Source organism: Coturnix japonica, chromosome 2 (genome assembly GCF_001577835.2).
Source record: "Coturnix japonica isolate 7356 chromosome 2, Coturnix japonica 2.1, whole genome shotgun sequence".
Lineage (NCBI taxonomy): Eukaryota > Metazoa > Chordata > Aves > Galliformes > Phasianidae > Coturnix > Coturnix japonica.
In genome coordinates this window covers 119,161,896-119,233,984 of record NC_029517.1, presented here as the reverse complement: position 1 = coordinate 119,233,984, position 72,089 = coordinate 119,161,896, and the positions used below count along the sequence as shown (strand labels likewise).

General features: G+C 39.3%; 1 protein-coding gene across 2 annotated transcripts; it reads left to right on the top strand.

The window, feature by feature from the left end:
• Window positions 1–48,218: 48,218 nt before the first annotated feature.
• On the top strand, window positions 48,219–67,966 carry EIF3E (eukaryotic translation initiation factor 3 subunit E). 2 transcript variants are annotated; one of them, XM_015856125.2, is made up of 14 exons: window positions 48,219–48,349; window positions 50,049–50,163; window positions 51,214–51,264; window positions 52,073–52,190; window positions 55,133–55,175; window positions 55,596–55,700; window positions 56,907–57,032; window positions 58,239–58,363; window positions 58,980–59,106; window positions 60,672–60,773; window positions 61,626–61,735; window positions 66,714–66,816; window positions 67,025–67,159; window positions 67,802–67,966. In XM_015856125.2, exons 1-14 carry the CDS (start codon window positions 48,260–48,262, stop codon window positions 67,838–67,840), a joined length of 1,389 nt encoding a protein of 462 aa, XP_015711611.1. In that variant the 5' UTR covers window positions 48,219–48,259; the 3' UTR covers window positions 67,841–67,966. The 2 variants fall into 2 exon arrangements, with proteins under 2 accessions (XP_015711611.1, XP_015711612.1); XM_015856126.2 differs by lacking the exon at window positions 51,214–51,264 and having other exon boundaries at window positions 67,802–67,963.
• Window positions 67,967–72,089: the final 4,123 nt, after the last annotated feature.

The following is a 72,089-nucleotide window of genomic DNA, read 5'->3' as shown; positions in this document are numbered from 1 at the left end:
GACACACATTTTCCTTTAAATTAAGGTTAAAATGATAGAGGTCTGACAAGCTTTGTAACTCTGCTTGACTTCATTTTGGTAAGGGCCATGAAAGCTACTGAGAGCTGAATATAGTTCAAACAAGAGAACTAAGGAATTTTCAGGTGCTGAGTAGACTTCTGTCCATCCAACTGTCACTTGGCCATTGGTCCTTCAAGTAAAACCTCTCTAGCTTCCAGAAGTTCTGAAGGGGTCTTAGCCTTTCTGTTTTGATGAGATAAAGCAGAAAATGAACATTTCATAGAGGTAAAATGGTAACTATGGAACTTCCATGACATTTCTGATGTTACGGAGTAACACTTCTTAAAAATAACATGCCAGGAACACACTGGGTTCTCATGTAATGCATAATATCAAATTTATGATAAACAAGGCTTTTCTACTTAAGATGTGCTGTGAGTGAAGCTGACTGAGCAGCTTTGAGATTTTCTCATCTTTCTTTTCCTACCAGCAGCTTTCACTTAATGTAAAATCACTCTGTGGCTGATACTCAAATCCTTTAAATATGCAATTTTAAAATACACAAAACTAAACTCAAGTTCTTTTGCCATTTCTTTAATATGGATTGATTAGACAGAGTGTCAGAACCCAATTAAAACCACATGAAGATGGAGCTTGCCTGGGGAAAGTGAGTACATCAACAGCAACGCTAGTATTTTATTTCAAATGGAGAAAGTCTTTCTGTTGAGGTTGCACGTTTCTCTGGCCTGGAATGACTTGGATAGAATCTTGCCCAGAAAATACAAACATATTTTGTACTTCTATGCGTTATAGGGTCTTCAACAAAGAGCTGTAGTGTTGTAAGGCTGTCATAGGCCCTACTGAATGTTTTGAAACACAACCAGAGTGGAAGTTTATGTGGATGACTACCTTATTCTCAGTTGACTGATTCTGGCAAAGATTTCTGAATTTCCAATGCCAGTGACACCAAATGAAAACATAGCCTTGAAACTGGAAGTGAACAACAAGCATGAGGCAATGCTTGAACTGGAATCTGATCAGGTACGGCTGCAGAATGAAGCACTCAGTAGCAATCACCATTTGAAGTAGAAGAGTTAAGACAAGTCTGGGTTTTCTATACTACTATTCATTACTATATCATCCAAAAGCATCCCAAGAAGCTCTGCAATTGGCTTTGCCAAATCATAAAATCATTAAGATTGGAAAAACTCTTCCACATCACCAAGTCACCAAGAGGGGTGGCCAGCAGGGATAGTGAGGTGATTGTCGCTCTCTACTCTGCCCTTGTGAGGCCTCATCTGGAGTACTGCATCCAGGTCAGGAGCCCCTAGTACAAGAAAGACAGGGAGATGTTGGAGAGGGTCCAGAGGATGAAGATGATCAGAGGGCTAGAGCCCCTACCCTATGAAGACAGGCTAAGGGAGCTGGGTTTGTTCAGCCTGGAGGAGAAGGCTGCAGTGTGACCTCACTGCAGCCTTTTAGTACCTAAAGGGAGCCTATAAACAGGAGGGGAGCCAACTCTTTGAAAGGGTAGATAACAGTAGGACAAGGGGAAATGTTTTTAAGTTGAAGGAGGAAAGATTTAGTTTGGATATTGGGGGGAAGTTCTTTACCAAGAGAATGGTGAGGTGCTGGAACAGGCTGCCCAGAGAGGCTGTGGATGCCCTGTCCCTGGAGGTGTTGAATGGTTGAATGGGGCCCTGGGTAGACCAGCCTAGTATCAAATGTGGAAAACGTGGAGGTTGGTGGCCCTGTCTACTAGAGGAGGCGGGGGAAAGGGGAGAGGTTGGAGCTTCATGGTTCTTGACATCCCTTCCAACCTGGGCCATTCTGTGATTCTATGACTGTAGGAAGTCCAACTATCAACCTGACATGCTGATTTCCACCACAGTGCAGAGTCCTGTCACAAATGTTATGATCCTACTTCCAGAACCTATGAAGCCTCACTACCTCAGGCACTGATGCTTGGGTGTGAGAGAGAAACAGTGCATCACAGTGCCTTGCCAGCTCCTTCGCTGTAAAGGAGAGTGGCACTGGGCTGATGTTGGGAATGCTCTCTCCAACCCCACTGGAGAGTCAAGCTGCTGTTATGTGATACAACACATTCTTGGAGAGGGATAAGTGTGGACAGAGAGATCCTGTGCCGCCCACTGGCTGCAGCCTTTCTTCAGAGATGTGCGCAGGACTGATCACATCACACTGAGCTGGTGCTCAGTGCACTGGAAACACCATGTCTCATCCAGAACAATGAAAATACTTGCGGATTCTTAGAAAAAAAAATCAAGAAAACCCTAATAACCAAGCCAGTGACCCTTCCAGCCAGTGAAATAAAGCAAAATCAACCATATTTTTGTAAGGAGCTTCATTATAAAGTCCATGAAAGTAATGATTTATTGTAACTATAAAGAAGTACTAGTTTTAGATGACACAAATGTTCAAAGTAATAGCATTTAACTGAACAGGACATTAAATCACTAATAAAGGATCATCATTATCCCAGATGAAAAATCTCAACAGATCAAGTTTTAAAAAAAACAACTCTTCATTTCCACACTCCTTTAAGACAACCTCATCTTAATTAAGGAGGTTTGAATTTATTGATGTTAATATTAATACAATCTTAGCAAATCTCCAGTCATCTATAAAGTCTGCTATGAATTTGGGATCCAGTTTCACAATGACATACAGTAATTAAACAAAAACATACTTTAAAAATCAGAAGAAAAATCAAACAGGAGACATGTACCTTTTGGCTCCCATTTGAGAATAGCACAGGCAATTTCCATGAGTCCTCTAACTGAATATTTAGCTTGCTTTTACTTAATTTATTTTATAGTATCCCAAAATGTGCCATAGAATGTTTGGCTTTGATTTTGCAAAGGCATCTGCCTGAGTAGATCCTTATGGAGTCCCCTTCCTGAATAGTATAGCTTAGATATAGTAAATCTATCCCAGTCATCCCAAAAGAGAAACTGGACTTTTCCACTGTCTGTACTCAAACCTCAGCACCTCCAGATGCAGCACGCATCACAGTCTTCGCTTCAAAACAGCTGTCAAGATTGTGTGCCAGACTTTCAACTGTCATGCCATACAGACAGTTTTCCGTACAATGTATAAATGGCAAAATAAAGTGAAATAATTGTACATGATATGAGAAGAAAAATGTAGAATGGTAGCAGTCTTGCTCTTACAAAATTCAGAATTTCTCTGGTGGAGTGAGTATAATATATATTTAATAGAGGTAGCACGATTTGCTGGCAGAAGAATAGGTCTACCTGCTTAACATGGTGAACAGAGGTGTTCCAGAATTTATCTGGACTATTGACTTGTTTATAATCGTTAAACTTGGAACTGGTCCAGAGGAGGGCCACTAAGATGATCAGAGGGCTGGAGCAGCTCTCCTATGAAGAAAGGTTGAGGGGTTCAACTTGGAGAAGAGAAGGCTCTGGGGAGACCTCATAGTGACCTTCCAGTGCTTGAAGGGAGCGTACAAACAGGAGGAGGAATGGATGTTTACAAGGATGGATTAGTGATAGGACAAGTGAGAATGGTTTTAAACTGAGATGTGGGAGGTTTAGGTTAGATATTAGGAGAAAGTTTTTCACCCCAAGGGTGGTGACGCACTGGAACAAGTTGCCCAAGCAGGTTATGGATGCCCCATCCCTGGAGGCAATCAAGGCCAGGCTGGATGTGGCTCTGGGCAGCCTGGTCTGGTGATTGATGACCTTGCACATAGCAGGGGGGTTGAAACTGGATGGTCATTGTGATCAACCCAGGCCATTCTATGGTTCTATGAATCTACGACTCCATGGAAATACCCATCGTCTTTAACTTAGCTGTTATTTATAGTATATAAAGTTCTATTCATGACTGATGAGGCAGAGCATGTAACTTGTAACCTTCACACTGTGGTGTAAAAAAAACCCTGAAACTGTTTTTATATATAATTTGGAATGATTTTGCCAATTACCAACATGCTTCCTATATATAAGTAGAATTTTAGTAAGTAATGTATTTGATGAGGTAGATTAAGCTGACAACCTTCATTAGTCAGACATACAACCATTGTAAAAATTTTCCAAACCGAAAGGTTAGCCTTCAGAAATTAGACACTGACCTTGGCAGGTTCTGAGATACTTTTTCAGCTTTATAAAACAGTGCATCTGTGCCATTATAAATGACTCAGAAAGTAATATACTGAAGCATATACTGATGGCCTGACACTGAAAGATGCCAAAAAATAAGGAAAATTTAGATAGCTCTGTTCAAGCGGTTTTATTCCTATACGCGCCAGATCCTGTAACAACAGAAGCAGACAATGTGAATTGAAATTCAGATAAATACTAGGAATTATGTTTTTAATTGGAGTTTCAAATAAATATAATTTAAAAGGCTGTTCAAGAGGTATATTTTGAAAATTGCTTAATACTCCATTTGACAAATTATTTCATTTTGTGTAACATTGTAGTTTATTAGTTATATAGTATCAAATAAACTGAGGAAGAGCCCTCTCAGAGGACTCACTATACATTGCTTTTATACAAGATCAAGTCAGGCCAGATGATCTAATAGTCTCTTGTGACAGTAACACTTATAAATCTATGAAAAAGTTTAATAAAATATTAAGACCAAAGATGATCTTGTGTTTCTAAGTCCTTTGAGCTTTAGCTATTTTTCCCCCTTTTGTACTTACCTCAAACCAATTCAGCTTTTCATTTCAGATTTTCTTGTAAATTTAAGTGCACTGGTTACACTGGTTCTCCACTCTCCTCTACTTATTCTTGAATCAGAACCTACCAGTCACAGTTTCTATGTCTTTTTCTAAGGATTTAAGCTTATTGTACACTGTTTGCAAATTTAAATAGAAAGCTGAGAAAATATATTTGACACCCCAAATTCATCAAAACTGTATTGCAAATGAATACTCTATAGACTTTTACTACAGCCTTATTGTAAAACTTGTAATTTATCTTAAAAAATTGTTCATTTTTCTTAAATAAGAACCTTTCAGGCACAAATCTTCATTGCCACAATGCCCTGCAAGGTTAGCTCTACGAAATGACATAATTTGATTACTATAGCATAATTTGATTACTATAGCATTTTAGGAATGTTAAAGAACCATAGAATGGCTTGGGTTGGGTGAGACTTTAAAGATCATCCATTTCCAATTCCCCTGCCATGGGCTGCATTACCACCCACCATATCAGGCTGCCCTGGGCTCCATACAACCTGTCCTTGAATGCCTCCAGTAATGGAGTATCCACAGCTTCCCTGGGCAACTTAGGCCAGTGCCTCACCACTCTCTGAGTAAAGAATTTTCTCCTAATATCTAACTTAAACCTCCCTTCTTTAATCTGAAACCAGGTAGAGAGGACATGTTTCAGCCCTCTGAGTGTAATTGTGGCCCCTGTCTGGACATGCTTCATGGCTCAGCATTCATCCTCCACTTGGGGCCCAGGCCTGCATGTAATACTCCAGACTCCACCTTACAACGGCAGAGCAAAATCACCTCCCTTGATCCGTCTTTTGATGCAGCCCAAGATACTTTTGGCCTTCAGGGCTACAAGTGCAGACTGCTGGCTCATGGTCCAGCTTTTTGTCTACCAGAAACTCCAAATCCTTCTCTATGTGGCTGCTCTCAATGAGTTCTCCCAGCAGTCTGTATAAATATCTCTGATTGCCCCAACCCAGATGCAACATCTTGCACTTACCCTCGTTGAACCTCATTAAGTTATCCTGCCCTTTGGTTTCTGCCCAACAGCACTTATCTAGTTGTTTAGTGAGAATTTCCTACATGCTAATTATTTTGCAAGTGTTACTCAAGAAATACTGCAGTATTTTAACTTTTCTTAAGCACCAATCACGCTGGTTGAAGAATTCTGAATGTATCCCTATATCATAACAACTTTTTAATATTATGTAATCTACAACATCATACAGAATCATACAGAATCGTACAGAATGGCTGAGGTTGGAAGAGGCCTCTGGAAGTCATGTGATCCAAGTGCCACTCAAGCGGAGCCACCACTTAGATTATCACGTAAGATGAGTTATGAGCAATGATTGTGCTACACTGATTTTTAAAAATGTGTATTAATTTCAGTTGTAGTATTAATTAGAAAATATTTCACAATAATAAGAATAAAATACTACTAATGAATATCTGCTTAAGAATCTGAGTAAAATGATGGACTGAACTAGTTCTTATTTGATTTTTACCCACTAAAGAAGCATCGGAAAGCACTCAGAATCCCCTGTACTTACCTGAGTTTTTGAATACCAGTTCCACAGACCCAAAGATTTATGTTTAAGTAAGTGAGCTACCAAACCTGGGTTTCTCAGTCAGCCTGGGCTCTCTCAGCTTATCAACACCTTACGTGCTGTTGCTATTTATTATTAACCCATCCTTGCATAGGAGTTGTGTTTCCTTAAGAAGCAGATTTCAGAGTCACTGAAGCATATCCAAACTTATCAAGGTGTGAGGTGTGAACCATGGTTAAAATACACCCAGAAAAGGCTGTAGCCTACAGCACACCCTAGTAGTTACCTGAGTTTCTGCCTGTGTTTATGATTTCCAGGATGTGTTGGAATCACTAACTTTTTACAGCATTTGTATCCACGCTGACAGCATGCACTGTAGCCTAACACAATCCCAATTGTTTTTCAGCAGAATTCGTGCCAGTGGGCACATGCTGGACCTGATTTGGTGGATGGGGATGGAAATAGGGATTGCTAAAAACACCCCATTATCATATGGTCTGGTAGTTGGCTACAGTGCTGTCTTACAGACATGATTTGGTACAGATGTTTCATTTAGACTTTAGGTTTATAAAGGTACACATTTTTTTGGTTTACTCTGATTATAACCACAGTCTACTCCTCCCCAGTAATCAACTGCTAGAATTTGTCAAATGTTGTCATTTAATATGTGGGTCACTTCCAGTGCTGTGTTTGTTGCATGGAATGCTCCACTTCCATAGAAACAGATGTTTTAACTTAACAGCAAAAAGAGCTAAACAAGTGCATGTGAAGGCACTGTGCAAATAATGTGTTTCATTTCTGTTATTTATAGCTGTCCACAGCTATCATAATTTTTTTATTTGAAAATTATTAAATCAATTACAAGAAGTTTATCTGCAGTTGCTGCCAACAATAATACACATTAGGCAACTGCTTCCGGGGGAAAAGTGGCTTCTTCTTTGATATTACAGAAGCATTTAAGTGAAGTCAATGCATATCTGAAAGAATACAGAATAAGTCTACACACCAAGTCTCAGAGTATATGTAGAATAAAGTAATTCTTTTTAGATCCCCCAGTTCCACTGGCAGATATGTAGATATGCATATACTACAGGTGGCAAGGGCAGTAGAGCTATACCATAATTTCTCAGCATGTTTGAACAGGTGAAGATCAGCAGAAATGATGGAGAAAAAGAAGATGCTCAGGAGAGGGCTCTAACTGGAAAAAGGCAATTTCACTGGAATACTTCCCAACAAAACTGGGAATTATGGTTCTATGAAAAACTAGTACTTATTTTATCTACAGTGCAAGCAGAAAATGGCAAGTTTCAGGTCACTGCAGGAGTCACTGAATTTTATAACAAAAGCAGTGTTTGAAAATGAGCCATACCTCAGGTTTCTGAAAACACACAGCCAGAATAATTTTCAACAGTTCTGTAATAATGCATATAGATGGACTGACGACATAAAGAAAGAGCCGTGTGCAACCAAGGTAAGGGCTGACAGTTAATACCGCCTAACATCTTTTTTCCAAACTAATCCCAGAATTTCTGCACTTGAGTTGGGCTGAAAGTACAGCCCAGGCTATTCCAAAAGTTCAGCATGTTCCTTGACGGCCCACCCAAACACCCCGGACATGTACTCCACCCACCTACACTGGGCTTTCTGTGCAGAAGGCAGAGCCAGGCCAGATGAAAGAAGTATCTGTAGTTGGAAAGTCTCTGCAAATGTAGGACACAAAAGCAGTAAACAAATCAAACGGGATGCCAGACCAAATGTGTTCCACATTTGTGAAAATAACAAAGTTCAGTCAGGAAGAAAGGTTTATGTGTCTTCTCCTCATATAATCCTTCCCAAGGTACTTTCCTTCAATCCCTCCCAATATTAAACCCAGCACAGACAGCAGCAATATCTGTGAAATGAGCATGAACACACGGCATCACCAAATGCCTCACAAAGCCACCATCAGCTCCACATGGCTTGGCACTGACCGATGTTCGGAAGCCTGAGCAGATGTTTCCTTCCCAGCCTTCCCTCATTCCTGCCCCAAGCAGCAGCACACTTAGTGGGGCTGGGAAGAACAAACATTCCCTCACCTGCCACCTGTAGCAAGTAGTTGCTGAGGATCCAGGCTGGTAACGTCTTCCTATAGAACTGTCAGATCTACACCAAGCCTATGAATTCCTGCATGGGAAAATCTTACCAGTACCCCTAGCTGTGAGAAGGACCTAGGGAAGCTTGCTTCCATTGGTGGCAGATCTTGAAGGCTTCTTCAAACTTCTTTCTAAGGAAATCATGAAGTGATGTGATCCAGCACAGCTTTCCTGAGCAGATCGCTCAGCATCAGACATCTCCAGTGTTTGGTGTCTAGTAGCTAAACTACTGCTACAGAACTGCTGTTCAACATCAAATTTACATGAAATGTTAAATATAAAAAGCATAGATCACCATCCCTGGAGGTGTTCAAGAAATGTTTAAATGTGGTGCTAAGGGACAAAATTTAGCAGGGATATATTGGTGGTAGGTGGATGGCTGGATATTGGAGGTCTCTTCCAATTTTGGTGCGATTTCAATGATTCTATGGGAATTTTGGAAGGTTGGGAAATCCGGAAAGCTCTTAATTTACTGGGCCCGTCATTCATGTAGAAGTCAGAGTAAAGAAGGAATATGTATTAAAACTGGATAACCAGATACTAGGTCATTAAATATATTTCTTGATTTCTTTACTAATGAAATCAATATTTGCTTATGTGTATGGTCATATAGATTTAGTACATGCTCTCTGGCCAAATGAACCAGAAAAACACACTGGAATAAAGACTCAATTGATTTAGGAGACCTCAAAATCCCAAATTCTTTTTACGCATCAGAGATGCACAGCTTTGTCTGTGTATTATAGTCACATTCATCTTTCTTCTCTTTATGGATACTTGTCATAGAGCCAAAATCTGGAACAAAGATTTGGGAATCCAACTTCACATTTCAGTGAGAAAAGAAGTCTTACTCTGCAACATTAGGTGAGGCCTTTTCTTGCTTTTTCTTCTGTTATACTTGTTTTCTGTCCACTAGCTGAATAAGATTCTCAAATCTGTTCTACAAGAGGCTCACAGCACTGTAGTGAATACATGCTTCATGCGGTCTTTGTTCAAAATTTCCCCTCTTATGTACATTATGATGCATTATTAATGCAAGATGCATTGTCACAGCTCCCAGACAACAAATTCTTCAGCAGTTTTTCCAAGACTTAAAATCTCTGGTCACATACTTCTCAAACTGCTGTCAGGAGGGCTAGGTTGGTCTGCAGCCTCAGGAGTCATCTGGTCTATGGTTAGTCTCAGACTGCAAAAGTCAAGCAAACAATGAACTCCTCATACATGTAGGTAAAGACGAAGCAAAGCTAAACCCAGGAAGGCAAATATCTCACTACCCTGTTCAGTCTTCAATGAGACTGTATCGTTGAGCTTTGGTAATCTTCTTTGAAATCAGTTCCCTGAACAAATGGCTCCTGTCCCATAGATCTTCTATACTTTTCCTCCCTGAGAAAAGAATTTATTTGTACTAGGAGATTCCATATTCTCTGAGCTTCCTTTGCAACTGCACTCATCGGTCATCTACATTTCCCAGAAAACAGTTTCCTCACAAGAAGTTTGCTATCAATCTCCTGTCTGACAACTCCAAGCATTCTCTGGAATTGAACAACTGAAGGAATTAACATGAAAACTTGATAGTGCTGAATTTCTCAGTCTGCTTTCTAGCTGTCCATTTATGCCATGATTCAATTTTAATAAAAATCTTGCAAAGTTCTTGGTCTCTTTCTTTTTCCCCTTGAATAATGTGCAATAATTACCCAACATTTCATACCAAAAAGAGTAATTTCAACAAAGATCAGTAGTTTATTTTCTCAACATACCACCCCATATTGCTAACCAAAGGCTTAAATAAAAATGGATGAAAACTGAAAAGAGATGAAGCACCCAGGGATACAGCATGCACCACAAACAATGGTCCTGAAATAAAGCTAAAAGGAAACCAGTCGAATTCTTCTGAGTGCAATAAACTTTAGATTAGATCAAATTAGGTATGAGTCAGAAGTTCTCCATGCTCATTGTGTAACTGATTTCTACTTTCCTTTTTCCCAGGATGAAAAACACTGGAATTGATTTATCTTTGCAGACTCACAAGACATCTACTTGAATTGAGTTTTCTGAGTGTGAGGAGACAGTAGGTCTGCAAGACCAGAGGATCATAGTGCACCTGACAACAACAGAGGCTAAGGGAAAGGCTGAAAAAAAATCATGATGGTAGAAACAGAAAGACTTTCTACAATCTCATTTGGTTGTTACTCGGAAAACACCACCATCTTCTCTACCTTTGAATGATAAAAAGATGGACCAGCAGTTTCTGCAGTTATAGTTATAGTGTAACCTCAGAATTTAGGCTGGCTAGGCATATCGACTTCATGATTTTTCTTAACTCCTGGGCAAAAATAAAGCACATGTGTTTGAAATAACTGTGTAGATGCAGACAAAGGCAATTTTGCAGAAGTTTGTTCAGACGTTTTATTCTCATTTTTACCTGCGTTGGGGGACTCAGTCTATTGTTCAGTGGGCCCCTGCTCCTGTGCAGTGTTTTGTTTTCTTTAGTATTCTGTGGCACACAGAACCCCGTTCAGTTCTGTGATGGCTTTGGACCTCTCTTTGAGAACTCAGCTGGGGAAAGTCATCTTTCTTGCCAGCAGGGCACTGCCAGCTGCACATTATGTTTAATGGCCTTTTATAAAATTTGGTAGCTGTCTCAAGAGTTCTGAAGAAATATGAGGATTTCATTTAATGAAGTAATTTTATTGCATGGAAATCAATCTCTTGCTAGGATTTTCTAACTGCAACAAGATTTCCTACTAAATTTTACAGAGCCTGTACCTAAATCAATCTATTAACTTAAGTAGTAGAAGATGATAGCATCTGTGGGATCTTCATTAGGGCACCAATATGAAGCATTTCAAAATGTGTTTGCAGACCCTTTCTTGTTTAATACAGAGTCCTAAATCAGAATTATCATCTGTAGGAAAATAAAAAACATAGAAATGTCTCATGCTCGCAGCTGCTCCCAAGTCATATTTTTCTTGAAGAGCACTCTGAAGCTGTATATTACAACTACATTAAAGCTTGTATCTTTGAGGCCTGAACAAATCTAAATGTTGCCATTGTGTTTAGCACATTAATTTTGGAATGGTTTTGATCTCCAGTGTGTTTACTGCAAGTGTGCCTCCTGAAGATTTTGATTTTGCCTCTTGCATGCTGGAATCCATGTTTTTTGTTTGTGTGTACATTATGAAGGAAAAATCCTTGTACGTTTATGATCTCTATCTCTTTAAGATATCATTATTTGGTAGGGAAGAGGGTGATTTTAAAAATGGGAGAAGGAAGATAAAACAAAAGCACAGCTTCCTTTCGCGATATTTGTCTCTCTCCTTCTATTCCTAATTCTGCATCTAAATTCCCTCTTTCACATCCTGGAATAAATATTTGCATGGGTTTCCCTTGGATGCAGAGTCAGCCCAGGACCTGGAATCTGTAAGTAGATTTTATGCACAGATGGATTAGTTTCATGGGAAGCAAATGGCAAGAGGAAACTTCATTGCCTGCGTACTCATATGTACACCACCGACTTGTCTCAGTCAAGTAAGTGGAAGCACATATTTTTAGATTCTGATCCGTAGCCCATCAGTGTATAAAAATTTTGTAAAATGTGCCTTCTATGTAATAATTTGCTTTGTTCATTCTTTTTCGTTTAAGCTAAATAAAAACCTGTTCTATAGTGCACTGAAGGTGGAAAGGTGTATTCTCAATGAGAAATAGTATTTCTCAGTGAGATCTTACATTCCAGTATTTTTTGTGGTCTAAGCACAAAATGTTAATTTCCCTGGAGAGTCAAAGGTTATCAAATTCAGGCCCAGGCTCATGAGTTGAATTTCAGTGGTGCTTTCTTCAATCTTGCCATGAATAACGAGCTTCGCATGCAAGGACTGAGACAGCACAATGTGCTGAACTGCTGCAAGCTTGACATCAACACAGAGCAGCTTGCAGCAGTGCTGCCGGAGAGCTGATCACATGTTCTTTTGAGCATGGTGCATAATTATGTTGTTTTTTGTAAAATTATGAACTATTAAATCTGCGTGACATGTAGATGAGAGAAGAAAAGTTCAAAATCCCACTGTAATTTATGAACATGTGGTGAGCAGATGTTACGCGAGATTTTTCTTCCCTTTACTTTAAAAAATTTGGATTATGTTTTCTCTCCTTTTCTCTCACTCATGTTCAGACTCCGCGCTTGATGCTTTATTAGATGTCTCAGCAGGGTAAGTGCATGATTAATAATTGTCGATGACAGAAATTTGGTTTCTATAAGCTATGGAATGAAAGATAAATATGATGGGAACAGTTCTACCTAAGTGTATATGTTTATGACAACTAAGCCTCCTTAAGACTGTCTGTGTTAGGGTTACCCATGATTTATGAGGATGTCACCACTGACCCTAGATCTGGAAAATCTCTTGCAATTTCTCTTATTGTAATCATCACTTTTTTCTTCAGATACCTGGGGGAAAAAAGAAAAAAGAAAAAAAAAAAAGGAAAAAAAAGAAAAAGTTAACATTTTCAGGGTCAGAAAATATTCTATAAGCCCTTCAGCTTCTAATGCTAAGGCAGTACAAACTTCCTTCATATAACAAAACACACTGTGTGCTACCATCTCTCAACCAACCTGTGACAACAAATGGTAAGAATGAGAGCATTCTTCATGTGTGCTGGCATTCTGAACTGAAATACCAGTTCAAGGCAGACTCTAATCTCAATTTTACTGTTTTACTGTGAAGAAAATAAAGAACATCCTGAGCCCCTCTCGAACAAAGATGATCTTGATCTTGGAGTGCCATCTGCCAAGATAAGGTTTCCCTTCAAGACCATTTATTTTCTAATGAGAACTAGCAGGCCACAGCAAATTAATCAGATTTCCAGGCCGCTAAAATAAAGGAAAATGTATGATAAGATAGGTAGATGGACAGTAATAAGTCAAGCAATTGACAAGCTAATACAATAGTCTTTCTTCATTTTGAAGTCAATCAAATTTGAAAATACAAAACTGTAATTTGATATCATTTCTGTTTCTTCAGTGCATTGGAGAAATAGCAAAAAACAAAACACAATTTTCTTGGCAGTGTTTTCTAACTTCTTTAGGCTTAGACAGTGTTAAGTTTCCTAAAAAAAACTTATAAAGTTATAAAAATGTTACCACTGTAATATTAAATTACTTCTCATATCAGCTACTGATAATTGGAGACTCCTGAAAGGACCCACAGCATGTATGTGAGAGATACTGTGTCACCTAGGAACAGGGATGAAGGAGGAGAACGTTTGAAACATTACCAAGGAAAGTCAACTATAAAAGCTTGGGGAGGGGGGGGGGGTAAAGTGTCTTGCAAACACTTCATTACTAGAACTTCCCATGAGCTAAACAGAATTACAGGCCATTTACTTATCATTATTTTAAAACACAAAGCTCCCTTTTGGTATGTAAGCAACTACTGAAGACACTTTTCTCACTCAAAGCTTTTGTTCTGCAGAAAAAGATATTTTCTGGGGAAAAAACAAACAAACAAACTACCACATGCATGGAGGGCTGGGCAATCAACAGTGCACCTGGAATGGAGCAAACCTGCAAAAATGTGCAGAATACAGGACAAGAGGCTGGAGAGCAGCCCCATGGAAAGGGATCTGGGGGTTCTGGTTGACAGCAAGTTGCATATGAGTCAGCAGCATGTCCTGGTAGCCATGTCCTGTGGGGAACATCAGGCCCAGCCCTGCCACTGGGCAAGGGAAGGGGTTGTCCCATTATTTTCTGCTCTGTGCAGCCTCACCTCAAGCACTGGGTCTGTTACATTATAAAAAAGAGCATAGATTGCTATTAGAGAGCATCATAGATCGCTATTAGAGAGCATCTACAAGAGCACAACAAAGAAGGGAGAGGGTCTGGAGGGTGAGAGGGATGAGCAGTGCTGAAGCCACTGGGTTTGCTCAGCTCAGAGCAGAGGAGCTGATGGATGCCTGATGGGCAGCGCTGAGCTCTGCTCTGTGTGACAGCGACAGGGCCCGAGGGAATGGCATGGAGCTGTGCCAGGGGAGGGGAGGCTGGGGGTGAGGGAAAGGGGCTGCACCAGAGGGCGGTGGGCATGGGCAGAGCCTAATGGAGTTGAAGCACTTGTGCAACAGTCTCAGATGTAGGGTTTGATTTTTGTGTGGTCCAGCCAGGGGCTGGACTCAATGATCCCTATGGGTCCCTCCCAGTTTGATATATGATTCTGTGAAATTACTCAGACTCCTACTGTTACAGTATTGTCTTCCACTGGGTCGGTAGGAGAATGGAAACACTCTGCTTTTCTGCATTTCTCTCATCTCTATGAAATTTTCACCAGGTAAGTTTGCATGTAAAAATGAGAAATACACCTTCAGGCAACACGTAGCAGGCTTGGGAAATATACTGTCTGTTTTGGGATAGAACATTATGCACATATATAGTACATACATATAGTACATGCATATATATATACATACATAGACACTTTCCTGCTTAAGAACCATTGTTGAACTATATTATATATTCTTCCTTATTAGCAATTATGCATACTGCTAGAAACCTTAACTAATTTATGGTTCAAGAACTTACAAAGACTGGTGAAGAGCTTTCAAATAAGATGCAAAGCCCACTTTCTGTCATGCTAAAGTTTGGCCTTTCTATCTTTGCTCTGAGTTCCAAACCCTCACATGCCTAAAAGCATAAAGCAAGACCAACTGAAATAACCAAGGTATTTTGAATAGACGGGAATGGTCTGCACTGTATTCTGCACTAGCTGCCTCCTCCTATGAAGCTAAGGAGAGGAAAGGAGAGGGAAAGGAGAGGGAAAGGAGAGGGAAAGGAGAGGGAAAGGAGAGGGAAAGGAGAGGGAAAGGAGAGGGAAAGGAGAGGGAAGGTGTCATGGTTTTGTAATTTTGCTATCAGTATTCCACATCATAACATCATGTCAAGTATGGATACTTCTATTGAATGTGCAGTCCACAGAAGAAGACTACATATCCAAGAGAACAACAGGGTTAATGATAAGTCACGGGACCAGGATCTATATAATCTCGTTCCCAGGCTGGAGTGCCCCTTCTTTCTCTCGAACTTCTCGGCAGAGTGGAAGCGTTCCAGCCATGTCGCCTAAAGTTCACAGTAGGCCTCTCGGTTTTCGGGGACTCTCTCTTCTCTCTCTGTTGTTCGATTTGTTAGCCTCAATTATATTATATTGTGTTATCTTGTATTTTGATATCATATTTAAGAAATAAGTTTTTCCTCCTTAGATTGTCACTGTTTTATCCACTCCCTTTTTCCCCTCCTTTCGGGCCCCGGGGTGGGGGGCCCCACGGTGGCTTCCCCTGTCACGGGCATAGGTAAATCTAAGTAACCCGTGACAGAAGGAAAGGGAAGGAAAGGGAAGGAAAGGGAAGGAAAGGGAAGGAAAGGGAAGGAAAGGGAAGGAAAGGAAAGGAAAGGAAAGGAAAGGGAAGGAAAGAAGAGAAGAAAAGAAAGAAAGAAAAGAAAAGAAAGAAAGAAAAGAAAAGAAAAGAAAAGAAAGAGAAAGAAGGATAATAGGAAAGGAGTGAAAGAAAAGAAAGAAAAGAAAGGAAAGAAAGAAAAAAAGAAAAGAAAAGAAAAAGAAAAGAAAGAAAAGAAAAGAAAAGAAAAGAAAAGAAAAGAAAAGAAAAGAAAAGAAAAGAAAAGAAAAGAAAAGAAAAGAAAAGAAAAGAAAAGAAAAGAGTAGGAAAGCAGATTTATTTTCTCCTATCTGCAGCTTTGATCTGAGCTGCTGGCAAAACGTACCTCCTCAATATGAATTACCAAAACCAATGGAAGATTCCCATTAATTTATTTGGCTCTGGAACAGCTCGTTCTAAACATTACTATATTAGCTTTGAATCAGTTCACAATTTTACTGTGAACAGAAGAGGTAGAAAAGTCAAAAATATGAAACCTGTGCCAAATGTTCCCATCAACCTCCAGAATTCGTTTCATTATGAAACTTCACTCCATAATGCTGAAGCAAGAGCTGATAGCTCTTAATTGCTTTAGCAGACAGAACTGTATGAAGTACAGCTCCACTCATGAAATGGCTCCATAGTTGGCAGGCAGCATATCAGGGTTACTGAAAACTGTGGGTTCTCAGCAGAAACTGAGAGAAACAAGTAAGAAAACACAATAATGTTGGTTTTTCTAAAACATGATTTCACTTAATGCTAGGGCTCCTAAAAGCCCTCAGTTCCCATGGCTGTGCAATCCAATGTGCAGCCCTTACAGATCACACATGCCAGTGGAGGATCCAGTCCTGTCCCTTTCCAACAACATGTACGGTTCCTCCTCAGCCTCTCCTAAAAGCTAATTCACCATGCTAAAGCCACCATCTAGATGTCAAGGGTGAACCAGGGTCTCCAGATCTAAGACCACTGTTTCAGCCGTGCAGGCTATTTTGTTCAGCTCTTGGCATTTCAGAAGCTCCATTATGTAAACTTTGTTTTTGTGAGTGAGAACTAGCATGTTTTAACTGAGAGATTTTTCTCTCCTGGGTGAGGCTTTCGTCTAACAGTACAAAGCAGAATATTTCACTACATGCTTCTTTGCTGAAGGACTGGAGCATTCAGATGGTTCTCCAGGGGTTTCAAGCTGTTACAGCTGTTTGTAAGTTGAACAGTCTGGGTGGAGCTGCAACTCCTAAATTTTCATGCCACCCACAAGTCTAGGATGAGATGGACATTTACATTAATTCTAGGTCAGTGAAGTTGATGACAATGAATAAATAAGTAGATTGGATACGTTTGAAGTCTTAGAAACTATGGAGGCGCCACAGGCTTGAAACTGCCACCTCTGAATTGCACTGTTTTACAGCCTATTTTATACAGCATAAGAAAGAAGATAATTCAAGAAACAATCTGGAAAGAATTCATCTCACTTCAGATATCCAAGTCAGGTATGCAGTGAACAACATAAGAGGGCTCCTCTGAAAGTAATACCTCTTATTTTATTATGTTGGCCCACAGTGTCTGAGGCAGATGTTGGTTGTACAGCAGTAGAGGCTGAACCTTCCCACCAGTATCCCATTGGATGCTGTTGATGTGTGACAGATGGCAGCAGAGGGGCACTCTGAAAAAACGGTGTCTGATGTGGAAATGCAAATGAAGCAAAGGTGTGTCACTAAATTCTTCCATGCACAAAAAACTGCCCTCACTGACATTCAATGATGCTTCCTGAATGTCTACAGAGACCAACCAGTGGATGTGAACACAATGAGGCAGCAGGAGCTGAGTTTCAGCAGTTGTTTCAAGCAACAGTGGATCACCTCTGTTGGTGCAGATTTTTACAAGTGCGCCATGTAGATTCCTGGTCACTCCTGATGAGAATACACAGCTAATAGTGGCTACTATGCTGAGAAACAGTGTTTTGTAGCTGACAATTTGCTGTACCAAGTAGTGATATTATCTGGTGGTTAGCGACTCTGCACATAGCAGAGGGATTGAATTTAGACAATCATTATGGTCCTTTTCAACACAGGCCATTCTATGATTCTATGATATTTTATATCTGTTGTAGTTTCCATGGAAGTAAATGGGAAGCATTACTGTTGGAGAGACATGCATTACTTTTGGAGTGACCTGTATGCATATATATACACATATATACATCTCTGACAGTTGACTGATATCAGTCCATGTTTAAAACATAAAGGCCACAGGCCAGTAGTACAAATACTGAAATCTCACATAAAATCAAAACTAATTTTCTACCCTGGTCCTCTCGTTTAGTCATATATGAGACATTGTACTTCTTCCAGAATATAGGTAATGTAGATTTTTCCAGAGATGGAAAGATAGTGAGAGACAAAGATGATTAACATAAAACCATAATATATGTTAATTCCTCTGTTTCACCCATTTCTGATAATTAATGATAAAGACCACTGATCCTCTCAGATATTTCTGATCATCTCACTGATCCCACCAACGATGTATAAGAAACCATAAGAATAGATGTAAGGAAAGTTAGCTACATTGAGGATGTTAATACTTTGGAGTATGGTATAGTGTGACACTGCAGACAGAAGATCTGTCCAACTGCAGAATAACATGTGATCTTATGTTTGGTATCCTGGACGGATATTCCTGGATATTCAGGAAGGTCTGAAGTATTGTCAAACTTAGGTGCAAATCCCACTCCCGTCTTCTGCTATACATCACCTCCAGAATCCTCACGTTAGCAATTAAGCACAGAGTGTAAAAGATAGGAAAACATGCATTTTATAAGTGTTAGAAATAAACTCAGGATTTATTTCTATCTTCTAAGGATTCATATATAAATTTCAAATTTTTTTGCTTTGTTTAATATACTTCAGACATGCTGCCCTGTACTAATGAGAAAGAAAAAGAGGATATGCTTCCTCTTTTTCGTGCTCTCCAGTTGATCTGAGCTTGTTGCAGACATAAGGCTCTGAAAACTCTAACTGGTTCCAGCTGGATATTAGAGAGACTACAAAGACCCAGTTCCTCGTAAGCAGGTTGAGGAAACATAAATTCCTCTTCTGACACAGCAGTGTGAAGCACTCAAAGTCCCTACCACTGGGAGGAGTTCCGCAGGGCTACGCAAAAGCATAACAGAGACAGAACTAAGTTTGCTCTTAAGAAAAAATAATCATTAAATAATAATTAAAACTGCGGTGGATACACACTTGAGACTGCAATAAACTAGATAGACCCAAGAGTGGACTTCATTAAGAAAGTATAGAGGATTATATCCCGTGAGCTATTTAAAACTGGACTGGGCAAAATAATGCAAAATACATATATTGAGAAATCTTTCATTAGGAAAAGGAAAGATATAGTGAACTACCAAGTCGTTTTTCTTATTATTAATGCCTTCTATTGCTACTGAAAATATCCTTGCTTGCCAGACATATCCTTGCTGAGGGACAGAAAAGCCTCACATTCATAATGACAGGACACAAAGAATGAGACAATAGGGAACACTTGGCAAAACGCATCTTTGACAACACTTTGCAAGTTGAAAACATGTTGCTTTTTATGTTATTGTTCATCATAAGGAAGTACAAATGCAATGGTAAGTTTTAATAGCAGGCATGTTGTGCATAACTGGAACAGTTTTCTTGTAAATTTGTCAACGTATTCAAACAAATGATCCAAGGCAGAATTATGGCAGTGAAAGACAAAGATGAAAATCAATGTAATTCTGAGTAAAACTGGTGCTCTTGCAAAATACACCTACTGGGACTTAGTTTAAAAGTTGTTTTTTTTTCCAGTAACCTAATATTTATTTCTTTCCCAGCTGCTGATAGCAGATATCATATATTTGTGCTGATGACAAAAATGACAAATATTTGTTTTTATAGGATGTCTCATTTTAGCTGCATGCAAACAAACACTGTCTTGTAAAGCTGAACTGGAAGCAATTCACTGATACGAAAATACGGAGGAAATTTAATTGTTTCCATAATTCCTCTTTTGAGTTAAATAAATCTACTCAGATGCGTAACCTGAAAAAATTGCAGATGCTATGAAGTTAAACCTTTTGTGCTTCTTTCCACAGAAAATGTGAATTGAGAGACTTTCCGCAAACATACAAGATAGAAAATTGCACACTTCTAATTTAATAACATCTTCCAAAAATCATCTGTAAATATTTAAGCAGGGACAAAAGGTACTCCATTTTACAGCATTTCATTGAAAACAAAAGCAGTGATCTACTATATTCAATTACGATATCATGCTGGCAATTGACTGCTGCTCCATCCAATACTTTCTCATAATGTCTGCTATTTGCTCCCATTTTGTGATTGCTCTCAATTTCTCCTTTTATCAAAAACAGGCCTGAGTAAGTTCATTTTATTTCTTTCTGTAGACCAAGAAAGAGAAGGTAGTATAATTTCCATTAGACCCTGGAATATGCTTTCCTTTGTACTACCAAGTGTTTTCTTTTTCTAAAAATACAACATTTATCCGTCGCCGAAGCCTGTTATAAAATAGAAACTGAATTGGCAACACTGAGTAAAACCACATATCCAAACCAATTCTTTTACATCTGCTTTCATTTTTTGGACTTCTTTAACCTTGCTCAGATTTCAGCTCCACGTATCAAGTAAGCAGGAATTTTGTATGGGCTAAAGCCATCAACCTGTAGGAAAATTCAGAGCTCACGGGGAAGTTCCTGAGAATTCTGAGGGGTCAGCATAGATGCTACGAGACCCCCCAAATACATGGGTGTGCCAGACATTACCTGTGGGCTCATTCTAGCAAAACACATACTTCTAGCCACCCTGTGAACGCAATCACAGAGTAATACAGATTATTTAATTTTACTGTTATTTGATCAGTACTGCTGTTAACTAGTGTCTTACAAACATGGACGCAGTATCACAGAGAAATAAAGGGCATTAAGGATGGTCCCCAGATGAACTTTTCTCATATGTCTGAGTAAAGAGCTATTGTTAGAAAAATGTCTTAGTTTCATTCGGGACAGAATTGCTTTTTTCAGAGTGTCTGGTATGATGTGGGAAAGCACTGGAGGTAGAAGGCTGTTATATAGAGTTCTGCATGATGAGCTGCAGAAGCTACTGAAGGAAAGGGTGAATTGAGCCAATTTGCAGAAGTGAAGGCCATCCAGCTGGCTTTAGATATTGCTGAACAAGAGAAGTGGCCAGTGCTCTACCTCTACACTGACTCCTGGATGGTGGCAAATGCCCTATGGGGGTGGTTACAGCAATGGAAGCAGAACTGGCAGTGCAGAGGCAAACTCACCTGGGCTGCTGAATTGTGGTAAGATAATGCTGCCTGGATAGAGAACATAGTTGTAAAGATACATCACATAGATGCTCACATACCCAAGAGTTATGCCACTGAAAAACACAAAAACAATCAGCAAGTGGATCAGTCCTCTATGATTGAAGTGGCTCAGGTAGATCTGGACTGGCAACATAAGGGTGAACTACTTCTAGCTCAGTGGGCCCATGACACTTCAGGCCATCAAGGAAGAGATGCAATCTATAGATGAACTCAGGACTGAGGGGTGGACTTGACTATGGATGCTATTGCACAAGTTGTCGATGAATGTACTGTAATTAAGCAAGCCAAGTGGATAGAGTCCTTTTAGTAAGGAAGACAATGAAATATATATGGGGAAGGCTGGCAAGTGAATAATATCACAGTCCCACAAACTCACCATGACAAATATTATGTGCTTATAATGGTGGAAGCAACCACTGGATGGCTGGAAACATATCCCATGCCCCATGCCTCCACCCAAAATACTATCTTGGATCTCCAAAATCAAGTCTTGTGGCAACATGGCACCTCACAGAGAATTGAGTCTGACAGTGGGATTCATTTCTGAAACAATCTCATAACCACCTGGGCAAAACAGCATGGCACTGAATGGGTATAGCACATCTCCTATCACACACCAGCCTCCAGGAAAATGGAACGATACAATGGATTGTTAAAGACTGCATGGAGAGCTGTGGGTGCTGGGATATTCAAACACTGGGGCACGTGCTTAGCGAAACACTCAGGGATGTGCAAATTGAACTGGTCCTCTCCTGTCAAACCTCATGCAAACAGTAAAAGAGGATAAAGTTCTGATGGTGAACATAAAGAACACGCTGAGCATGATGATCTGGATTATTCCTGCCTTGGGTAAAGGCAAGCCTATCTGTAGGACTGCTTATACTCAAAGATGTAGGTGGTGGGTAATACAGAAGGATTGGAATGTCCACTGCATACCTCAGAGTGATTTGATGCTTGGTGAGAACAGCACAATTTAAATTGTATGATGTTAAATTGCTATGTAATACCACTGTCATCATTATTATGGTTGTTATATGTCTTGTTAACAGTAGTACAGTAAGAACTACCCAAGTTAAAGAAGAATGAACTCTGATGGAACCAGAATTAGTTTCTGCATGCAGTAACCCAATACTGTGAATCATTCCTCCCTCACTGAAGGATTGTTATGACAGATGGAGTCCAAAGTTATGAACTAAATTAATAACATGGACAATTTACATGGATGGCCTGTAGACTTTGGGAATAATATGTGTATGTGTATAAAACAAAAAGCAAGATAGATGATGGTTGGGATGTGTAGAAATGGTAGGAATAACGCACGATGTAAGTGGTATGGAATAAGGGATTGTCATAGTTTCATCTGGGAGAGAGTTGTTTTCTTTGCAGTGTCTCATACCGTGCTATGGTTTGGTTCTAGGAGAAAAACAATGTTGATAACACACCAGTGTTTATAGTTGCTGCTAAGCAGTGTTACACAGAGCCAAGGCCATTTGCAGGAAAAAGCCCAAGGAGTTGGGAGGGAATAGAATTTAGACAGCTGACTTAAACTGACCAGAGGGATATTCTATATAGTATGACATCACGTGGAAGGAGTTTTGAAGGGGGTGGGAATTCATCTCACTCTCTTCTGCTGCTGAAGGCACGGGGTAGTAAGCAATTGCACTTGTTATGAACATTAATCGCAACAGTTGGACTAGATGATCTTATAGGTCCTTTCCAACCTTGTGATTGTGATTCTATGATTAATGCATATATTATAATTAGTGCCATAACTATTCTCCTTTTCCTTTTCTCTATCTTAGTAAATTGTTTTCTCTCAGTCCATGAGTTCTGCTTTGTTTTTTTCCTGATTTTCTTCCCAGTCCCTCTGGGAAGGCGGAGGAGTGGGTGAATGACCGTGTGGTGCTCAGCCACCTGCTGGATCAAACCAAAAGAGACAAAACTTAATTAAAAAATGACTCAGTAACTTGAAGACACCAGAAAAAGGTGCCCCATCTTCAGAGGTAGCTGTGACTCACCTTCACTGAGGTGACCATTGAAGTGGTGGGAATATTTAGTTCTGATAGAATTCCTCCTTAAGCCAATAACGCATATACTCATCACTCCTGACGTATCTCCATATAGTCTTCAGCCATCTCACTGGAAACAACAAAATAATTTTCAGAGCAACTACACTTCAGTTATTAACTTTGGAGTCTTGCTATTCTACTTTGTGTTCCAGTTGTCAGTTAACCAAGGAATTGCAGAAGAAACAAAGAAAAACATGAGTAGTTGAAAAAGAAAGCACTCTCATGATTTTAAAATAGGTTCCTGGCATTTACAAAATTCTGCGTATTGAGATTCAGTGTTTTCAAATATGAAGATGATCATTTAATATTAATGTTGAAACTCTGTGTTGAATAGGGGCCTTCTTCCAAATTTGCTGATACAAAGACAGGTTCAGTTGCCGCCCGGAGGTGCTTGGAAATAATATCCTGCCTGAATAACTTGAAATAGAAAGGTGTTTATTTTTACTACAGTAAGTGCTTAACAAGCAGTATCTAAACCAAAACTATTATTTCAAAAGTATTTGGAATAATAATTTAATTATCCCAATGTTTATAGAATTGAAAAAGCAGGAAATTTTAGCTACTAATAATGGCAGTTTCCAGTACTTTGTAATTAAAAAAAAAATAAAATACAGAGATCAATGTAATGGTTTACACTTGTTAAAAAAGAGAGCAGTTGGACAGAGCAGCTCTTCCACTGCAGAATTTAACTTGGAGGACTGCAAACAAACCAACATTCTCTTCAGGGCAATTTACACCTATCAGCCTTCAGAAATTTGTACTGTTTAAGAACTTTGGGGAGTTTTACTATGCCAAGTCAGAAAACAGGGGACCTTATTTGTATGACCAGCAAAAAAAACAGTAACCATGTGAAAGAGAATCAGATACTGTGTTTGGGTTACGTGGGAAAACAGAACATCAAAAGTAGCAGGGATAAAAGGTAAGTATCTGGACCCAGCCTCTTCAGGTATTCTTATCACCACAATGACTGAGAAGCATCCAGCCTTTGTCATCAGTCAACATCACTGTCATATGACTCTTGAGAAATGCATCATTCATGGAGTATCCTGTATATCCTGTATGTGAGTGGAGACCTAACAGTTCTCTGATGGTTGCACAGCTCTTCCGGGCTTCACATTTTAAAATGGATGTTAAGACCTGTGAAACCTTTCAGCAGTTGGCAACAAAGCTGCTAACAGGGCAGGAAGGTGTGTCCTGTGAGGAGAGGCTGAGGACACTGGGCTGTCCAGTCTGGAGAAGGCTGAGAAGTGACCTCACTGCTCTCTGCAACTTCCTGGGGAGGGGAAGCGGAGGTGTGGGGCTCTGCTTCCTGCAAATGATTGTGGGATGTGTGGGAAGGGCACAAAGCTGCACCAGGGGAGGATGAGGCTTGACATCAGGAAAAATTTCTTTACTGCAAAGGTGGCCGAACCCTGGGACAGGCCTCCCTGAGAGGCATTGGTGCCCCACACTGTCAGTGTTCCAGAGGCATTAGGGAAGTGCCCTCATTAATCTGCTTTATCTTGTGGTTAGCCCTGAAGAGGTAATTTGACTAAATGCTCTTTGAAGACTCCTTCCAACTGAACTACTCTATTCTACTGTATAACCAACACAAATGGAACACACCAAAGAAGAGACTCACAAGTAGCGCAAGTGAAAAGTTAAAAAGCACTGTTTGGATTATGTTACAATATGGACAGCAGAGAACAGCTAGCGTGACACCACTATTAAGTGGAGACAGGACTCGGCATTGTACTCCCATCCCAGCTGCTCCATGCACAGTGCTGCTGCGCACCCAGCAGTGTCCCCAGGCACTCCCTCTCCTTGCCATGCTCCTTGGCTGCTGAGCGGAACAGGAGTCTCATGTGCAGGGAATTTATTCCCCTGTTTGTCGTCTGGGCCCTTGCACGATCCAGTCCCACAGAGCAGCTCCTGCACAGCCAGTATGAAAAAGCTAAAAGAAGAAAATACGCAGGAGAGTACAGAAAGGAGAGGAAATCCCTGTTTTAATATACACCACATGCACAACACGTCTGTGCTACAGCCCTTGGGAGTCATAATTTTGAATGTCCTGACTTTTGTGTGTTTAAAATCTCAACTGCAGCATTACAACTTTTTTTCTTCTTTTTTTCTTCTTCTTTCTTTTCTTTTTCTTTTTCTTTTTCTTTTTTTTTTTTTTCTTAAGGAAAGAAGAAAGTATGCCTTACCATATAGTCAAAAAGACCCCTTTATTAACAGTCAAATAAATATCATCCACACATTTATGTGTATGTTTATATGATTAAGCCATAGGACACTCCAGAAAATAGAACTAAGTGCATTTATTGGAATAACGTCCAAGATATTTGGTGGTACATAAAGGAAACAGTGACAGCAAGATATAGACCTTTTCATTGTTTAAAACAATGCAACTCTTGAGTGACTCCTCTGAAACAAAGTGAATTAAAGAAGTGACACACATCTGAAAAACTTTCTTCTTTCCCCATCCTCCCTGTACACAAAAAAGCTGCTGATTTTAATTCTTGGTGATGTACAAGATAAATTACAAATATGTGTCTAGACAAAGTTCAGTGCCTTAGTGGTTTGCTAGATACCTAACACAAGATGGCACAGTGCCCACACATCCTTGTTCTATTAGGAGATCTTGAAACAAAACTACTTTTCAAAGAGATAAAGAAGAAATGAAGACAAATGGTTCTTCTGCTGTTGTGTTAAAAGCATGTAGTATTGCACTGCGCACTGAGGCTTTCCACACTAACAAAAGAGCAAGAGGACAGAACTGGAAGAGCACTTGGTGTGGAAGACCTGAATTCCACAGAGTATGCACAAAGGGTTTTGTTGCTTGTTTTGTTCTCAAAAGGACTTCTGGAAGATCTCTAGACAAGTCCCATATGCTGAATGCTCTACTTGTAGCTGGCAGGCATTAGGTGTGTTCTAGGAGTCCATTCTCCAATTTAGTTTAACCCAAAGGAATCTAGTCCATATGCTCCAAGACAATGAGAAGCAGAGAACAGTCAGGATGGACAGCTGAAACTTTTGTTTCAAAAGTGCACTCCTAATTTGCCTTACAGTGGGCACACAGTGTGAAGGAAAGATGACTTGGGTTGATGAATGAGGCCTTCTACATTTTTCTCAGTGGAAAAAGAATAAACTGTAAAAAAAAAAAGCACCTCATTTTCACTTCTTCTGTGTATGGACACGTTAATGAACCCATCATTAGAAAAGCTTCATTAAATGATTGTGATGATTCTTCCAAGGAAGCATCTATGAATTGAGACATTAGTATTCAGACATTAGTCCTCTGTGACTCAGAGCCAGTATGATGCTTAGTCACTACCCTTGTGCTAGTGATGACAGAAAACATTTTACTATCCGGAAGCATCCAAATATCCAGTGGATCCTATTTTCACTATATGAAACAATAGTTTCAGTTAACAATGGTAAAAGAACTGAACTGAATTAGGGCCATTCTGTACAATGTTACAAAATCACAGAAATGGGAAAAGGGGATCTAAAATTATGATCATAAACAAAGAGATGTCAAATAATAATAATAATAATAAGTTCTGTCAAGCTAAGGAAAATGTCTTAAGCCATGCAGTATTTTCCTTGTGGTTACACTCATGGCTAAGACCACAAAAATAGCAAAGGTTGTAACTTCCAGACCTGCTGAAATCTGGTGATTTATAATGGAAGCAGTAACCACCCCAGAAAAGTGCCCCAGGAGCTGAGTATCGTCGTTTTTGTCATGCAGTACCACAGGATGACATTGTATCATCCAGTAGACTGTATCATGTGCGGGCTGGTCCAGATAAACTCTCAGGTCACTGAATGATCAACACTGAATAAAAGATAACTTGCTCTCCAGCCTTTGTTTGAAGAAAAACAGTTTGCTTCCTTCAAATCAAAACACAATTGCTCCTCTGTGCACAAGCACACTGTTCACTGCTCCTAGAAGACTGCATGGGAATTCCTTGGGGCTTGCTTAATGCAGTCTTCCACCCCTATTCCAAATAACTCCACATTGCTCTCTGCAATACCCCAGAGCCTGCAATTCACACCTTAAGGTTCGTTTAAGGAAACCACCACTCTTGTGGACTGCTGTTCAACCCGTGCATTGCACTTAATGAGAAAAGTCCACAAAAAAAAACAGCAACATATACATAGACACAGTTTGACCTACCAGGAGGGTAGGCAGAGTGCAAACAGCTTCTTCAACCTCTTTGCTGCTCCTTATTATCCTCACTACATCTTTATCTGCATTGCCCATTCCAGACAACACAGGTAGCTCCAGGCTTCCCATACAGGGGAGCATGAAGCCACACAGTGAAGTGCCAAGTTCTAGGAAATCAAGCTACAAGGCCAGTATAGTGCCAGGTGGCTATAAATTGTTTTCTCTGACAACAAAGTACTGGTCTGAAAGCCTGAGAATACATTATTATGAATTCTGCTTTCCTACTGCAGGTTGGAAGCACACATCAGTCAGGTTCATTGGCACCATCCAGGTGACTGCTAGTCCCAGAGCAAATGGTTTAAAAAGGAGATTTGTTCAAATATTTCTCTCTCTATTCCCACTCAGGTCTAACTGCAATTAAAACCCATTATTATGATTATTAATAATAAAAGATTGATCCTGAAATGAATGGGAATTTTGCCTGAATAAGGATGGACTCCAAGCTACACAACAACGCTCTTTTACAGATAAAACCAGTTGCTGCTGTGAAAATAAGAGCGCTCTTTGGCAAGAAATGAAATTAAAGCATGTTGAAAATATTTAAAGCAATATAAATTACAATAATAGAAATCTTTAATTATCCTATCCTATTACAGGGAGGGATTTCATTAACTTCTTCTGAAAGAAATCATTTCAGTTATCCAGTAAAAATTTTAATGAGCAATCTGAAACGAAAGTGAACTAAAACATAACTTCTGTAGATTTCTCATAACTAATCACAGAATGTGACCTGCCAGTTATCTCTGGACTGCAAGCTTAGCATATAGGGTACTGCTCTGAAAGCATCTGAAATTCATCAGGCGTCTATTTCAGTGCACTTCTAAAACTCCATTTCCAGCTTCTTGCTGGAAGCCAAATGAGAACCCAATACAAGAATATAAAAATCCCTCCTGCAAAAACTTTAAAAAGAAAGAACAAGACAACAACAAAAAACACACCAACCACCACTGTTCACTATAAGATAAAGGCTTGAGCTAGCCAGTACTTGAGTTTAACTTTACAGTTGTGAACTTGCAATCAGTTATGCTGATTCCCCCTGGCAAGCCATAACTGAACTTCACTCAGTGAGACACTGACTTGAGTCTCTCTCCTTTAGTTTCAATTTTCACGAAATGCAGAAGACCTTAATAGTTCTGAGACCTCTAATGCTCAGTCATATTTAGTTAATTGACTACCAGGTTCAGTAATAAGGTTGTTAAACAAGCAGATGGATAGATGGAGGAACAGAAGAGCAGTATAATCAATAATCTGCTTTTCCAAATAAAAATAGTCGAAAAGAAAACAGGCAGACAGAAAGTAGAACATAAGTCGAGGAAAAAATTCTACCTGATGTTCCTATTTGATTTCAAGTCTTCAAAAGAAGGTGCTGGAAATGTCATCCCTTGAAACATTTCAGACTTCACTTGACAAAGCATCTGTGGATATATTATAATAAATAACCCTGCAGTCAAAGTCTTCTTATAGTGAATTATAAAGCACTTTCAGTAGAACTGGTCAGCTTTAAACAGAGATGATTCTCTGCCATTTCTCTCATGGGAGCAAATGGTTACTATGGTTAGGCTGCGGTTGGACTTGATGATCTTCAAGATCTTTTCCAACCTGGGTAATTCTATGATTCTATGAAATGTATGTGCATATGTATAAAATTTTATTGAGATATGAAACAATTCCTAAATGAAAATCTTCAGTAATATTTTTTAGGAGATGATGAAAAAATACATCACTATATCAGAATGGTAATACATAAGGCTTAAAAAGAAAACTTCTATGTTAGACAAAAACTTGTCCATTTTGTATGCTCAATGCAAAACAAAACTCTGTGATGTCACATTTGTATACTGATTCTGTATTTTTGCTAAGTTCTATTTCTCCATTACTCTTTTGATTATCAGCAATAGCAAAGAATGAAAGCAGGCAATGATCAGCACAGAAAAGAACATCCCAGCTAGCTCTGGTAAGCAACTGAAAATGTTTCAGGACATTTTTAGATGACTATACAATGCTTTTGGTTTGGCAGTCACTTCTGCCAGCTTCCTCAGCACACATATATGCATCCCATCAAGGCCCACGGATCTGGGCACACTGATCCCACATAGATGCTTCCAGACCACCCCGTCCTCAGCCAAGTCTATCACATACCATAAGCCAAGGTATAACGGGGAAACTCCAATCCTACTGACGTCTTTGGTTTTCACCTGCCTTCAAACCTTCCCATAAATTGCAACACAAGCAAGATTTTACCAGTAGATTTTAAAAAAGAGGGTGCACACAGTACTGGAGCCATGTCAGTACCAACTGAGCCAGCTCGTGGCTTCAAGTATCAGTTTAATTTCAAGGCCTGACAGAAAGCTGTGTAGAAATGCAAAGCCACGAGAGGAGTCCCAAGGAAGCTCCACACCTAACCCCACTGTGTGACAGCCCTGTGCCAGGGCCAGTGCACTTTTACATGACCGCAAACAATTTCCTCCGCTCCTGGCATCAGCTCTTAAGGGCTGGCAACTGATGAGGAGATGACAGAAAGAATCCTGCCTGTGAACTATGCCAGACTTGTAGTTTAAAACAAAATGTTAAATGATTTCAATGCAAAGTGAACTGAGAGCTGCCACTTTGTCCATCTATCCTTTGTCTGTCAATTGCCTCTAATTTACTGAGCAATAATGACAAAAAAGTTACCTGCATTCCCTGTGCTTCAGTAAATTAAATTACTCACATGATTGCGAGATAAGCAGAGCCTACAAATGCCTCCCATAATCTCAGTGCAACTCATGTAAATAGGAAAATATACAGTGCCATGAGCAGTGAAATCTGAAATACAAATACATTGTATTGGATTCCAAGGTAATTTATACTCTATATAAGGAAATAAGCAGAGAAGAGAATTTAATTTTAGTGAGCTGAAGTGGCATGTGGTTGTTTACAAAGCAGCATATTGAATCATCCCTTATTTTCACGCTTTCAGCTTTAGGAGTGGCTCAACCATGCCTTTACTAACAATTGACGTTGATTCAATTTAATTTTTGGTAGCAAAACTTACAAGTATGCTAAAATATGAAGGAATGGAACAGCCAGTAATATGCATGCAAATGTGAAAATATTCTATCAAAGAGCCTACTATTGCTCTGAAGCTTTTGCAAATTAGGTTGTACTGTAAACTCTGGAAAGCCAGTATCTGCAAGGAGTTCTGCTTTGGGATATTTCACACCAGCTTCTGGTATCAAGACAGGCAGCTCGTCATCCTGACGGCTTCACTGCAAAAAACAGATAGTGCCTTTATTCATGGCAACGTTGTTTAAATTATCTTTAACACTTCAATTAAGGGATGTCATTAAACTTTGTACCTTCATATATGTTTGAATGTTTTTTTAAAAATCTACATACCAATAATCCTCAGGTACAGCCAAGGAAGGAATACGTAGATAAAAAGAAGTTCTACAACATATAAATTCTACAATAGCTAGAGCCAGTCAGTTTTTATTTGAGCTCAGAGACACTGAAGATATTTTCAGTATTTGTAGAAACAGCTGTGATTCTTACATGTATTTTGCCAATGGGAGGACAAGCATTTTCATCCAAGTAACTAATCACAACCTGAACTGAAAAGGGCAAAGCCCGTAGGGCTGTGATTTCAGACAGCTCTACACTCACCTTTCCCTTCAGCAACATCATTTATTCAACACCATTGTTAAAGTGAATATTAGATCTTTACTCCAGCTCTGTGGGAAAAGAGGTACGAACAAGTTCATTTCTACTTTTGTACTTCTCAGGATTCCAGCAGTTCCTGAGGACTGATACACAGAAAGATGCTGTTAGAGACTGCTTGTAGGTTGGCTGCCAAAGGGATCAAGTAAAATGTCTTGAAGCTTCATTGACCATGAGGATGCACCTTTTCTTTTTTAGAGGACGGATTTCTTCTTGATAGTTTCCAGTGTTTTAAAATTCTACTATAGTAAGGTAAACTTATAATCATTTCTAATAAAATTAATACAGCTGTGAGGCCCAGCACTGAAGTCAACAAAATCACAGTAACTGTCCAGGAGTGCTTTGATGCTGAATTTCTTTAACCTGTATGATTGTATTTTCAACTGCAGATACATGAGGTAGCATTTTATTCATGGAGTTTATAGTAATAGAGTTTAAGGTTTGCTGCAAACAATCAAGTGCAATCAAACACCTTTTCTTAAAGCTCATCTTCTGTTTTGTCATTTCTCATAGCTGAACTGTAGCATCAACAGACCCCTGCTGCCCTTCAGCACACACTCTTTTTGCTATTATATATTCCAGTTCTCCTTATCTATGAGGCCTGCTCCAAAAGTAACGTCTCCTGTTTTATTATGTCAGCCACAACATCAGAAGAGGATGTTGGCAGAAGAGGCCGAACTTTCCCACCAGTATTCCAATACATTTTGTTGATATGTGACAGATGGCAGCAGAAGGGCACACTGACAAAATGGCACCTGACATGGAAGTGCCTATGGTGTTCCTCCATGCACAAAAAATTGCACCCACTAACATTCATCAATGATTGGTGAATGTTGATAGAGACCAACCAGTGGATGTGAGCACAGTGAGGCAGTAGGTGGTGCATGTCAGGTGGTGACAGTGACAGTGGGTCACCTCCGCTGCTGCAGGTACAAGCATGGCATGCAGGCTCTTGTTCATTGTTGGTAAAAATGCCAAGATAATTTGAAGCTAAGAACTTACTCTATCAAACAGTATTATGGTGATCTTTGTACCTGCTGCAGTTTCCATGGAAATAAATAGGAGGCCTTTTATTTGGTTTCTGTAGGAAAAAAGAGAATATTCAATACCCTTCAGGAAGACAAATACCTGATGGGCTGGCTACCACGTAAATGTTGAACTACTTGATTGTCAGCTGTATTTTCTGGCATCTAAGTTTCTCCTCCTCTGGTAGAACAAATATGTTTAGGGTCAGCATTCAGTTCCAGAAACAACTGTGGAAGTCTTTCCCTTCTGATATTTCTACCCTACTTTCCAAGTTGCCTTAACTGGCCCACAAGTTGAACTGCTACTAACTACCTACATGCCTGCAGGCACCTTACTTCTTAGCAAGCTTAAGCTAATGAAGTCTGATCTCAGGAAAAGACTACATGTGAAGAAATGACTGTTGAACTTAAGAATAACTACTCACAGGACCAGTTTAACTAAGGCATTGCAGGATCACACTCATATGCAGTTCACACTCCCCTCTGCTTCTTAACTAGCTATCTCCCAGCTTCCACTATTTTCAAATCCTTTAAAGCCACTAAAGCCTAATGTAAAGGGTCCCACAAAGGTATGTGAGACTTCAAATCCTTGGCAAAGAATAACATCACACATTTGAAAATCCTCCTCGAAGTGCTCCACCTGAAGGAAGAATGAGAGGGACAGAAAAGAAGGTTTATCCTTTATGTAGTGTTACTGAAATTGTAAAGTCAGAAATTACTCCTAAAACAGTTAATCATGTACGGAAAACACTCCAAGTTTCAGGAAGAAAAATGACAAACTAAAAATCTACAATATCACAGAATCATAGAATGACCCAGGTTGGAAGGGACCTCAAGGATCATGAAGCTCCACCCCCCCTGCCTGGCAGGGCCACCAATATGATGGATACCAAACAATAAGCAGTCCTTAAAACAATACTTAGAGGCATCTAATATTCACCTAAATTAATTTTTCAAATTGGGTTGGTTTATGAATGTAAAAAAGTGGAAACGAAAAATACCAGTGCTACAGAATCTTGAGTATAATCACAGAATCACAGAATCACAGAATTGTAGGGGTTGGAAAGGACCTCTAGAGATCATCGAGTCCAACCCCCCTGCCAAAGAAGGTTCCCTACACCATGTCACACAGGTAGGCATTCAGGCGGGTCTTAAATATCTCCAGAGAAGGAGACTCCACCACCTCCCTGGGCAGCCTGTTCCAGTGCTCCGTCACCCTCACTGTAAAGAAGTTCTTCCGCACATTCGTGCGGAACTTACTATGCTGTTCTTTCATCCCATTACCCCTAGTCCTATCCCCACGCACTACTGAAAAGAGACCAGACTCACCACTAAGTCTGCAATGCAAGCAGCAGTTTCTTGTGAAACTCATGTTGTACTTAAGCTTATGTGCCATGTCATTTTGTCTGTAATTACAGACCTGCAGCTTCTATTATTTCACAGCAACCTCAGTTCCAATCTACTTATCCTTTAACAATGCTGTCGTGATCTCAAAGGAGGCACAAAAATCATTTCAATCCCTAAAATGTCTCCGTGTGATTTCCAAGAAAGCTGGACATAGTTTCATATGAATTATATTTCTCTTGTATGCTGCATTGCATTTAATGCCCAAGTTAAACACCAAAGCCCCTGACAGACATCAAAATTCCCAGAAACCAATTTTGCTCTGACTTTATTCCTGAAAAGCAATCCTGAATAGAAGCAAGTATTCCAATGAAACAGTTTTTGGCAAATTTTGCCCATTAAAAAAAGATAATAAACATTTAACTAAAGTAGAACAAGTGTATTCAGTGAAAACTGAAGCTTGGAAAACCAGATGGCAAGCTAGATACTAAATGGTCTGCTACAAAAACAGCACCAGAAGAAGAGAATCCACATCAAATGGGAAAGAGCAAATGTCCTGTTAATGGCCACAATAATGTGGACAAGTCTAAACAGTTGCTATATCATAAAAACTGCTGATTTATCTGCAAACTTTTCTTGAAGGAACACAGGGGACAAAATGTGCAAGCCAGTTATGCTTTAGTAGAAGTGTCAGCAAGACATAGGGCTAACTCCCTAGGACCTCAGCAGTGCAGTCTCCCCCTATTAACAAGATGTGATGCAGCACATGCACTTCAGGAATGGCCATTCGTTCACACAGCCTCCCCCATTCTGCCTGCTGCCGCATTTGGCAGCTAGACAAACCAGAAGGTGTTGGCAGAAGCAGAAAAGTTCAAGAGGAAACCACAGCCTCTCCAAAGAACAGAGATAGCAGCCTCACGAAAGAAATGTATAGGCACAGGGCACCCAGAGCAGTAAATGTATGGTGTACAGCACATACACATCCAGCAGATGCAAACCTCCCACATATCAACGTGATTTACAGAAAATCTTCCCAATGCTTTTGCTACTTGTACTGCTTTGTTTAGGAAGCTAACCTTTCTCTTAGTAAGGAAACTTTAAATTAAAGTGCTAGTTTTACGTGATCACAAAAGAGTTTACTGTTAAGCATAATTCTTTAATGCAGGGGGAAAAAACACAACCAAGCCTAATTACAAGAAAACTGTGAGCACAGTCTGCACAAGCTTTGCATGCATGCATAAGAAAGTCTTTAACATACACAGAACTCTGACAATTACATTTTATTTGAAGCGCATGAAATTGTCTTCAGTTTTAGATGTGATCACAGTATTAGAAACATTATGTAAATATATTATTGCTGTAGTCGTGCTGTGCTTCCTGACCAAATTTCTTTAAGGTTTGTTGCATACATTGAGAAGACTTCACCACACCCAGGAACACACACAACTATCTTGGGAACACACTGCCCCAAGCAACAGCTCTTTTCAATATCCACAAGAATACGTTTGAGTTTTCACTATCCTCTGGATTTGTTCCCAGAATAATTTCAGGAAATTTACAGGCCTTTCTGCATAATTTAGCCTTTCTAAAATGCCCTTTGGGAATACACTGTAGAAGCAGAGGGATCACAAACACTGGACCCCAGCACAAAACAGATTATTAGCAAAGTCAGCAATTAAACACACACTCGTACTTCCCTAGAACTTTTCTGTTTTTGTTAGAAAGTGATGAATGAACGGGTGAGAAATTAACGCCACTTGTTTTGGTCTTCTGAGAAGTCTTAGATCCTTCTGTCACATCTAACTGTATTTGTCTGCTATCTCCATACTGTTTACATTCATGATGTTTGCCAAGTCCGTGCTAGCGATACAATGATCTGCCTTACTTGATTAAGTAATTAATTAGTTTTCACAGCACCTTCTTTTTGAGGCACAAACTGAAATATGCTTCCTGAAACAGCTTCTTGGCCTTTTTTTAAAGGAGCAGCCACTAGAGATTTAGCAAGCAAATGGGCTATTCCAAAAAATAAGGAGACAAAAAAGAGAAGTCAGTGTTGAACTTCGAGGCCTAATAATTCTATTTCCCTTAGGAATTCTACCAGTTCTGTTTTCCTTGATGTTACAAAAGATAGATGGGTGTGAGTTATACTCTACTAGAGCTGAGTATGGAAATATGTTAAAAAGCAGTATCTCTGCAATCAGATTTCCCAGGTCCTGCTCTCTCAGTCAGGTTTTCTTCTATTGCATATAATTTTAATCAAAACTTTTCAGTACTGAAAAGGGTGAAATATATTTACAAATCAAAGGCCTGTTCCCATTATCAACCACTTGATTTTCCTGTGAATATTTATAAAAGGCTGTAGCAGAATTTGATTTTTAGAAGTATTTAATGTAAAAAAAGTATTTACTGTATAGAACTAATTCTCTCAATATGGTGATTTTATATCTGCATAGCTGTGGATCAAAATTTACTTAGAATATTTTTATATGAAAGTTTAAATATTTATAGAGGAGAATGTTTGTAAGTGCAATTATATTCAAGCAAATGTTTCTAAGACAGAACACTGATGTATGATTAAATAGCCTGGCAGTTAAGAGAGGCAGTATTTCAACAATTCCTCAACTTACTGTTATCTCAGCACAGAAAAGCCCATACTCCCTTCATGAAAAACACTTCTAAAGTCCCCAGTGTGTATAAAGCATACAGCAGCGTTTTTGGCTCATTAAAAATCACATGAGATTAATGTCTATTTTTGAAGTTAAAGACAGTTAACTCTACTAAGACTTCTAGGTAAGTTTGCGATCTACCTAAGAACTCCATAAAAAGTTATCTGTCAGTGAAATACACATATAATGGGAAAAATGGAACCATAGCACATAACAATTATGTAATACAGATGTTTTTGCTAATTTTTTTTTCTCAGGATTTCATTCTAAATGAGTACTCTTAATAGACTGACTTTATTTTAGGATACAATTATCTAGTATGATTCAATATTAGAAGGAGATAAAGCATTAATAAACACATGCATTTTTTACTGTTTTGTAAATGAATATTGAATAGAATACTGCCACCTTTTGGCTATGATCTGGACTTAAAATATGACTTCTTTGTAGAACTTCTAAAAACATTTGACATAACGATTATTCTAAAGCATTCAATATGTCAACAGGCTAATGTTATGCTCATCATTAGCATATTGTTGATGTAAGCATGAAAAGTCTTATTCTTAACTGCACCATATTATCCCATTATTTCTCGATAATGAGCAAGCACTTTCACAAGAGCTTTTGTCTTTAACAGAAAAGAAGCAGGCATAGTTTTGACATCAAACTAATGGAACTACTACTTTATAGTCATGGCAGTTCCCTTCTGCTTAGAGTAACAGGACAATGCCTTCACCTAACTCTAAGAGCTTTATAGACACTGACTGACTGATTCTCAGGAAATTCTTACTGGATAATTCTTGTGCATAATATTAACATATAAGCACTTAAAAACACAGGTGAAAGATGCATAAGCAATCCTCCAAAAGAAAGGCTCTAAGGTTTCTTACTGTGAACAAATGATGCCACTAGAAAAGGCAGTGCAGAAAAATATGGGGCCTGGGATTTGGGGATAATCCCTAGCAAGTGTTCCGAGTCATTGCAGAGAGATTCTCCCAACTGTGAGCTAATCAAGTTTCAATTTAATTCATTTATGTTGAATAAATTAAAAAAGATAATAGGATCCATCTTTTGGGATGAGATTCCTGATTAAGAAGTTTAGAAAAACAAGCTCTCCTCTTTTTGTTTCAGTATTTGTTTTACTATTTGGTCTAACTGGCTATAAAGCTATGTGGAAGGGCTATTGCGTAGCTAAAGGGTATTTTAATTAAATCAAACCCTGTAAGCCTAGAGCATGCTTACTGCAAACTCAGCTACCTAAACTCCATAAATAATAGAAATAACTTGATGAAAAATACAAAGAAAAGTCTAAATTCCTCTGACTTAAATGAAGAAAGGCTGTTACACAACTCCCCACAGATTGCCAGTGCTGCAGTTAAGTGGAATATGTTTTTCAATAGTAAGTATTTTCATACAATTATGCTTTAAAAAACATGTTAAAAAGCAATAACTACAAATCCTTTTGCTACTGCAAAGGCACAGTTAATGTATCAGCCCTTTATCTTAGCATTCCAGATACTTTATATAACTATGATATAGCTTAAAGTTTTGAAGCAGGTGGAATTGGCTAGACTGGAAACTTCCATTTCCATCTACAAGTACAACCATTTGAAATGCATATCAAGAAGGACGTTTTGGAATTGCAAACCATTATTTGCATTTACAGGAGATCAAATGGTGGAACACAATTCATTTTAACTTATAATACATTAAGTTTCCTTTTTACACAAACCCTATTTAAAACAACTTCATTGTTTTGAGTATTGGCAATTCGCATGCGGAGATGTTTGTTTTTTAAAACAGAGGGACCATCCTATTTTTCTTGAATTGTGCGGTCTTTGCTGTTCTGGCTCTGTTTTCTGCATTTGCACAGAAAACCACTTCTTCATAATTAAGCAAATGAGTAAACAATTTCAGCTTAGACACTTTTTTCCATCCACCCTATCCAAAACCATTAAAAACAACAACAACAACAAAAAAAAAGCAAATAAATAATCTGAAAACAACAACTAATAGTATTTTCAAGCTACTTATTTTAGAAACAACAAATTTAAGCAGCTGAATTATTTAACTTTGACAAATAGCCTTCACTAACCTTTACAAATTTGCCTCTGGGGTTAAAATGACAAATGACTCTCACAATGGGACTTATTAAGCTCCTAGAATATTGCTCCAACATGGCCCTTCAGGAAATACTATTTCAAATTATATCAGCACTTCCATTTTTCAAGGGCTAACATCTCAGCTTAGAAAAAGATGGAAATAAACCCCCACACCTTCCTTGTTCCTTGTGGGCTTAAAGATAATGTAACATCACAAGCAAAGGTTTTTTCCACAACTTAAAACAGGACTTTCACAGTTTCATAGCCATCCTACACCCGTATGCATCTAGTGCTGCCTGAATTTCTCAAATGACATATTGTAAAAGATCAGCAAGAATATTCAGTATACGTTTTCAGTATTTTGGGAGGGGAAAGGAAAAATGGACTTCATTTATTTTCTTAGACATCTTAAGGTAATTAAACACAGCGTGGGAAATGTTTTGCTGTTGCAGACAATTATGTTATCCGTTAGGCTAATTCTTTGGTCAAAATCACATACCTGATCCTCTAAAATCCAGAGAAATCTACAGGTTCATTCCACTACCTTCAACAGCCTTTGCATCAAACTCCCTAAGACTGTATCACATTGCAGAGACTTTTCTACAGGATTTTCAGACATTCAAATGTAACAGCCTTGTTAGGGCAGGATAGAATTGTTATTGCAACCAAAGACATTAGATTTCATTGGCTGAAAAGCTGTGTAGATCAGTACCATACTTTGTATACAAGAGTGAGAAAGACAGCTCTCCCTTCTCCATGCTCTCGGAGGCTGAATTTAGAATGGTGATTCTGAGCCAGTTCATACCGCTGGAGGCACTTTCAACACTGCAATCAGCAGCCAATCTCCGTTTCTTTTCAGAGGAGAGAGAAGTCCACAAACACAGGGTGATTTCATTAATCTGACAGTTCTCCTTCCACTGCTTGTTCTGGTTGCAAAGCATCCAACTGTGTCTTCATACCTTATAGCATCTGCTAACAGGCCAAAGTAGTGTTCTTGGTAGGTGCTTGTTAACAGTAAGTATCTTGACCTCATCAAATCCTTTAGTAATAGCAACAGTGTATCTGGTTGCATCTTTACTTTGTTGTTGTTGTTGTTTGTTTTGCTTTGCTTTGTTACAAAACCTTCCAAAGTGTTCTTGAAGCTAAATTCAAACTGCCAAGAAGAGCACAACTGACACACAGTTAAGAAAAGAATTGCTGGGAAATGTGAGAATACTTGGCTCCCAAAACACCTTAGTCAAGAGCTGGGAACTAATGTTACTAAGGCTAAAAGAAAAAAGAAGGAAAATTCTTTGCCTGCCTGCTACCATCTATGTATCCCACACCCTATAGGAATGACCTCCTACCCACCTGTGCTCTGCTTCCCATGCTCTGAGTGATGCTTCTCACTCATGAAGGCAGTGGTCTCTCCTGCATTGTATCTCAACACCTCGGCAGCTGTAACCAGGCTGCTCCACAAGCTCTGCTGCATGCCTGCTGGTCCCAGCCTCTCCAACAGCCAGACCCTGACCTGGACTTCCTAGCCAAGGAAAAACAGTGCACACAGGTCTTGTTCTAGTATGAAAGAAAGAGATGAGGAGCACAGGGAGTGCAGGGCTTTCCATAACCATGAAGAACTGGTTTCATTTTCCATCTGTGAACTATTTCCTGTATTTTTTCTACCTTACCTGTCTGTAACAATTCATGCCTGGTAATGTGATTTGTTGGAGGGACTGCTGTATTTCGTTTCCCACCCATTTTTAGCCCAGTTTGGATCTGCTGTCCCCATTCTATTTTTGCACCCCACTAAAATTGTCCTTAGGTTATTTCTTTGAGCTGTCTTTGCATAATTTATTATCTCCATATGATCTTCTAGTAATAGTCTTACACAACTTTATCTCATGTATCAATCATCCATCCTACATATTGTCCCATAATTATCACAATGAATGTAGGCTACTGCAGCTGTGGAGGAACAATGCCTTCAAAGACAGCTCTTGAACAAAAGAAAAGGAATGAACATCTTCACCACAACCCCCCGCGCCGTGAGAAACTCTGCCTTTCCACTGTCTTAGACTCATTACCGAGTGGAGGCCCCTACAACAATTAAGTACTGCTAGAGACCAGACTGAGGTCAGATCTTTCCCTCTTTCCTAGCTTCTGCTACCAGTCTATTGTGTTAGCTCTGAGTAAGTCTTTATCATCACCCTGCTTCAATTTTCCTCCTCATCAACTGTGCCGACAATGTTATCCCTCCTGGAGAAGCTGATTTGAGATGAGTACAGGGAGAACTTTAAGGCTGGACTGTTTTTGTCACAGTCAGCATGGTGACTCAGCCCACTTCTCATGGACAAAAAATGGGAGCAGCCAGCTTCATTTTATATTTTCAGGCATCTTTGGTGCATGATCATAGTAAGCAAAACAAACAAAAAGATGTTAACAAAAAATATTTACTGAGCAGCTGAAAATAGGGTCAATACATATGTTCAAAACTGAACTTTTAAACTCTCAGAGGACTGTTACTTCTCAGATGCTGTTGGTAAACAGGGTCTGCAGAATGGCACCTACAAAATCCATAGCCAAGCCCTCTATGAGAAGGCTGATCACACATTGTGTTTCTGTACATTAATTGCTTCGATTGGGAAAACGAGAGTTGAAGTACATAAGAAAAGGATTCCCCCAAAAGATAAGGCTTTAGAAAATGAAATGGTGGTGGTGAAAATCCCAGCTGAAGTAAAAATCCTGGAGGTAGGGAAAGATTCTGGGGACCAAGGTTAATATGTGCAAACAACTGCCCAGGGTGCTCATAGTAACATTTTTAGTTTAGGTTGAGAAAGAGCAAGCAGGGTAAGCACAGCATTTATATCAGTACTGCTTTCAGTTATTTTATAACTCTGTATTTAAAAGTCAAAAATGGGGTTGTGAGTGTTACTCATTTGCAGCCCTTATTACAGCAATATGGTACCTACAACATGCCACAGTTACTGAAAGGAAGATGACCGGTTCCATCACAATCTTTCTTAGCCAGTGCAGTAACTAAAAAAGCAGGAGCAAAGTATTTGCACTGTTCTAAAATAAGAAAATGCAACAGAAATGAATTCCTCACCAACTTGGTAAACTTCTACAGGTACTACTTTTTTTTCCCCCTCTCTCCTTAAAAAAGGGAATACAGCTTCCTAATGAACTTTAAGCTACTCAACAAAAGATTTATTAATAATATGTTACTGACTTACAATGTTATAGTGCTGTTTTGAAAAATAACTTTACAACATTAAAACTTTGGAAAGCTTTGTTTGTTCCTCTGATCCTGAGTTGGAGTATCCTGAACTTTGTTTTCTCTCCAAATCTGCCTGCTAACAACATGGGACTAGAAAACAGAACTGGTTTCTTTCAGGCTCACCTATCGTCACCAATAATAAAGATTCAAGATGGAATTATGCCCTTCCTCACTGATTCCAGAATGCTGGGATAAAAAGCTTTACTTACAATTTCCTTTGTCTTGCATACTTAAAGCATACTATGTCATACTTACAGAGCCAAATTCATTTGTTCCTAAGCAATTCAACTGAGCTCACTGAAGTCCTCTGTAAATCCCAGTTCTACTTCTGCCTTCTAACGGGCCTTTTGTATGTCTTGAAAGAAAGGAATTGGACAAAGCAGAAACAGCTAAATCTGTTATTTTCAAATTAAATGATGTTTTCTCTTGCCTTTTCTCACTAGCTTCAACAACAAAATCAAAACTGTAACAAAAGATTGGAGAGACAGAGACTGACAGAGATCTGTAGATGTCACCAAGCTGTATGGTGTGGTTGACACACCTGAGGGACAGGATGCCATTCAGAGACACCTGGACAGGCTTGAGCAGTGGGCCCAGAAGAACCTCATCAGTGTAAGGTCTTGCACCTGCGTTGGGGCAACTCCTACTAACAGTACAAGCTAGGGGACAAGTCAGACTACAGCTGAAAAGGACTTGAGGGTAGTGGTGGTTGGTAAGGTAGACATGAGGCAGCAACAGAATCAAAGAATCCTTACAGTTTAGAGTTGGAAGAGACCTCAGAAGGCCATCTAGTCCAGCTCCCCTGCAACAATGACACCACAGCTAGGTCAGGTTGCCCAGGGCCTTATCCAGTCTCACCTGGAAAGTCTCCGGGGACAGGGCACAAACCACATCACTAGGCAACCTCTTTCAGTGCCTCACCACCCTCACTGTAAAAGACTTTTTCCTTATATCTAACCTAAATCTACCCTCTTTAAGCTTGAGGTCATTTCTGTCACCACATAGAATCATAGAATTATTCAGGTTGGAAAAGACTTTGAAGATCATCAAGTCCAACTGTAGTCTGTCCTCTTCTTTCCCGTAGCTCCCCTTTAGATACTAAAAGGCTGCTATCAGATCACCTCACAGCCTCCTCTTTCCAAGCTGAAAAGCCCCAGCTCCCTCAGCCTGTCCTCATAGGAGAGGTGGTCAGTTTCATGGAACATTTATCAATGTGCCTTTGCAGCCCAGAAAGCCAACTGTATTCTGGGCTGCATCAAAGGAAGCATGAACAGAACGTCAAGGGCGATGATTCTGCCCTGCTACTCTGAACTGGTGAGATCTCACCCTGACTACTGTGTCCAAATGTGGAGTCCTCAGTGTAGGAGACACTTGCATCTCTTGGAGTGTATCTAGAGGAGAGCCACAAAAATGATCCAAGGAGTGGAATACTTATCCAATACAGACAGGCTGTGAGAACTGGGGAGACCCAATAGTGATCTTTCAGTATCTAAGTAGGGGTTATAAGAAAGAAGGGGACACCCTTTCACAGGGTTTGCTGATAGGACAAGGGGAAAGAAGCATGTGGAAGAAGTCTGCAGAAGTTAACCTCCTGACACAGCTGCTGAGAGAGACTGCCAGGGTAGGTGCCCCACTAGAACTGCTGTACACAAATAGAGAAGGACTGGTGGGAGATGTGGAGGTCAGGAGCTGCTTAGGGGGAAGTGACTACGTAATGGTAGAATTCTTAATTTTTGGTGAAGTTTGGAGGGGGAGCAGCAAAATCACTAGCTTAGACTTCCAGAGGGTGGACTTTGAACTATTCATGAAACTGGTAGGGAAGGTCCCTTGGAATTCAGTCCTGCACAGTAAAGGGGTCCAGGAGGGTTGGTTCCTCAAGAAGGAACAGGCTGTTCCCCTGTGCTGTAAGATGAGCTGGTAGGATATAAGACTGGCATGGATTAATAGGGAACTTTTTCTGATTTCAGGAGAAAAATGAGAACCTACCTTCTGTGGAGGAAGGGAAGGGCAACTGAGGGAGAGTAAAAAGAAGTTGTTAGGATATGCGGGGGAGAAATCAGAAATGAAAAAGTCAAGCTTGAACTCAACTTGGCCATTATAGTAAAAAAGAACCAAAAACTTTTTTACAATTATATTAATAGTAAAAAGAGGGCTAAAGTGAATCTCCAGCCTTTACTGGATGCAGTGGGGAACTGACCACTGAGGATAACAAAAAGGCTGAGATTCTCAATGCCTTCTTTACAGGATAATCTACTCCCTATTTCACTTCAGGAATTCACAACAGATAAAAAGCTGTCCAGACAGCTCCTCTTGGCACAGTGCCGACAGAACTGTTTCCTAAAAGGCCATCCCCAAGTAGATCTTCACACCTTTTCACTCACTCCTGTACTTACTTCTTGCAGACAGTTGTCCATAAAATAGAAAGCAGCACTGCACAATGCCTTGGATGCTTTAGTATTCTGAATGGCTACAGGTCCCTCCATCCGTACGTTCACAGCCTGTTTTCCACTGGCAGTTCTGCTGCCTTCTACCAAAGCTACCATGACAGTATTATTCCCCAGCTGTTCTAATACTGTTGTTCACTGTTTTTCTTGCATTCTACTGCCATTACATCTCTCTAGTAAAACAGGATGCACATCACTAATGATGACAGAATGGCTTGGAAAGATTCTTAAATCCTCATTTCCAATTTCTCAAATACTTGTAAAATAAACCAATTCTAAAACTACTCTGTTGTACAACTATATTAACTTACTATTCAACATAAACAGCAGTTGTAGCTGCTGTAAGTATAGTCTGTACCTATGATTCACTAAGCAAATAATTTATACTTTCTCAGGGATGTAATAGGCCTTATATTCTTATGACAAACACTGGAGTCATGCATAATTTGAAAGGATGACACAACTCATCTGGATAAACTCAACTCTGTGCCCTGATAGAAGTCAGAGAACACTCTCAAGCAGCACCTTCGTGTACCTATTATGCACACTTTACATAAGCTAATTCACACAGCTTATCCCAAGCTCCCAATGAGGCTGAACTTGAAAGCAGAACGCCAGGACAAACAAAAACCAACACAACTATACAAAAGGAAATGCTTAAAAAAATTGTGCAACTGAAACCAACTGTAACATTAATGTATAATAACTCAGAAAGTAGCAATACATTTCCATCCTTCAAGCAGAAACTTGCCTTCTAGGTGTGCATCACCTGTTTGAAAAGGTCCTTAGTTACTATTAGATTTTGCAGGCTGCTTACTCAGTGGGTGATTCTTCTGTTCAACTCCTTTTAAAAAAGAAAACTAAAAACTGTGGGTTAATGTCAGTCACCAGCAAAAGTAAAAAGCTGAAAGGCTGGAAAATGAGAGGATCCTCTCAAGTTGTCCATCTTGTTCTTCACAGCTATCTTCCCTTACCTAACAGAAATAAAAAGCCAGCAGAACTTACAACCCCCAGTTCAGATGAGAGCCTTAGCCACAAAGTTACAGTTTTACACCATATTTAAGATCCTCTCCACCCAGATTACCGCATACATTTTTGACCACTGGTCTTCAATGACACTCCACACAAGTGCTTTATTCACTGTATTTATTTCCTTCCCTTATCTACATGTCTCCGTTTCATTCCTATGTGAAAGAAAAAGGTCCAGTAATCTGAATATCTGGTACCTCAGTAAATCCTAGTTTGTTGTTCATAGTTTACAAATGCACAACTACCATCTTTTTCTTAAATGAAAAGATTATGACAAGAGATATGTCACACACAGCTTTTAGAGTAAAAAGCAGTTCACTTGAAATTACAAATGCAGAAGAAAAGTTCTTCTGTGTTAAGGGCTGGAAGGTTCCTCATGATGCACCAGACTCCAGGCCAAGCAGGAGAATGATCACAGAACAGAGGAACAGAAGAGGTCGACTATGGAAAAACCTGTGAGAAAAGAGCTTGTGAAACATCTCACTTACCTGTGTTAGCCATTACTACAAGTTCAGCATAACCTGATAAGAGATACCAACTTCACATTTCAATGTACAGTACAGCTGTGGTAGATACTTTTACACACCCCATGTTTCTGACGGCAGCCTGGACCACACGCATCAGAAACGTTTTCAGGACCAAATTCTTTGGAAAGAAAAACTACATTTGTCATAGCAACTAACCATATTGTACCATCTCCACCACCACCACAGGTCCTTTCTGTCTCCATGTCAGAGCTACACTGAATGAATCTAAAAAGCCCGTGATCAAGTAAACAAAACAGAAAAACCCCAAATAAGTACCTCTGTTAAGCTTGTTCAATATTTGGATATGACATGTGTTAATGTAGTAATAACAGAACAGATGATTAGAAAAAATGAAGAAGGGAGTCAAGCCACTCAAAGACCAAGTCACAGATCCAGCTGATCTACTGAGTTTAATTTCTGATTATTGGAAAATGCTCATTTCCAGACAATCTGAGTCTGAAAACTTTATAAACACAGTACACTTCTATACCATTTGGAGTGGGACTGAGTTTACATCTTGGCAAACTGACTGCTCTCCTGACTACATGCAGCATCCAACTTACCAGCCTCTTCAGGAGGCTCAAAGGCCCCACAGTCACCACTAACACTGCACTCCTACAACCAGCACTCACACAAACTCCAGGCTACCTCAAGTTTGGGACTGGAAGCTCCCAAACCCCAGCACACCCCCTGCATCCACACAGTGAGTTCAAAGATCCTGCTGCTCTACCATCCCCACCACACAGTACAGGGAACACCAAATCCTCCTTCCTTTACTTTGGTAAATTTAAAAGGAGAACTGGCTTCAACAGATGAAGAGAAAGCTGAGGTGCTGAATGAGTTCTTCACCTCATTCTTCACTGGTGGCCAGGATTCTAGTCTTTTTCACGTCCCTAAGCACCCCCATACCTCTATGTGGACACCAATGATGTAAATCCCTCCCCACTGTAAGGATAGAGCAAGTCCGAGAGTGCTTCCTTAGACTGAATTGAATACAAGTCTATGGGGCCAGATGGCGTGCATCCCAGGGTCCTGAAGGAGCTGGCTGAGGTGGTTGCTGAGCCGCTCTCCATCATATTTGAGAAGTTGTGGCTGTCAGGTGAGGTCCCGGATGATTGGAGGAAGGGTCACGTCATTCCCATATACAAGAAGGGGAGCAGGGAGGACCTGGGGAACTACAGGCCGGTGAGTCTCACCTCTGTACCTGGGAAGATTATGGAACAGATCCTCCTGGACAACATGCTCGATCACATAAAGAACGAGCATGTGATCCTAGACAGCCAGCACGGCTTCACGAGGGGAAGGTCATGCTTAACTAATCTTGTGGCCTTCTATGATGGAGTGACGACGTTGGTGGACGAAGGGAAGGCGACCGATATCATTTACCTGGACCTGAGCAAGGCCTTTGACATGGTCCCCCATCACATCCTCATCTCCAAATTGGAGGGAAGTGGATTTGATGGATGGACAACTCGATGGATAAGCAATTGGTTGAAAGGCCGCAGACAGAGGGTGGTGGTCAATGGCTCTATGTCCAGGTGGAGGCCGGTAACGAGCGGTGTACCTCAAGGGTCCGTCTTGGGACCGGTGCTCTTTAACATCTTTATTGATGACATCAATGAGGGAATTGAGTGCACCCTCAGCAAGTTTGCTGACGACACCAAGCTGAGTGGTGCAGTCAATACGGTGGAAGGAAGGGATGCCATTCAGAGGGACCTCGACAGGCTGGAAAGCTGGGCTCGGGTGAACCTAATGAGGTTCAACACGGCAAAGTGCAGGTTTTGCACTTGGGCTGGAAGAACCCCAGGCACCTGTACAGGCTGGGAGGAGTGGTCATTGAGAGCAGCTCAGCTGAGAAGGACCTGTGGGTCCTGATGGACGAAAGACTCAACATGAGCCAGCAGTGCACTCTGGCAGCCCGGAAAGCAAATGGGATCCTGGGCTCCATCAGGAGAGGGGTGGTCAGCAGGGATAGGGAGGTGATTGTCCCTCTCTACTCGGCTCTTGTGAGGCCCATCTGGAGTACTGTGTCCAGGTGTGGAGCCCTCAGTACAAGAAAGACATGGAGATTTTGGAAAGGGTTCAGAGGAGGGCCACAAAGATGATCAGGGGGCTGGAGCACCTCCCCTATGAGGACAGGCTGAGGGAGTTGGGTTTGTTCAGCCTGGAGAAGAGAAGGTTGCGGGGTGACCTCATTGCAGCCTATCAATACCTGAAGGGAACTTACTCCCAGGAGGGGAGTAAACTCTTCAAAAGGGCTGACAATAGCAGGACACGGGGAAATGATTTTAAGTTAAAAGAGGGAAGATTTAGGTCGGATGTTAGGGGGAAGTTCTTCTCTAGGAGAGTGGTTAGGCCCTGGAACAGGCTGCCCAGGGAGGTTGTGGATGCCCCGTCCTTGGAGGTGTTCAAGACCAGGTTGGACGGGGCCCTGGGCAACCTGATCTAGTAAATGTGTATGTTTGGTGGCCCTGCCAGGCAGGGGGGTTGGAACTACATGATCCTTGAGGTCCCTTCCAACCCGGGTCATCCTGTGATTCTGTGAGATTCCTCCTGCGCATGCGCCGGATGGACCCGTCCCTGTCACAGCCGGCGGTGCCGCGCAGGCGCAATGCGCACGCAGGCGCACAGCCCTTAATAGAGGCGGTGACCGCCCGCTTCCCCGCGTGCCGCCGCTCGCTCCGCCTCTTTCCTTCCCGCACCAAGATGGCGGAGTACGACCTGACCACGAAGATCGCGCACTTCTTGGACCGGCACTTGGTCTTCCCACTGCTGGAGTTCCTCTCTGTCAAGGAGGTACGTGCGTGCCCTGAGGGCGAGGGGGCCGGCTCTGGAGCTGTGGAGTGGACTAGCGACACGGAATGGTGTTGGTGCCCGTCCCGGCTGCCTCCGGTGCCTCTATACCTCGTCCCGGCCCTGTGGGTGCGGCCTGGTCCTGCGTGGGGAGGAAGCAGGGCCTCGGTGTTTCGGCCTCCACCGCGGCTGTCAGCGGCGCTGGGCCGTGGGGCCCTCGGTGTGGGCGGCGTTACTTACCGGCCTCACCGCTAAAACGCTGCCGCTGTTGGTTTTCTTTCTGTGCTTAAACCAACTGCAGGACCCATCTTGTCCCGTTCCTCGCTGTTTTTGTGTATGTAAAGCTAGATCCCGGTGTGAGACTTGATTGTGCTAGGGGTGCTTCAAGCTGAACTTGTATCAGTCAGAAATTACCTAAAGTACTTAGTTCGTCTATTTAAAAAGGAAATAAAATGTACAAGGCTGCCCAGCTTTGGATTTGAAGGGTTTGCTATTTTAGGTTCCAGAAATAAGCCAGACAAGCATGCTTGCGTTGGAACAACCTGACCTGCCAAGTTCTTCCATCTAGGACATGGGTTTGGGTTGGTAACAGTCATCTTCAGGGTGTTCTTTTATGTTTTGGCATTTGTGAACTACTTCAGGTTAAGCAGAGCCATTCTTATAGTGTGTTACCTTGAGAACTGTTCAGTTCCAAGTTGAACTAAACTTTCTTAGGTTTTATGTGTGAGATATCATGATGCTGTGAGTTGTAACACAGCGTTTGTACAGATGCATGTTTGAGTTTTCTGGTACATCCTCAGCTGAATCTTAAAGATCTAACGTTCATAAATGCACAGCTCAATTATTACAAGCACCTTTAAGAAGTACCTAACAGACGTAAAGAAAATGAACCAACTACACAAGCTCGATGAAGCTTCCTTAATCTGTAGGCATTATTTTTAGATTATGCTGTGCTACAACTCAAGTTTTATCCTGAGCATCTTTTCTAAGATTAACCTTGAGTATCATGAGTCTATGCTACTCAGAATGCTGTCCTGTGCAGAGTATTCACTGAACTTTCCCTCAGAGTTCTGCTTCCTTAAGTTCTGGGCCAGAACAGGTGTGTCTTCTGGAACAGGCTGCCCAGGGAGGCTGTGGATGCCCCGTCCTTGGAGGTGTTCAAGACCAGGTTGGACAGGGCCCTGGGCAGCCTGATCTAGTAAATGTGTATGTTTGTTGGCCCTGCCAGGCAGGGGGGTTGGAGCTACATGATCCTTGAGGTCCCTTCCAACCCGGGTCATTCTGAGATTCTATGATTTCTGGTTTGTTTGTTTTTAATCTTGGTCAGATTTTTCATTTTGGTTTCTCTCCCTTTTCTGCGTGAGTAAATCATTATTTGCTTTGGCCCACGAAGTAACTAATTTACTTTCATTAGGAATGATCACATACAAGAAGGTGACTTGTCTTCTGACTCTTCTTTTGATGTTCCTGCATTCATTAATAGCAGGAGATTAGCACTGTCTTACTGGGACTAGCAAAACAGAGACATGTATGGTAACCATGCCAGTTGACAGAGCAGTCAGACATCTTGAAAAGCTGTGAGGTTGGCATTTAAAATAACTTAATTCATAAATTGAACTGTAATAATAAAGGTAATTGAATAATATGAACTGGGAAGTGTTTAGCAGTATTCAAATAAGCCTGTTAATGATTTCTGTTTCAGATATACAATGAAAAAGAACTACTTCAAGGAAAGTTGGATCTCCTCAGTGATACCAACATGGTGGATTTTGCTATGGATGTGTACAAAAATCTTTATTCTGATGAAATTCCACATGGTAAGTTGCTTAGTTAATAAAGAAGTGTGTATGTGTAGTAATAGCTGGTAGTACTTCTAATGTGACACTCAGACTTCAGTACTGTTTTCCTTTGGCATTAAGGAAAGAATGCATAATACCAGAATATTACCTACTCCTGGTCTTAATCATGTGTGTCTACAGATAAATGCTGCTTTTCTAGAAGGAGAAAGTCCAAATTAAACCAATGTAGACATATGAAATCTAATGCTTAATGTTCTGTCATAAGGAAAAATATCTTCTGATTATTTTAAAGCATTTAAGAAGAAAATGTCTGTCTTCCTGCATGGAACCCTGGGGAGGAGAAAAATAAGATCACTAACTTTTAGCTTATATTATTCGTGCTCATTTTTCCTTTATTTCTTCATTGTATCTTTATTATGGTGGTTTTTTTATTCTCGTTGCTTTTCTCCGAGTATACACTTTACCCTGTTTACGCATTTTATTTCATCTTATGGAGATGTTTACCTTTTTCTAAACTGCAGTGGATTTACAGCTTGCTTTGTCTACAGCTTAGAAGGAAGAGATTCAGGTGTTTTTGCTTATTTGGGTACAGGTTCCAGCTGTTTTGCCTGTGAGTCTTATTAATTCCATGTTCTTTAAACTAGAGACTCACAGCCCCGTTTGAAATAAACAGAACTGTTAAGATTTACAGATGTTGGATTTAACGTTTAGATCAAATGTTTCATTAGCATTAGCTATCATTTGTAGGTGTACATGCAATGCTGGTTTGGGGCTGATAGTGCCAGTTATGAGGTTATGAGAGGTTTTTGCTTCTCTCATTCATGAACAGCTACAACAATAGCTTCACCTTTCAGTTTTTGTTGGGTACAAACATCAGGCCATTTCAGGGCTGTTAAAAGACCTTACTGTAGCACAAGTACACTGATAGTATACTTAGAGATGTCTTGCCTTCCACAGTCACCTTATGATTATGCAGCCAGGAAATGTCACAGGGGAAGGAAAAACATTTGTTAGTGAGTTAACTGAATGTTTTTGTTTTTTTCATCTGTTTCTCCTTTAAAAATCGAGATTCTTCTGAAGTTGGAGGTAATGTCTCCTTACTGGAATACTTCCTGTCAGGCAAGTCACTCTTAGGTTTAGGTTGGGTCACTATAATGGTGTTATCCACTTTGAACATCCTCTACAAGAGAAATCACGAAAGAAAAGTCAAACAGACTCACCATAATGCTCTGTACCCTGGTGTGTGACCCTCTCCAGTGCCTTCCTGGGTTCTGTTATCTCCTGTGATTTGGTCTTGGGTTGTCTTTCTCAGATCCATACGTTTCTTGACTTGTATTTCCAGTTCTGAGGTGTTATTGTCTATTTTTTTTTAAGCACATGGGCTGAACTTTTAAGTATTGGTTTTATTGCACTTGGAAGTCTTGGGTGGCCACTGTGTTTATTCATAATGTCTCATAAAGGGTTCTGAGTATGCACTTGTGTAACGTTGTTGAATATACTGAAAGTGTGCTTCTAAAACCTGGTTGGTTAGAGGAAAATCTATGTAGTATGTAGCTTAGGTTTGTTACTTTTTTTTTTTCCCCTCAGGTTTATTTGGATCGAGCCAAGTTACCTTAAAAAGGTGCTTCTCCTTTAGTGGAAGCCTGGACATGCCTTAGCTTGAGTCAAGGCTATTTTAGATACCTGGTCTTGGGTGGTTTGATTAGAACTGTACGTGGTATGAAAGAAACCATATGGTAGAGACTTCTTGTTAAGCTAATGAGTTCTTGGGTACTTCTGGTTTTGTGACTTCCTTGAAAGGACAAGCTAGATAGGCTTTCTTGCAATTCCTATTTAAATGTACCGTCAGCACCATGTGATTACAGATTAGTTTCTGCAAAAGCTGAATCTTTATGTGGGATGTTTATTTTATTGTTATTTCTTGTAGCTTTGCGTGAGAAGAGAACAACTGTTGTTGCGCAGCTGAAACAGCTTCAAGCTGAAACCGAACCTATTGTCAAGATGTTTGAGGATCCAGAGACAACAAGGCAAATGCAGTCTACTAGGTACGTTTTAATCTATTTTTCTCATGAGGGCTTGATGGCATCTCTTAGGTGTTGATGGTAGGGGTGCTGTCTGTGTAGCAACTGCAAGGAAAAAGGTGTTTTTACTTCAGTTGGTGTGAGTAGTGTTTGTGATGAGGTGGTTGAAGTTGCTATATGCAGTTTACTCTCCTTATTGCTTTTACCTGTTGTACAAAAATCATCTCCTCAACTAATGTTCAGCAGAATCAAGTATGGACAAGTGCCAGGTATTATTCAGTATGGCCTGGGTTTTTTGGAGGTGAAATACAGTTTGAAAACACTCAAATTCCTCTTTCATAGTAGATCAAATATCCTCTTTTATCTGCCTTCCTCAAAAAAGCTGTAGATTGCTGTCTTTCCCATTTTGAGAGGCTTAATATATGAACATACTTCTGGTATTGTAGTCTATGTTTCTTTCAAGCATAATTGTCCATTCTCTCCATTCCCTGCCTTGGACAGGCCAACTTGATGTGAGATTGTGCTAGGAATGTCCAATTTCTTAATTGCTTCTGAGAATAGTAAAAGTAGAATGAGTGTCTAAGCACTTCCTCTAAGGACTATGGTTTTTATGGTTGAAGTTTAATTAATCCCAGTGGGAAAAGATTCAGTAGTTGAGAAAATAACTGCATGACTTTAACAGAAAGTTGGGTGGTATTTGCATAGTGGAAGTTACTGCTGGCTGTCTTGATGTTAGAGCCATTGTTTTACTGTTGTGTGTCTAACCCTTGTGTGTAAACCTCATCAGATCCTTCACTGAGTTTGCTACATTAAGGTTTGAATGGCATACCACATTGATGGAGCATCTAAGACTCAGCTTGAATTTGATAGTGAAGCCAGTGCTTAGATCTGTTGTCAGTGAGCTGAGTGCATCTCTTGGCATGAAACATTGTATTGATTCTTTAATTTTCTTAGAAAAAAACATGAAATACACAGCCTGAGATTTTCCTGAGAAGTCTTCCCAAAGAAAATGGTTAGCTGAAGTGAGTGTGAAACTTTACTGCAGATTACCATCCTTTTTCTTCTATTCCCATCCTCACCCAAATTGCTGTGAAGTCTAGTCTCCCCTTTTGGCCCATGCAGGTGAACAGTGCACGTTTTCTCTACTCAGCGTGTTGTTTCCAGGATCTTAATCTGATTTAATCTTCATCAATGCAGAAGTGGTAAGATGCAATGCATTGGGTCTCAGCGCACACATGAAACAGGATTTCATTTAAAAATAATGAAGTTGGTGAGCTTTCCGCTGCTTCAGGATAAAGCTTCTATTTTTCTTCTCTGATACAGTCAGAAAGTACTTAAGCTTCTGCTGACAAAAGCATTGTCAGGATAAGTAAACTCTACCTGATCTCTGTGGATATGCATGTCAGAATAGTTTCTGCTACTCAGGATTATGAGCTTTCTGATGAAAGTTCTGGTCCAGATCATTGGCTGTAGTGGGTTTGATTGGACTGTAAGGTGTCTGTCTGAAGAACACTATTTAATTCTGTACAGATAAGTGTCAACTTCAGAGTCCTTGGTTTCTGTGAATTTCTATTGGTGACTTATATTAAAAGATGAGACACAAAGCTCTGAGTTTGAATCAGAACAATTCCCAGACCTTAGTGTCCCAAACAGCAATGGCAAAAATTGATGTGTAAAAAAGGCTTTAGAATGTGGGATGTTCTGTATATATATATGTTGTGTAGCTGTTGGAGAAAGACATGAGAGCTTTACAAGTGTTAGAGAAATAGTCAATATCCCTCATCCTTGCAGAATCTTCCATTGGAAGACACTGGTGTTCTTTCATTGCTTGTGCAAGCCATGCTGAGGACTGCGATTCTTAGCTTACAAGAAAGGAATTAGTTTTATGAAATATGATGTAACTGTGTTTATCGGATGCCAGTTGTGTGACTGTTCAGAAGAACTAGGCTTGAGTCTGTGTGTCTGTCCTGCACCATTGAAATAAGAGCTCTCGGAAGAAATAAAGTAAGAGGGTACCTACAGGTATGGGGAAACTGAAAGAGAAAATGCAACATTCTTTCAGTACTTTGATTATATGAACCACCTTTACCAATACAAAAGACAGTTAAATATATTGCCAGCTAGGAACTATGTGTATGAATTCAGCTTGTTGCCAGGTAATTGCAGTACATCACCAGATGAAAAGCTTGCATGCTAAAGTTTCACTCTAGGAGCTGATCAGGAACCTTTGGAAATACTAGATGAAAAAGCTATTAATAAAATGAACTGCTTAACGATATCACAGGTGTCTAAAATCCAGTGGTTGTTAATAAAAAACTGGTTATAGGGAAACCTGTTGTTGTATACAGGAGGCTTGAACTTTCATCATAATAACAGTGGTTGTTTTTATTATGTATGCTAAATAAAAAGAGGTTCAGAAATGTGGTTGTACGTAGATGTTTATATTTGTGCATTTGGTAAGTTCTAAATAATTTTGTCCTGCAGATGATTGACTGTGCTACAGGTTTGTTTACTTGTTTCCCAGTGTTAACAGTGGCAGAAGAATTCCTTTCTAACTGTTTGGCTTGCTTCTTTTCCCCCCTTGTCTCTTATTAAACTCCTAACTGCTTGGCTACATTATTTGCTATGGGATTAGAACAGGGGTGAGAAGAGCTCTAAATCAGAATTGAATTTTCATACTGAAAGTTGAGAATGCTGTCAAATTGAAAGTAATCTACTTTTCCTTCATCCTAGTTGATTTTGCTGGTAGTGCTCATTTTAAACTGTGTTAATTTTAACACACAATGAAACTTCCATAATGCTAGGAAAAGTTGCTTCGTTACTATTGCAGTTACATTTGTCCAGTCTCTAGAGAAGTATCGTTCTAAATTAACAGTAAGTAATTCTAAAGGTTGAAGGCTGGTGTGTGTGCGTGGTGGCAATCAGTTTGTTTTGTGAAAACATCCATTTTTATCTTTCTGTTTTAGGGATGGTCGGATGCTGTTTGACTACTTAGCTGAGAAACATGGTGTAAGTGTTCTAATTGCTATATCTGTTGGAACTCAGTCCTAAACATCTCCACTCTACTTCCCCCACAGCCAACAAATGAATAGCTATACACTGGTGATATGGCCTGTCTTGTTTGATTGTAGCTTGTAGAATACTTCAGTAATAGAAATTCTGCCTATCTGAATGTCTTTGAGTGTGTACATTTGTAACTAGAATGTGCCTTATTTGGTAAAGTGGAGTTTCAAGTGCTTTTCCCCCAGCAGGATCACTAATTCAGTGATAGTGGGTTAAAGTAGTTTTGCTTAGTACCTCCTGTTTACAACAACTTCCAAAGATAGTAAGGGTTACTATAAAAGGTTTTCTAGAGCTACTATTAAAAGGGGCTTGTAGAAACATTTCTTTTTTCCTAGTGAGGAAAACATTTTATTTCTTTCTTTTCAGTTTAGACAGGAGTACCTAGATACACTCTACAGGTATGCGAAATTCCAGTATGAATGTGGCAATTACTCTGGAGCTGCAGAATACCTGTACTTCTTCAGGGTTCTGGTAAGTCCTGGGTGTGTTGTCTGAATTGTTTACTCTGAGAGTGGTGAGGCATTGGTACTGTTTGCCCTGAGAATGGGGGGATGCTCCATCCTTGGAAGCATTAAAAGCCAGTTTGGATGGAGCCCTGGGCAGCCTGATCTGGTGGGTGGTAACTTTGCTAATGGCAGCAGAGTTGGGATTGGGTGGGCTTTAAGGTTGCTTTGTACCCATGCCATTCTGTGATTTAATGAAAATTATCCTAAACTTTGTGAAATGTTGCTATAGTAAGTAGCAAAAACTTTTTAAAATTGAATGTAATTCATAAAGTAACTTTGAAATTAGGTCTTAATGAAAATGGAGTTGAGAGTGACAGTGAATTGAGTTATTCATCTAAATGTTGACAATAAGGCTGAGTTGTTCTGTGTGTTTTTTGTTGTGTGTGTTTCATGGGCTGAGGGAGGAAGTAGGTTAGTTACTGAAGATTTGTGGGCAGATATCCTTAATTCTTAGTGCTTTGTTTCTAGGTTTAGCATTATTCTCTTATGTCAAATAATTAATTTTGAAACGAGTACTGTTTTTGTGATGCTAATAGTTTTAATGTATCTTTTTTTACTAACTATGAAAAGGCTTTTTTTTTCTAAATTTTGTGATGACAACCTATGAAGGAACTATTGTAACTGGTCTGTGAATAGAATTTGACACTGAATGACCCAGCATAACCCAGTCCTGTATAATCTAACACAGCTTCACCTCAGAACTACCCTTCTAGGAAACAGACTTGTTACTGAAAAGTTAGAGTTGGTCTGGGCATTTCTGTAAGTATGTTTGTTGCAGCATTAGCAGAAAGAGCTTAAGAGTGTTAGTTCTTATGATCTGATTACTTGCTGTCACAAGTTCTTTGGGAACCAGCTTTCTAAGGGGTTTGTTCCAGTGGTTCAGAAGTGTTTTTTCATGATATGAAAAACCTGGAACTGTGTCATCTGATGCTCTGCCATTTAATTATTAATTTTTGAACTGCAGCAGCAAGGAGCTTTGTCTTTCAGGATTTTCTAGTTTCTACTCTAGAAGTTTTCTGTTGTTTTTATTTATGTATGTAAATTGCTGTAAGAAATACATCTAAGAGAATCATGAGGTTTTGATATTCTTAAAGAAAAATATTTTTGGTAATATTTTTCTCATAAGTTTATATTAAAAAGAAAGTGTATAACTCTGCTGTTGTTAAAATAGGTCCCAGCAACAGACAGAAATGCTCTGAGTTCACTGTGGGGGAAGCTGGCATCTGAAATTCTCATGCAGAATTGGGATGCAGCCATGGAAGATCTCACAAGATTGAAGGAGACAATAGATAATAATGTAAGTACAATCTTGGTCATGTTAGTGAGGTGAGAGGTTAGAGTTTATTAGTTTTCAAATTTTGTTATGAATTACTTGGAATCTCGTTAAGAGCTGTTTGCCATGCTTCATTAGAGACAGTTGTGCATTCCTTGAGTGATGGTGAGAAAGCAAAAGGATGCTGAAAAGGAGAAGGTGAAGGAATATGAGAGCTTTCTTTTTAAATCACTTGTTTTTCTTTTATCACTTCAGGAAAAAAGAGAGCTTTCAAGGTATTTCCAGTAAACCAAACCTGCCTCAAGGATGTATATGAGAGTATTCGAGAGCATGGTGTCCTTGAAAGAAACTGCTACTTAAATTTCAGGGAGTTAAGCTGTTCCTTTAATGCAAGGAAGTAGATTTATGCATCTAAACTATACTCTACCTTAAGGAAAACAATATTTTTAGTAAAAGAAATGCAGGGAAACTTTTTTACTGGAAACAGACTTCAGTTGGTTTAACTTTCTTACCATGTGGCTGTGAGAGTTTAGGTGGGCACCATGAACATGAAGTGAAAGAATGGGACTGCAGTACTAATTTAAAGCAGGTGACATGACTAAGAACTTATCTTCCTATCTGCTTGTTGGGCTTCACTGACCACATATGAAATAACTTGGTATTTTATTCTTCAAAACCAGAATCTTGATAGGAGCTTTGATATATTTTTTTTTTCCTCCTCCCCAGAATTGTTCTTTATCTTGTGTGGCAGATAAGTAATGTTAATGAGTGTTTGGAAATTTTTCTAACCTTTATGAATCTATATGGCTGTAATAGACTCTGAAATTTGATGTGGTTATTAAACTCCCATGGCTTTTTGGGTAGAATTGTAGTAGCTAGCTGTCATGGTCCCATGAGTGATTATTAGTTATATCCATTAATTCATAACATATAGCTGTTAAATTTGGAGCAAGTCCAGCAACGTGTAGAGCTGAATCCTTATTTGTGCTGTATCAGTTGGTTTAAATGAAGGTTACGTTCCTATTCTGTGGTGCTTCATCACTGGGAAAAGTCTGTGGCAAGCATTCTTGTGATGCTTTAGAAAAGAGGATAAACTAGAAAGGTAGAAGAGACCTAGAAACAGTTCAGGATCAAAAAAGAAAGTAGTAACTTTACATTACTAAGGTGATGTTTTAAGAGTTGAAATCTTAGTACCTCTGTTTAAACCACTGTTGTATTTTGTTTTTTCAGTCAGTCAGCTCTCCACTGCAGTCTCTTCAGCAAAGAACATGGCTCATCCACTGGTCTTTATTTGTGTTCTTTAATCATCCTAAAGGGAGAGACAATATCATTGATCTCTTTCTCTATCAACCACAGTAAGTTGTGCTGTACTGTTATTGCTGGGGCTTTTTGAGACACTAAAGAAAGATGAATGTGCAATCTTATCCAACATTTGGAGTCCACAGCCTGAAGCTGTCTCAGAAGTTGTAATGATGCTTTTTGTTTTCCAAGCCCATTTTTTTGGGGGGTGAAGGGGAGGAAGCGGGGGGTGTATAATTTGCTCTTTTTCAGGGAGCCTGGTAGTAGAACAGTAAGATCTGGCTCTATTTTTTTTTTTGTTTTTTCCTGGTGTTCTGGGAAAGGAATAATTATTTGTGCTAGATAACAGATTCCTGCTGTGCCTTTTCAGGTGGTAGGGAAAGATGATGCCACTTAGACTAATGTAGTTAAGATGCTTTTGAAAATAATTATCAGTAGTATGAGGGCTGTTCTTCTGCAGTGCTAACCGCCCTTTCTTTACTACCCAGTACACTGATGTCTTGTCTCTCTTCCCCTGCCCCCTGCAAAGGATCACCAATGTTAACAAATGTAAATCATTCTTTTATTTGACTAAATGCACACTGCTAGCATATAGCATAAAAAATTTGAGCTGTCTATCACAAATGAGATTTTGATGGAAAACTGTATCTGAACTTTGTGATTTTTCTTTAGGTATCTCAATGCAATTCAGACAATGTGCCCTCATATCCTCCGATATCTCACTACTGCGGTCATAACAAACAAGGATGTTCGGAAGCGGAGACAAGTGCTGAAGGATCTAGTCAAGGTTATTCAGCAGGTAAGAACTGAAAGCTCTAGTAGTTCCTGTTCCTTTTCACTGAAACTGTATAACTTTCTTCTAATGTGCTTGTTCTGGAACTGCTCACACATTCAGTGCTGTTTTCTTTTTCCTCTTATTGACATCATTCATTGAGAAGTAGAATGTGCACTATTAAGTTTTACTTTCTCTCTCCCTTGTGAGACTAAGTGCAGAGAATTCAGCGAGATGCTCAAAATGGTTTTGAATCGTAGTCTAGATTTTTGTTTTTTTCAGCCATCACAACAAGGAATTGCTTTATACAAAAGATACTGCTTGCATTTCAGAACTGATCTGTGTATACTGATTTTATGTTCAAATTTGCATACCCTTCTTAGATGCTTCTGTTCTTGCAGATATGAGTGGTCGTAGAATCTTAGTGGAGAGTAACAAAAGGAGCAAGCTGCTTAGTAGGGATCAATGGGTTTATTGCAAAGACTTCATTCTGAAATCAGCATGCAACTTGTGTATAAGCAGTTAACCTTTAAACACTAATAATACTATACTAGTTTATATGTTTAATGACGTGATATATATGTGATATGAACCATACAGAGTAGATGACTAATATCAAACTCTGTAATGTTAAATTTTATAGATCTGCAAGTTATTCACACAGGGTAACTTGTTGGGAGGGGGCAAAATGAAGCACTGAATAAAGTGGTTTGTCCAGTGTTATATGGCAGGCTGATACGAAGAGTCAAGTCAGTTCATTCTCTAAACACTAAGACATGAAGATTCTGCAAGTGTTGAGCTGATAGGCAGGCAGTTGGTTATTCATCTCTATTAAACTGAAAACACTATCCAAGCTCATTCACATAATGAGCATTATTTATTTGATGGAGTACAGTGGTGTGTGAAACTAAATCTTGAACCTAAATAATGAGTTTATAAATACAGTTCTGGTAAGGAAAAGTATTTTTGACCTAACAACTGAAAAAGCCTTCTTAGTAACTTCTTGAATCTGCTGGTCTTTTTATAAATGCTAAAGCTGATGGTAATAGATTGAGTTTAGCTGTCATATATGTATGTTAGAGACATGCCAGGAGGTGCTGTAGTTGGATCTTACTACATACACATCTGTGAGTGTTTCTGCCTTATGATTAAGTTGAGTGACTTGTGTAATATCAAAATGGAGTGCTTTGTATCAGGGGAGTAGCACTGTATGTATAAGCTTTGCCTTGTTTGCCAAATGAAGAAGTCAAATGATAACTTAGTTTCAAGTACCAAGTATTTGGACTCGTTTTTGAAATTGGAATTTAGAAAGAATATCTGTTCTTACTGTATGCTAAAAAACAAAAAATGAAGTGCTTGTTAGACAATGGCTGAGAGTCATGGACACTTTCTTAATCTGAAGGTTGCAGTCCTAGGAGTGAAAGTGCATTTGTGGTTATTTAGTGAGACTTTAAACAAAAATAAGATTATGTGGCTCTTAAAGGAGAAATATGTAGACACTTTTTCCAGTATCTAACTGATTAAACTATGTATGTAATATTCAAGTGAACTTGTTGCAGTGATTCCTGATGCTGTGTTTTTTCTTTTGACAGGAGTCCTACACGTACAGGGACCCTATCACAGAATTTGTGGAATGCCTGTATGTTAATTTTGATTTTGATGGTGCACAGAAGAAGCTGAGGGAGTGTGAAACAGTAAGCACTAGAATTCTATTTTATTCTTATTTTTACAGATCTCTATAAAACTCTTGAGAGCCAGCTAACTTACTTGAACTCAAATTCCATTGCCAGTTTTTTTGTTAGCCCTAAAATTATATTTAGTCAGCTCCTTGAACAAAAAGTGAAGAAGTGATTGTGCTTCTGGCTGAGCTTCAGCTTCTCAGTTAGTGTTAGTTTGAAGAAAAGGGTGGCTTTGCCTTCTGTTCTGAGAAGTTTTGCACTCTGGGATGGTGACATTGAAAAACATTGTGAAATCAGGATAGGTAAGTGTATGTTCTTGTAAAATGAGTTTAGTTAAAGATGAGCAGTGCTTGGGCTGACTAGTGTAAAAGTTAATGCTTCTCACAGCTGCAAACCATTGCCAATTCTTAATCTCAGTTTTGACTCTTTTCACTGATACTGGTTACCTTATAAGATAAGGTTAGTAATTCTGTTTACTGTTAAGGGCTGATGGTCCTTTAATCTGAACTTAACGTGAACAGCTAATGAAGCTGGCTTGGACTGATAAGACAGAATGAGAAAAGACTCTTAAAGTAAGAGGAGAGTAGTTTGGTTTTATGCATTACTGTGGGGGGTGTCTTCAGTGTAGGTTTGAGAGACCATGTTCTTTTGGAGTATAGCATCAGTTATCAGGTTAGTATATAATGTTAATTTAGCAATCTGCAGATCCATGAGAAGTCATTTTAAATGCAAGCTTTTTATCCATCATGGATTATAATGAGAACAGTTTCTAGTAGATTGTGTATTCCATCAATAAGTAAGATGAGTGACGAAAAAAGCCTCTTTCCATGTTTGCTGTCATTGTTCCTCTTCTCATTATACTTGCAGGTACTTGTGAATGATTTCTTCTTAGTTGCATGCCTTGAGGACTTCATTGAGAATGCTCGTCTCTTTATATTTGAGACTTTCTGTCGCATCCATCAGTGCATCAGCATTGGGTAAGATAACTTATATGACTGCACAGAAAAATCAATTGCAAGTGAGACTGAGAAACTGCATAAACTTTTGTAGTAAAAATGTTCAATCATCAGATATAATGATTTTTTTCTTTAACTTAAGTCCTAATTAGGTTGTTGGCTATCTAGATTTATAGCTCTAAAGTGATGCGTTTTAATTACAGCAGTTGTATTTTAAAGCCGTGTAGTTTTAATGAAATTTAACACAGCTTGTCTTTATCCTTCTCCCCTCCCTATCCAACAAAGTGTTCATTTCTGCACACATTGATACAGAATGATAATATTAAGTAAATTGTTGTGAATATGGTAACTGTTTAGTTAAACATAGGTGTGTCAACCAATTATGTCTTAACTGTATGTGTCTTGAAAGTGATTGGAGTTTTATTGCTTTTTTTTAATCTTGTTTCCTGTGCACTACTGGGATGATCCAGCTATAAGGCAATGATATTAGCAAAGATGTCTGCTACTTACTTGAATTAATATTCTAAAAGGAGGCTTTTCAGTGGAATGGGTTCCAGTACATTTGTTGTAGAAGCTAAGAAGTCTTTCCTTGAACACCCCCAGGGTTGGTGACTCCACTACCTCCCTGGGCAGTCCATTCCAGTGCCTGACCACCCTTTCTAAGAAGTAATACTTCCTAATGTCCAGCCTGAATCTCCCCTGCCATAGCTTGAAACCATTCCCTCTGGTCCTAAGGCTACGTAGGGTAATGCTATCTTCTGCGAATGATTCTTTGTACTGTGAAGGTGCAAGTTCTTAATGAAGTTAGATGTTTACAAAGAAAAGCTTAAACTAAGGGCTAAATTTCATTCTTAAAAGTTTATTAGACATCAGACCATGGAAGGGATGAGTAGAGAGCCTAGAAGATGCATTTGAATGCATTGCAGTTGTCTCTGTAGAAAGAAATCAGATGATTAATCATATAAAAGCTTGCTATTTTTGCTTCAAGTTATATGATATGTTATCCATAAAGCATTTATTGCTTTATGGCTCATAGAGTTTTGTACCACAAATGACAAAATATTTTAGTTTGTTCTCATTGTATGGTTTGGAAATAGAGGTAGTGGAATGTTTATTCCATAATTGCAATGATGTGTTCTGAGGAAAGTGATAAACTGAGTTAGGTGTGGACATTGCTGACATAGTATTTCTAGTGATTCCATGTGGAATCAATCACTAAGATGATTGAACACTAAACACTGTGACCTAATGAAAACAAGGGTGGACTCAGGCCTTAAACTTCCGCAGGAGTTGTAACAGTTACTTGATTTGGGCTTCAGTGGGATGTATAAGTATTTCTTGGTATATTCTAGGCTTGGTTTAAAGGAATTGGCCTGTCAAAATGCTTTTATTAAAGTGTGGCTGAGCAGAGTTCTTGTATTTCTCTCCATGAGCAATTTCAACTGCTATTCCTGAAGCTGAAAACTAATTGGTTGTATCACAGTGCCATGATGAGGAATTACTTAATTATTCAGGAAAAAAAAACAAAACCATAGAAATGAGTAGAAATCTGTTGTTCTTTATATTAAATATAAAATAGGTGGCTTATTTGATTTTCTTACTACATCTGTTAGGCAGTTGATATTTTTTTCCAGAGGGCATAGTTTCCTTATCAGTTGTAATTGTAAATTTATCAGTGCTAAATCATTCTGTAATTAGTTTGCTGTTTAAAATACCATGTTTAGCTGTGGGTAATGGATTAAATTATTTCAAAATGTGGTTTGATTAGTTTGATATGCCTGTATTTAATTGAAGATGCCTTATTTCTCTGCTGAATCTTTTCAGTGCACTGAACACAACAGGTCTATTTATATGTGGGACTGTGTGTAAGTTCAGTAACCTTTCTGTTTATGCAGATGAAAACTTTAATAGTTCTTCCAGCATGAACCAGATAAGTGAGACTCCGTATGAGACAAAGGGGTGGAAATAATCTGGAGAGCATTTTTTTTACACAACCTGTAGCATGATATGGTAGCCAGGAGTACTGAATACATGCATATTTAATAGTGCACTGTAGAAGAATGTTGTTTGTAATATAGGTAGAATAAGTCTTCATTGTGCTTAGTTTGGAAGGATTGAAAATGCTTTCTGGCTGTGTTACTTTGCCAGATCAGTATCTCCTCAGCACTGTGCATCCAGGTGTTTTAAGTTGGTGGTAGCTGCTTCAGTCTGGCCTGTCAGAGGACTCTAAGCTGGAGCCTAATTGTTGCAAATACTGAAATTGGGTCATCTTCAGCCTGAAAGGTTTGATAAAGTCTTAAGGTTTTCTAATGCTGATAATAATACTTAATTTCACCGAAATGGCTGTTCTGTTACTGATTATTTTATAATAAAAGTCTTGAGGCAATTTAAATTTTGAAGTTCAGATAAGATTTCTTATATCTCTTTGCCCTCTGTCTCTTCCGTTATGTAACTTTGAAGATTCCAAGTGCATGTTGGAGGAAGAAAATACCTGTACAGAAATTGTACAGAGGTGTGCTATATGCTTGTCTATATAATTTTTTTTTTTAACATACAAGCTCAGTTTTTTCAGAGATAGGCTTGTTGTGTAAAATACAGACATGGATAAGGCAATTCATAGCTCTTGATGGTCTCTTCAAGACTAGTAGTATGTGAGTGGAGAGGATATATATTCCTTCTGAGAAGACATCTTGAGAGTTGAAGAACTTCCTAGGGCTGTGCTTATTTTAGCAAATAGTGGGTGTAAGATGATTAGGTCTACAGAGAAAAATGTGTTGCTCAGGAATGTGCTGGCATCCATGTTCCATGTGTTCTGTTTCAAGTGAAATAAAATTTGAGTAAACTAGGCTTAAACCCATCATAGTAGTTAAAGCGCACTTTATCCTTTGGGTGCATCTTAACTTTCTTAGAAGAATCTAGTTTTCAGTCCGGTTTTGATCACAGTTGTCACTGCAGTCTCCCACAAGTGGGAACTAGGAATGGTTGGTTTAGTTTCTTGTACAAAGTTACATGCTAATGAAGACTACTTGGTTAATAAAACTTATCTTCATTGGCTCTTGAGAAAGGTACAATTCTTCTAGAAGATATGAAGCAAGAAATAATTTCTGTTCTGGAATAACTCTTCCTTCTATGCCTATGCTGCATCTACACCCAGTCCAGCACAGAGGAACTGTAAATAAAAGAAAAAAGCAAAATTTGGGTGCTGTGGTTTAGAAGTGACCACTGGAAGTCACTTGATTCAAGTCTGTGCACTCAAATACAACTCAGAGCAGGAGCCATCTCCTGTTATGCTACACAAGTCCTTGCCTAGTTGATTCTTAATTATCTCCAAAGTTGGAGTGTCCATAGCTAAATCACAAAGGTAGGTAACTCAGTCCATGAAGTAGTGGCGAAGGCCGCTTAATGTGGTCATCTGGAGGAGTTATTAGTAGTGGAGGGGCTATTATTAGGATTCTAATAAAATACCTCTAACAGAAATGAGAATTCCCCTGGCTTTGCACTCTTCTCATATTCTTTCAATTTAGAGTCAAATGCTTAATATCACAAATTCAAAGACTTTAAAAAGAAGAAAAAAGTAGCTTCTTCCTGCTGAAATTTCAATGTCACTTGCTGCTTAAATACTTAAATAATTCCACACAAATTTTACATTTGTGATGTCATCTGTTTTCTTGCTTTGTCTACCATAATTCTAAGTTTTGAGTGTACTACAGATTATTCTGTCTGAAAATTCAGACAGAATCGTAGCAACTGTTTTTGGATTTTACTTTCCTTTTCTTCATGAACTTTCCTTTTCTTCATGAAATTCCAGGTACCTTATTGTGTATTTGTTATTTTACTGACTGAGGTCAGTATTAAAGTTACTTTGATTTTTCTCCTTGCCTCAATTCATATTCATCTGTGACAGTAATGAAATTGGAAGAAAGTTGAGAGATAAGGGCATGTAAAAGGAGAGACCATATAAAGAAAACTCAGTAGGTAGTCTAGCTACATGGACTGACTAATAATTGATAGAGCAGTAATTAGGATAAAATGAAAATTGCTTTTGGGTTCAGAAAAATGTTTAAGCAAGATCTTGTAAACCAGTGAGAAATTGACCTCTTGTGCAACTCCAGCGTTACTAGCTGGGTTTGGGTGATCTCTGATGCCCTTACCTCATGTTTGTCAACGCAGTCTAGAAGCTGATGGAAGAATAAGCATTACAAATAAACTCTAGGAGCCAAATGCCAGCAGGAAGCTGAAGGAGTTGGCTGCAAAGCCACAGAAAACACCTTCAGAGGGAATTATTTCTGGATAAGAGTGCATCTTTCATTAAGAATTTTCCTTTCTCTGTTCTCCTCGTCTCCTAGTCATCTTTGAAATGGCAGGATGCTGGAGTGTATCTACATTGAATGCATGATGAATGTGTTGAATCTTCTGTACCAGGCTGGGTGTTTTTGTGGCACTTGTTTCTGGAACTTCAGAGTGAGGTTCATTGGTAGTTGTATAACAGTCTAACAGTGTTACTGGACTACTTACTCTTATAATGTGACTGACTGCCATCTGGGTTTAAAGAAGAGTAAAAGGAATTCAGTTTCTCCCTTATAGTAAGAAAATGCTGTTTTATGTTGTGGTGAGAATACATAACAGAAATCTTTCCAAGGAATTTTCATGTAGGCAAGATTTAATAGGAATATATGAAGATACAAGTGTAAGATAAGATATGCAATAAGTGTGTACTTCAAGAAATGAATTTCTTATTCATAATATCCCAAGCACTGACAGGATTTTTCCTCTTTAAGGAGGTGAAAAATACAAGGGGGGGGGAATAAGGGTTGTATGTAAGCTTTAAAATTATTTCAACGGGAGGAAAGTAGGCTTCCCGATGACATGAAAATATTGAAGACAAGCCTTGTGCTGTGCTAGGTTTTGTGTATTGGTTTAATGCATATTCTACAGGCTGAGTATATTTATCAATGTGAGGGGTCATATTTCATCTTTTGATAAGCCTGTTATCTCCCAGTATGTTGGCAGATAAACTAAATATGACTCCTGAGGAAGCAGAAAGATGGATTGTCAATCTAATCCGAAATGCACGATTAGATGCGAAGCTGGATTCAAAGCTGGTAAGACTTCATGCATGGATCCAAGTGATTCTTATGTGGAAGTAATGCCTTTGTTTTCCTTTGCCTACAAATTCTACTGAGCTTTGATATTGTTTTTTCTCTGTGTGAGAGAAAACTTTTTGTAGAAGTTCTGAAAGCTGAGCATTAAAATAAAGGCTTGTATACTTTGAGTGACTGTTAAATTTCCTTTATCTTTATTGTGTTTTAGGGCCATGTAGTTATGGGCAACAATGCAGTGTCACCTTATCAGCAAGTGATTGAGAAGACCAAAAGCCTGTCTTTTCGTAGTCAAATGTTGGCTATGAACATTGAGAAGAAATTGAATCAGAGTGGTAGATCAGAGGTTAGTATTAGTTGTATTTTTTTTTTAATTTTATTTTTTCTTCTTGAATGTGAATTATGTTTAAGTATAATTCTAACCTATTCCTTTGTTTCTCAGACATACTTAATTCTAGCTCTGGTGCCAGGGTTAAACTGACAAATACGTATTTCTTACAGTGGTTCTTGTTTTCTTCTCGTTCCTTCTTACTACAAAACAGAAAAAAGAATGAATGCCTAATTATTTGTTTCAGTCATTTGATTGTGCTTTCTTTAAATGGTCCATCTCACCATCCAAAAACACCTTTTGAGGAGGTGATGTATATGAAAATAGCTAATACCTTCTCTGAGTGAATTGAACTATTCTGAATATGGAACACAGGGTTAGATTGCCCTCTCTATCACACATTGCTGCTCTTTGATAATAGCGGGATTTGTGTCACTGTTCCTCCTGCAGTGTCACTGGTGATAGAAGTATTTGTGGGTAAGTACTACTAGAAGGAAAATTAACAGTGTTGAAGACTTGGGACTAGAAAATATGCTGGTCAGTCACCAGTGAAATAGGGAAGTTGGCAAGTTGATTCTATTAGATGGAAGTTCTGTGAAACTTCATAGAAGAGATGAATATCATGTATTTTTGACTGTTGTTTATTTTATTTGTTTTTAGGCACCTAACTGGGCTACTCAAGACTCCGGATTCTATTGACATAATTCTTTTGCGGGAAAGTTACCAATTTTCATTTGACTAAAAAGCACATGATAAGTATGTACCTTTGAAAAGGCAATTGTTTCATCTTAAAATTATTTGAATAAAATTGGCTACTTTTAACTACCTGTGTTATCTCTTAATTTGTGTGGATTGGTATTTATATTGTACTGGGGCTTGTTAGTATAATAGTATTCTGGAGCATTTTACATCACAGTATGCAGGACTTTAAACGTCGCTTACATTTGTACTTGCCTTGTATCAAGGGATGTTACTGCTTTTAGAGCCACTTGTGTTTATAAGCAGGGAATTTTACACACAGCTATTCTCTTCTGCGAAAGTTGCATTTTTAGGTAAATGACAAGTGTGTAGTACGAAACGGTGCATCCCTAATAGCCAGATCAGAATCTTTATTCTGTGCTTCCACATATTCGTTTGTCACAGAAGAAGCTTGTTAGTACGTCATGCATTTCTAATATACATCTCTTGGAAAAATCTAGCATAACCCATATATAAAATAGTCTGGGTGGGCATTGTGCTTCAGAATTACAGATTGTCTTCTTGCCTGGTTTAGGAGACTTTTTCTGGAGTGGGACTTTCAGCAGAAAAGCCTTTTTAAAGGTGTGGATAATGAGCTTGGTAGGTTGAAGACTTATTTTTGACAAAGTATCAGTCAAATACTGTGAGAGATATATAATAGAGCAGGAATATAGTGAAAAGTATTCAAGCAGAATGCACAACTGATTTAAAAGCCTGAAGTTTCTAGGTTGGGACACTTTTCTTTTTTTAAACTACTTATCCTATCAGTGATGTCTTTCTGCTTGCTTGGAGTTCTGTTTCTTAATGCTGCTTCTATGAAAGGATTGCCTACTACAGCCTTTCTTGTGCAAAAAGATTCTTATTCAAGGTTGTAATTCAGGATTAGGGAAGCAGCCTAGAGGAATTGGCTGATGGGAATAGTCTCAAGTTTGGCAAAGCAAAGTGTGAAGTCCTGTATCTGGGATGGAACAACCGTAGTATAAGACAAATATTGATCTTGTACAAGTCCAGTGGGGGTTACTGCCAAAACAGTGAGGAGATGCAAGGAAAAAATTCTACAGTAATGGTGGTGAGGCACTGGAAAGGGTTTTCCAGGGAAGTGGTTGCTGGATGCCCTGTCACTAGAGACATTTAGGCTGGACCAGCCTTTGAGCAACCTGATCTCTAGAGATGTCTCTGTTCATTGCAGGGGAGTTAAACCAGGTGACCTTTAAAGGTCCTCTACAACTCAAGAGATTCAGTCATTCTATAATCTTGCTTTAATAAACATTGCTTATTGTCCTTATGCCTCTCATCTTATGACTGTCAAAACAATTCTGCTGGAAATTAGCAGTTAATGGTGAATTGTTGCTGCTCTGTACATGCTAATTCAGAAAGGTGTTCTACTGTACAAGGATTCACTTTGATTACGTATAGGATTAATTCCCAGGATGAGAATTCAGGGGTCAGAATCAGAGCTGAAGGTAGCAGTTGGTATTGTAGTTTCCTAGGGCTGAGTGTGTTCTTCATTTATACTGAGCTTCTTACTGCTTCTCAAGTTTTCTCTTGAGAGTGATGAAACTGCAAAGTGTAAATTTGTTCTAAATTATTACAGTGCCAAACTACTAGCTGTAGAACAATCCAGAATCGTGTAAGAGCCATGTTCTGTTTGCTAATGCTGTCACAGTACTGTTGTGTAATAATTAAAGAATCTTAAATGAGATAAAATTGGAATGCTTGTTTTGTAAACTGAGGGGAAATGACCCAGGTGCAGCTTTACTTTTGGCAGTAGGAGTATAGTCATTGAATTTTAAAATCATTTTGTTATGTTACAGCTTTCAGTTCTGTTTTTTCTGACCTCTTGTTGTGTATGTATACAAGAAGGTGTGTGCAGGCTGTAGCACTGCTTTATTTCTTGAAGTATGAGCCTTCATGAGATCCACTGCTTGCTGCAGTGAGTTTCAGTAACACATTGAACTCAGGAGGTCCTCACAAAGTAGATTTATTACTGAAACAAGCAAAACTGGGAAGCAAAATGTGTTCTCAGCCAAAGGATGAAGCTGTGTTGCAAGAGGCTGGCAGTAGATGAAACTTGTTTTAAGCATGACAATTGCAAATTCCATCATAACTTTCTTTCCATTGACTAAGCTTTAGAAACATTAGTAGTGATGTTTTACAAGCATCCAAGAATAGTTGCTCTCATCCTTAAATTACATGGGGATAAAATCAATGTTGTGCATCTTTTGGCTGTTTCACAAAACTTTTTGTAGCAACTGACTGAAGGAGTCCTTGAAAGTGGGAGAGAGGAAGGACTTTTAAGACTTATTTTGGAAAGAGTGTTAAAAAAGGGGGGGGAGGAGGGGGGTGGAAGAAGAGGGGAGAGGGAGGAAGGTTGAGGATGGAGAAGTTTCTTACTTCCAAGCCTGCAAATATGTTTTGAACAAAGCTGGTTTTCTTTTTTCAGTAAACTTGAGTGTTTACAGTGTTATGTTGCCATGTTCTCTGTTAGCAGAAAAGATAACTTTAAAGATTTTGCATTTTCCTGTGATTTTCCTTTTTTCCTTCTGATAATAAGTTGTTTGTAATTGTTTACATTTATGACAGTTCCACAATGTGTTCCGATGGCAGATGAATGCAGAAATAACCCCTACAGTGTCCATTCAAGAATTATTAAACAAGTATGGTTCTACCTCAAATAAGAGACTCCTTGTAGCATGTGGGAGTGTAAGAATGCTATGAGGAACTCCCAGTGTACAAGTTATGTTCTTTCCCTGTCCACTAATTATCCAACTGATAATTAGTATGTTAACTTCAACATCCAAGAAGAAAGCAAAATCAGATGGCTGTGAGCTGCATCAGCAGCTTGGAAAGGCAGGTGTGTAGAAACATCGTGAGACTGTAGTTTTCCTGTGAACCGGAAAGGCAATTCTTGGAATAGACAAATAGAGGGAGTTGGAAAGTGTGGTTGGCACATTGTTGCTGGAAATCTGACTACGCTTGCCTTGTGCCTTCTGTGGATGCCTTGGTGTGCTATCTTTGTAAGTAAACAGGGCAGCAATGAAGAAATACTTGCCTCCTCATAGCAATTTAATGCAGCCAGTGGGTATCTTTATTGCACATTGCTCAATACAGAGAATAAATTCTGATAAACGTGTAGGGAAGCCCACATGCATCTCCTGCAGATGCATTTGTGAATCCTGTATCCTAAGAATGGATGGCACTTGGCAACAGGAGCACAGTTAGGAAGCGTTCATGACCATATCTTAGCAGCAAACTAACAGGCTATAAAAATAACTTTTTTTTTTTTTTGCTTGTGTAATGCAATCCTGAGTGAATAAACTATACTTTTAAATGAAAAAGCTTCTCTGTTTTAGGAATGAGTGGTACTTTACAAGAAGCAGAAGTGTCACTGAATTATAGCTGTCCAAAGATGTATTAAGTTACTGAAGTAGAGGTTGGTTATGATACCTTAGCAGCCTGAGCTAGACATTAAGCTTCACCTCAGCACCTTTCTTGGTTCTACTCCACAAGCACAATTTTGGTTTTAGGATGCTTGTTTCTTGCTCTTCGTCCCCAGTGCTTTGGAGGCATTTTAAATTCAAATGATACACAATCCCTTTTTCCCCCTGTAAAAGAGTAGGTTTCGTGGTGGCAGTGGTACTAGAAACAGCATGTCCATACATCTACACTGTGCTAATGGTGTGGACTAAAGTTCTGTAGCCTCTGTGTTCCTAGGCATCCTTTATGAGAGTTTGTGTTCTTTAGTCTTTGGACACATTTGATTTTTAGTAGCAGGTAAAATCATGATGTGATATAAGCATGTTCTGTAACTCAAGGAGCATGAAAATATCAGTTAGGTTTTGATGTTGGAGCTTGTTTTCTTGGACATAATTAAGTACCAGCTGTGGACATACTAAGGTAGCTATGAGGAGAAATTTTGGTGCTAACAATGTGAAGGTTTAAGCTTATTTCACTAGGTTGAGGTTTTGATACAGTGAACATCCAGTGTCCACAGGAGACTTTGGCATAAGAAAACACCTGGGTGCTAGTGAGAACTTACACATGCGGCTGTATGTGTGTGAAGAGGAGCTAGCCCTGGGAGCACAGGTCAGGGCAGTTCAGCTGTGTGACTGAAAGGGGTGGAGCCTGTGAGAGATCAAGCTCTTGTGATGATCAAGTTAATAATGATAGATCCAAGAGAAACCTAATTTAGGTAGCTGTGTTATTTCAA

What these genes read in the sequence shown, in the direction of transcription:
- EIF3E (XM_015856125.2), top strand. Translation starts at nt 48,260, where the DNA reads ATGGCGGAGTACGACCTGACCACGAAGATCGCGCACTTCTTGGACCGG. An exon ending in AGGCAAATGCAGTCTACTAG is followed by an intron (nt 52,191 to 55,132) that starts GTACGTTTTAAT and finishes TTTCTGTTTTAG; the next exon opens with GGATGGTCGGATGCTGTTTG. An exon ending in CATCAGTGCATCAGCATTGG is followed by an intron (nt 61,736 to 66,713) that starts GTAAGATAACTT and finishes GTTATCTCCCAG; the next exon opens with TATGTTGGCAGATAAACTAA.